Below are 72,089 nucleotides of genomic sequence, written 5' to 3'. Positions count from 1 at the left end.
AAATCCTTAGAATAAGCTCATGGTGAGTGCCAATAATGCATCCTTAAAAGACATGAACTGTCTGTAAGCAAGCAAAAAAGTTTACTTACATCTCAAATGTGTCACCGTGGATTCAGAATGAGAGATGCTAACTATCTGAATAAGTTAACGTACTTCAAAACACTTCCTGCATTTAGTGTATTTTATTCACAGACGTGTTCTTGCTTGTTCTGAATTCTGAATGCTATTCCTTATGTCACTGCCAAAGCGATAAACTGATCTAATAACAATACAATGCAAATTCTGGCAAATCGAAACTGAACTTGATCTCTTAAAGAGACATGAACACATTACTGAATACTGACAATTACTGCAGATAAATGACTTTCAATGTGTACACTCTACACAGCACTGAACTCTGTGATATGGAACGGACGTCACCGCTTGCTTCTACTATCAAAGTTGTAGAAACCAAAAATCCCTGCCACTTCCTACATTTAGTGTATTTTTTCTCAGAGGTGCCCTTGTCCGTTCTGAATTTTGGATACTATTCCTGATGCCACTGCCAAAGCTCTAGACATGCATATTTAACAAGACATACCCTTAGGTAACCTAAGCCACAGACATGACTTGTCAGGAAAGCACGCCCACAGCTAACCTAAGCAGTGAAGTGTTTGAAGTTTGTCTGTGCTATGAGCCCCTCTGAGCACTATTGTAAATTAATGGAGAATATCAAACATTTCCACACTGATGATATTTTGAAACTTAATTAACAATAGATAGATTTGACCAACCTGCCCTTTTCCTATGACCTCATTAATAAGGCATTTTTTGCCTGCAGAACAGCTGCTAACTGGATGTTTTTTGTTTAGTTTTTTGCACTGTAAACTCATCAAACCTCTAAGTGGATAGGCTACAGCAGGAGCAACATTTGGCGCTTTGTGTGTTCAGAATTGCTCTTCTGCATACCACTATTGTAATGTGTGGTTATTCGCGTTACTGTCATATTCGACCAGTCTAGCCCTTCTCTTCTGACCTCTCTCATTAACAAGGCATTTTTGCCTACAGAACTGCTGCTCACTAGATGTTTTTTGTTTGTCGCACCATTCTTTGCAAAATCTAGAGACTTTTATGCGTTAAAATCCCATGAGATGATCAGTTTCTCACACCACCCTCTCTGGCACCAACAAACATCCCACAGTCTGCCAATGAGTAGTGGGTGTGTGTGCGCACACGTGCACCCATGTGTATGTACAGTACCTGCCCCTAGAACGACACTGTGCCCAGCTCCCACATCAATCCCCATAACCTGAGGAGACAGGGAGGAACAAGAGTAAACAAGAGTCCAGGCAATGGGTCAGTACAACAGCAAAGAGATATAGTAGGGATAATCCAAGACAAAGTCGATGTCACAGGGAAAGGGTCGATAACACCTGGGCAGTCCAAACAAAAACAGAATCCAGAAACAAAACACCAATAAGCCAAACAGGGTCGAAAAACTATGGGTCGAATCAGAACAGAAGGATAAATCAAGAGGTGCAAGTCTAAGACAAAATGGGTTAATCAGAAAGAAACACTGGAGAGTTTGGTCAGGACACATAACAATCTGCCAACAAACTACACAAACAGAGGGGTTTTTATACACAGGTAATGAGAGGGAAAGGACAATCAGGTGTGGGAAACAATCAGGAAGTGGGAGAACCTAACACACCTGGGACACACACCCAACACAGAACAGCATTCACAAAAATATGCAAGTAGGCTATACACTAAGTGAGCACTTTATTAGGTATTTATTAGACTTATCTTTTAGACTTCTACTGCTGTAGGCTATCCATTTAGAGTTATGATGCATTCTGTGTTCAGATGCTCTCCTGCATACAACTGTTGTAATGTGTGGTTATTTGCATTATTGTCACCTTCCTGTCAGCTGTGACTAGTCTGGCGTTTCTGTCGGCAGAACGGTTGCTCACTGGATTTTATTTTAGTTTTTTTGCACCATTCTTTGCAAACTCTAGAAACTACTGTGTATTAAAATCCCAGGAGATCAGCAGTTTCTGAGATACTCAAACCACCCTGTCTACCACCAACAATCATTCCACAGTCAAAGTCACTTAGATCAATTTCCCCCATTCTGGTGGTTGATGTGAACATTCACTAAAGCTCCTGACCCATATCTACATGATTGTAAGCATTGGACTGCTGCCACACAATCGGCTGAGATAGATAATCGTATGAATAAGTAGGTGTAATAAAGTAAAAATGTTCCTAATAAAGTGCTTGGTGAGCGTAGGTTACAGCAAAATATTTGAGCTCAGTGACTTCAATTTCTTGAGGCAATTCTGATGTACACTCCCAGCTGACTGGAGCAGCCACCTGTTTGACTCCTGAACAGAGACAGAAACACACCAGCAGATGACTAGCATGAAAGCAGATGATGATAAAGTTCAATTCACTGGAATTTTACTGCACAGATCACAAGGTACTTGAAAATACTTCTGGACCTTATTACCTTGAGATGATGTCCTGATTTGTGTACAACTGGTCAATCTGTTTGAATCAAGTTCAGATATACAGTATTTTTCTATGAATTTCTGGAATTTAACTTAAAAATATTCGAAAACATATTGAGTATTTCTTCATATGGAATATTTAGAGGGTCAAGATGGGCTCATGCTGTTAAAGATACCGTTGCAAAAAAAGTTATTTACATTCCAATGTTGCAATTAAAAAGGAAGGCTGTATAATGATTTCTGTAAGAAACTACGTTAGCAAGAACAATTTGTCTTTTGTTATGGAGCCTGGAGGAGAATGTATTTAATTGGTCACACTTTACAATGTTATTTGAAGCATTGGCATTAACTAATGTATATTGGGCTCCAAGTATTGGCACCCCTGACTGGCAGTGCACAAAAAATAAAAAATTAAATTGAGACAAACTCAAAATGCCAACATGAAAAAGACTGTACTTTATCAATGTTTCAATGGAACCTAGCAAAATCTAATTTTCCTTTAATAAAAAATAGATCTCACCAAAATCAAGGTTTCAACATTATTGACATCCCTAGTTTAGTACTTGGTGCATCCACCTCTGGCAAAGATCATAGCATTGGGTCTTTTCCTTGACATGGTTACACTCACGCATATTTTGGCTAATTTCCCCCAAAAATACTTGATGTGCGTGAAGCCAGGAGATATAGTGGCCACCCCCAGACAGCCCTTGCCTACACCAGTAAAAAAATCCAAGAACCGATTATAGCAACCCGCTTCTTGTATGAGTGGCATGGTGATTTGAAAACTTGAAAGTTATTAACAAATCTGTGTTTTAGCACGCTTTTTTCACAAAAGTGTTTTTTCGATTAACTGATGATGACTCCACATGTACGCCATTTAAATCACTGTCTTGTGGGTTATAAGGCAGTATAGTTTTGGCACATTTCACTAGCAACCAGAGACTGTGAGCCATGCAGGAGTACAGCTACAGCACAGCCGGGGCATGCTATTATAAATGCATCAGCAACAACAGCTTTTACTATAACGTCGTATATTCCATGTACAATTACATTATCGTATTTAGCACTTGCTCTTATCCATTTCTTCCCGGGTATTCATTTACATATTAATGTTGCCATATGTGGTTAGTCTGAATCAAAATATAGACCATTACTACAGATGAAACTACTATCAGATGAAATGGTACGAATGCTGGATTCACCAACCTTTGACTTTATTAAAACAAATAATTTTCCAGTCTGTTTCCTGACAATTCGGACGCTGTTTCAACCTGCCCCATAGATTTCCAAGTTCTATTTTGCTTTTTAAAAAATGTAATATAAACTATAATTACTAAAAAGTTGAAAGTTGAGATGTTTATTTATATATATAGTATCACAGTAAGCCAATGATAAAAGCAACTGATGAGCCAGCACCGATGACTCACAGGCCTGTGCCGACCACTAATGAGCCAGCAGTGGGAATGAGAGACAGCACGAGCCAGGCTACTGACTCTCCTTGGCTGGCTTGGCTGGCAGCTCACTCACGTGGACTCGGAACTCAATCTCCCCTCCTGGCAACTCAAAAGTTTAGACTAGCGTCCTACCTGCCTAGACTAGCAACCTATCCTCCTTGGCCGGCTAATCCCTTGACTAATCCCTTGAAGGCTGGCGATTGACTTGTTGGGCTACTGATTTACCATGATGTTGATGATCAACAAGGGGTTTAACATATAGTGGGCTCCAGAACAATTGGCACATGAAGAAAAAATGGCTTGACTGCTCCGTGATTAGATCAGGGAGGAGGGCTAAACTGAAGGAAAAAGGTTAGCTGAAGTGAAAACTTCAAAAAGACAAAACATATAAATTTTGTTATGCAGCGCACCAAAGTCAAAATTTCATAAAGTCACCTGTTTGGCGAAAATTTTCTTACGGGAACACTACGAAAAGAGGTTGCGTTGAGCGCTTAACTGTATTTACATTACGCGTTTTATTCATAGACTGTGGGAAGCTTAAACAGTGTTGTGGTCTGAGGTTGTTTGTCGTAGCAATTCCTCTCTTGAATGTTTGAAGTATTTATTTGTACCTTTAAACAATAAATAGTACTGAATGTCTACTGTTGGTTTTAGCCTTGGGTTTTGCCTCAAACAGTTGATGAAAAATTGTGAGCTGTGAAGAAAACCCACAAAACATCAGGCAGTGACATCACAAACAAACAATCTCTACAGGGCAGGGGAGAAGGTATCTTAACCGCATCTTAACCGTACGAAAAAGACTTACAGAGCAGCAATATTGAAGCTATACCACAAGATGCAAACCACTCATCAGTAGTAAGAATCGGAAGACGAATTTGCAAAGAAGACAGAGATGAGCTACAAAAGTTCTGGAACAAAGTTTTATGGACTGATGAAACTAAGATTAACCTCTACAAAAGTGATGGAAAGGCCAAAGTGAAGAAAGAAGGGATCTGCTCATGATCCAAAACATAAAAGCTAATCGGTGAAGCACGGTGGAGGAAGTGCCATGGCTTGGGCTTGCATGGCTGCTTCTGGAGTGGGCTCACTAATCTTTATTGATAATGTAACTCATGATGGTAGCAGCAAGATGAATTCAGAAGTCTACAAAAACATTCTGTCTGCCAACTTATGAAGAAATGCGTTGAGTCAATCACCAGACCTTAACCCAAAGGGTTAAAGTTGTTTAAAACATCAGGTGTAAATACCAGGAAATAAAAGCTGAAATTCTGAACTCTTGTCTTGTGTTCATCTTTTTATCTCAACCCAAAATGCATTCATTGTATTGCAAAAACAAAGGAATTAGACTCAGCATTATGTCTATCTACCTGTCTTTGATCCAATCACGGAGCAGTCGAGCTCAATCACCTTTGTCTGTGCCATTTTTCCTTCATGTGCCAATAATTCCGGAGTCCACTTATTAGCAGCCTAGAAGGGTAGGTTGCTAGTCATGGCAGGCGGGTCGCTAATCTAGCTGAGTGAGTTGCTAGTCTGGGAGAGTGGTCTGCTAGTCTAGGCAGGTGGGACGCTAGTCTGAACTATTGAGTCTGGGGTGGCCTGTAGTGTAATGGTTAAGGTAAATGACTGGGAGACGCAAGGTCGGTGGTTCTAATCCCAATGTAGCCACAATAAGATCCGCACCGCCGTTGAGCCCTTGAGCAAGGCCCTTAACCCTGCATTGCTCCAGGGGAGGATTGTCTCCTGCTTAGTCTAATCAACTGTACGTCACTCTGGTGACAGTGTACCACACGAAGTGTGCGTCTGCCAAATGCCAATAATATAATGTAATGTAATGTAATGTAATGTAATGAGTTGCTTGTCTAGGAGATTGGGTTACTAGTCCACGTGAGTGAGCTGCCAGCCTAGGAGAGTCAGTAGTCAGGCTCATATGCTGTCTCTCATTTGCCACTGCTCACTGCTGGCCCATCAGTCATCGGCACAGGCCTGTTAGTTGCCAGTGCTGGCTCATCAGTTGCAGTATCATTGGCTTACCGCGATAGGTAAATGGCCAGCCTCTGCCTCTCATGTGGGTGGATGGAGGTATCGGCTGGGGGATGGTTGGGTGGGGGTATAGGCTGGGGAGTGGTTGGGTAGGGGTAGGCTGGGAGGTGGGTTTAGGTGGGGGAGGAGCAGGGTGGGTGGTGTTTCACTCTGTCTCCTCCACAGAGCAGCAGCACAGCGAGCTCTTGAGGGCTTTCCACACCCTGCTGAAGAAGCTCCGGAAAGCTTTCTTCTTTCCCACCTCTGAGAAAAACAGAGTGTCCCCTTATTGTTAATATCACTGTAAAACCTGAGAGTTCAGTGTAATCAAATGGGGGAAACAAATCTGAATCGTTTTAGTACGTCAACTATCTATTCAAGTATTCACTGGTCTTCACATTTTAAGTTAAGTAATTAAGTTTGATCGTAAATAGTAAAATAATACCAGAGTAAAGTAATCATTCAAGGGTTGCAGAGCATTTTCTGGATTCCCTTTGATCACACAATTTCTGGATTTAACTGAGCTGAGGGGTTCCAATTGAATATGCATATATACACAGTGAATTTAAGAGCAAAATGTACATTTTGCCATTTTCCATCCAGAGCACATTATCTGTGAGACTCACTCTGTGGGAGGCTCTCTGGCTGATGGGCTGCTTCCCCACCTCCCAGCGCCCCCATCTCTTCATCTGCAGCACACTGGATGAAGGCATGGTAGAGGACATAAGACCAAATTCAGGGGCCTCTACAAAGTTCTGACCCATATGAAAATACATCATAAATACAACTATTGGCACAACAGATATACACTGAGTACCTGACCAGACATCACTCTTCAGTTCGCTGTTTTTGGGCAGGTAAATCTTTTGAATTTTTTTACCAGGAAATGTTAAGAATGTTGTCATAAAATTCATATAAACACTGCGGTCTATTACGGTATCTTGGTCTTTAGTTCATCCTTAAAAAACATAAGGAAGCACATTTAAGGTTGTAGTTTCCCAGAGTGAAAGCACTGTGTAAAATACTTACGACAACCTCTGCATCCACTGCCACACCAGTGCTGGGGACAGCCTCCTCTCCAGGGCAGAGCTCACTGGAGGCTTCTGCCTCTGCCACTGCGATGGTGGAGGTGTCATAGGTCTCCTGCAAGACAGTTACATTACTGTTTTAGTTGTTTAGCAGGTGCTCTTCTACAGAGCTAGTTTACACTTTAAAAACAAGCCATTTTTGCAGAAAATTAATCAAGCAGTTCAGATTAATGACTTTAAGGTTACACAACACTTTCATAGAGAATAAACAAATACGGTTTCCTGGGTTAAAACAGAAATACTGGATGGTAAATTCAGACACCCATTCACACACACCAACAGCGATTGGCAATCGGCTGCTTTGCAAGGTACCAATCAGCTTGTTGCGATTTGGGGGTAATTGGGGGTTAGGAGTCATGCTCAAGGACATTTCAATACACCCTGAGCGGGGATTGAACCAAAAACCTTCTGATTACCAGACGACCATATTACCTCCTCAGCTAACCCCCCCCCCCCCCCCATCACTATGGGGATCATTATGAAATGACTTTAATGAGAATAAAAGCACTGTGTAAAGTCCTTACTACATCCTCCAACTCCATCGCATCCACCGCCACACCAGTGCTGAGGACAGCCTCCTCTCCATGGCAGAGCTGGCTGGAGGCTTCTGCCTCAGCCACAGCGATGATGGTGTTGTGGGTCACCTGCAGGACAGTGACATTACAGTTCTAGTCATTCAGCAGGTGCTTTTCTACAGAGCGACTTCACACATTACAAACAAGCCATTTTTGCAGATATTTAATTAAGCAGTTGAGATTAAGGACTTTAAGGATTGCACAACACTTTCATGGAAAATAAACAAATAGGGTTTCCTGGGTTAAAGCTGAGAAATACTGGATGGTAAATTCAGACACCCACTCACACACACCAACAGCGATCGGTGACCAGCTGCTATGCTAGGTACCAATCAGCTTGTTGGGATTTGGGGATAATTGGGGGTTAGGAATCATGCTCAGGGACACTTCGACACACCCTGAGTGGGGATTGAACCAAAAACCTTCAGATTACCAGACGACTGCACTTCCTCCTCAGCTAACGCCCCCCCCCCCCCCCCCGCCCCAACATTATGGTGATCATTATGAAATGACTGAAATGAAAATGAAAGCACTGTGTTGTACTTACTACATCCTCCAACTCCACCACATCCACCATCACAACAATGCTGGGGATGGCCTCCTCTCCATGGCAGAGCTGGCTGGAGGCTTCTGCCTCAGCCACTGCGATGATGGTGTTGTGGGTCTCCTGCAGGATAATTACATTACAGTTCTAGTCATTTAGCAGGTGCTTTTCTACAGAGCGACTTCACACTGACTTTACAAACAAGCCATTTTTGCAGATATTTAATTAAGCAGTTTAGATTAAGGACCTTACTCAAGGGTGCAAAAGCAGCATTTCACCTGGGAAAGAAAGCTGAAATGTTTCTGTAACAAGCCCAGGTTCTTTATTATGCTATACTGCTGGCCTATTTCTTAAACTGTCATGTTCACCCTTAAAAAGCAATTAGATGTCATAATGTATGGTACCACAGTTGTACTGTGTCTCTCCTGGGTTAAAACTGGGTCATTACTAAATGAATGATATGAAAATGAAAGTGCTGTACGGTACTTACTCCATCCTCCATCCCCACCACGTCCACCTCCAGATGTTCTTCGACAGTCGGCATGCATTCCACGAAAACATAACCGTAACCTTTAGTCTGCAGTATGACAAAAGCCAAGAGAAAGCGAGATACATTACAGTGTGGACAAGGCTATGAACAGTTTTGTCCTTCGAGTAATATAGGCCCACTTATGGTCATTTTGGAGGGATTGCACTTCACCGTACGTTACGTTTGAATCAAAAAGCCCAAAGGTTTTTTCGTTTTTTGCCCATATAAAAACAAATTGGGACTGTCTGTTTAAATCAGTGGTTTAGAACGACAATATCTCTTTCGGAAAATTGTGCACTAAATTTTCTGGGGCTAGGCTACAGTAAACAGTTCGACAGCATCTCAGAAAACAACAAGATATTTCGGTCAGAGACAAAATAAGCTAGGTGAACAATAATTAATTTTGGAATTCATAACTTTAAAAATAAATAGCCTACCTCTTGGATTCTCGCATGAATTCAATCGAATTTGGTTTCATATCCATATTGCCTTGATGCGTAGCTATGCGTATTAAAACGTGTTTAAACTGACCAGAACTTTTTAATGAGGATAGTCCCTTCCAAATTTCGTTTTTATTTATTGAATTCTGAAATGCACTACATTTTTATTTGTTGAATTATGTGGCCCCACAACCAATCAGAATTTTGGGGTTTTCATTGTTTTTCATGGTTTTCATATTCAATTTGTTTGTTTGTTGTTTTCATTTCACCAGTGCTCCATCGTCTTTAACTGCTCGATGATTTAATCTGTATGATTTGTTTAGATACTTACGTTTAGTTTGTTTATCTGTGTACCAAGAAATTTGACTCTGATTGGAAGATTTGATAAATTATGTGTTTTTCATGTAAAGAGACCAATAAAATAAACTATTTCATATTAAATTATGAGGCTATGCATAGCGTTAATATGAATACCACCAGATTGTATAAATTTTATTTTCCAACAACAATAAATATTGAACACGCTGTGACAACCGGTAGGCCTAACCTATTTATTAAGCTGGTATTATCATTTGGTTGTGCACTCATAATGAGCAATGATGGATAAATAACTACTTATTATTTATAGTTACAAATACCAACCAGATAATAGCCGAAGCCTTCCATTCAGCAGCCTAGTCTGATGAAAAGCCACAGCAGGTAAAAGCGAAAGCTGAATAGCAATGTTGGTTACTGCAATCATCGGCCTTCTGCTGAATGTACAACATAGGCAAGTACTTTTCCGTGAATTAATTCATTTATTTGATTTCATTTCATCTATTGTCCAGACGTGGAATGCATATGCTAGCAAACTGAAAATCCGGAGGTGAAACTCGCTTTGGGGATTTTCCAAAAATCATACTTTGTAAAAAAATATATATAAACAAATAAAGAGCAACATGTGAATAGCCTGAAAATAACGTTTGTTTTCCTTTAATACTATTTTTAAAAGCCACTTATCTCTTTCCTACGATCTTCTCGTTGGACTAAAAAATAATACCATTATTGTAAAACTTGATTTTCCAACATGTGAAGTGTACTTTATTAACCAAAGTCTCAAATTTTTCAAATAAAAAATCTAATACCCCTGAAGATGAGGGCCATAAGTCTTTAAGTTCTATTATTTGTGATTAGGTTAGAGAACACATTTGGAGAGATTTTTGACCATTCCTCCATTCCTTATATATAACTTATATAATACATTGAAAAAGAAATAGCCTACCGAGAGGATTCTGCTATAAAATCCGGTTCTAATATCCATCTTCTATTACTTATGTCCTGTCCTCTAGTATACTCAGCAGAATACTCGCCAAAGCAGGATTATTTGTATTTATTTAATTCTGAACTGAAAGGCATCTACTGTGACGTCACAGCCTAAACTCGATTTGAAATGTAAATACTGGAGAAATGACGTAAAGATGACTGGTGGTGCGTCACAGAGTGTAATTTAAACCAATCATTCGGGACCCTCAAAATGTTTCAAATAAAAATGTTTCAAATAGAATGGGACCTAATAGTAATTTAGTGTGCTTGAGTAGTTTACCAGATAGAGTCTGGAGACTGAGATGGCTATTCCAGAACATGTAGGTTGTTTTCACTCAACCATTTCTGTGTAGATTTGGTGCATGTTTGGAGCCATTGCCCTGCTGGACAATCTTCCTGTCCCAGCTTCCTAGCAGAGACAACCAGATTGACTGCTGAAAATTCCTGGTACTTTGTTGAATTCAATGTATGATATTGATTAAACAGTGTCCCTGGACCACTGGCAGCAAAATATCCCCAAAACATCCCCCCACCTCCATATTTGACAGTATGTATGAGGTGCTTCTCCTTGTATGCATTCCATTTTGCCGCCAAACATTCAATGCTGGTCTCATCTCACTCTCTTCTGGGCATAATTCCAATGAGGCTTGGCAAACTCAAGATGCTTTGTTTATTGTGCTCAGTAAGAGCTGTCTTTGTGCCGCCCTTCCAAAGAGTTTGCACAAAGACAGCATGGAGGTGCCATTTTATGTTTTGCTTTAGATTTGGTGGCCCCAAGACACAAACAATGTCTGCAATTCTTACTGCGATCCTTGGGTTACTCATGGCCTCCCTCACCATCTTGCCATGTCGGTGGGGATAATATGCACTTGCATCCTCTTCCTGGCAAGTCTGCAACCATTCCATATGGTTTGTATTCCTTTGTATTATTGCCCTTTCAGTGCTAAGTGGTATGTTTAACTGTTTGTGACCAACTTGTGATGGTCAATATAGTTCTTTTTGATTGAGATTAACAAAATGAAAGTAAAATTGTATTGCCAATTTCACTTTGTTTCATTTTATCTTAAATAATTGTTAAGGGAGCGAATCATTTGGACATTATGCTTTGCTGCCTCACAGCAAGGAGGTCCTGGGTTTGAATCCCGGTCGGCCGTGGCCTCCCTGTGTGGAGTTTACATGTTTTGCATGTTCCCCTCGTGTTTGCGTGGGTTTCCTCCAGGGTACTCCAATTTCCTCCCACAGTGCAGGTTAGGCTGATTGGAGAGTCTAAATTGCCCGTGGTTATGAGTGTGTGAGTGAATGGTGTGTGTGCCCTGTGATGGACTGGCAACCTGTCCAGGGTGTATTCCTGCCCCCCTGCAACCCTGTTCAGGATAAGCGTGTTAAGATAATGGATGGAAGTAGCCTTAGAGTTATGGTGCGTTGTGTGTGCAGAGATGCTCTTCTGCATACCACTGTTGTCATGTGTGGTTGTATGTGTTACTGTGACCAGTAATTTGACCAGTCTGGTCATTCTCCTCTGACATCTCTCATTTTCAAGGCGTTTGTTTTACTGGATTTTTTTAATGCACCATTCTTTGCAAACCCCGGAGATTAGTATGTGTGAAAATCCCAGGTGATCAGCAGTTTCTGAGATACTCACACCATCCTGTCTGCCACCAACAATCATTCCAGGGTCACTTAGATTACATTTTCCCCATTCTGATGGTTGATGTGAAGATTAACTGAAGCTCCTGACCCGTATCTACAAGATTGTGTGCACTGCACTGCCGCCAGATAGATAATCACATGAATAAGTAGGTGTAATAAAGTAAAAATGTTCCTAATTAAGTGCTTGGTGAGTGTAGATGGATTGGAAATAAACCCAGAATAAAATACAACTACGAGGCCAGATGGAAAGAAATTGAGTGGACAGTAAGAGAGGAGGTACAAGTTAATGCAATAATTGGGAGATACCACATTATTGAACCAGCTATCAGACAGAGATAATCAAGGTAAAACTGTGTTAAAAAAAAATAAGAAATTAAAAGATAAATGCAATTTACATAACCAAGACTACCTTAGGTACCTACAAATAAAAGAATACATTAACAAGACAATTATAGTATAAAATCATAACAGAAAATAAAATAATCATATCTTGCATATCTCATGGCATAGAGGTGGACCATGCCTAAAAATATTTAAAAATTATATTTAGGCTTCCTGCAGTTGAAATCAGAAAACACCCTCAATATAAAAGAACAATTGGAAGTGGTGGATAATTGAAGCAATGTCAACAGAGGGGTTTATGTAGACAACTGTGGAAAACAACAACCTCTCCTACTTTTTCTTTACCCCCGCACAGAATATTTTTTTCACAAATAAACATGATTGCTGGAGACTTAAGTGAGAGAAAAAAAAGCAAATCAGTCTTGTATTTTGCAGTTGCCCCTACGTGGCTCAATTTGAATGAAGATCCATGGTGTCCTGCCTGGAAATACAAAATTGTATGTCTTTCATAGAAAAATACCTTTGGAATAATGTATTTAGGGAAGTTGGAGGAGCTTGAGTAGAGACATTCGTTATAAAATACCTTGTTTGATTAGCTGTGATTGAAAGCTTATATTTTCGTAATCTCAACAAAACAAAGTTCTGTAGAGGGCACTGTTGTGCTTAAAAATGGTATGGCAGATTACGATCGGGGAAGGAATGAAGCCCATTTGTTGTATTTTATTATGGAGCCTGGAGGAGGATTTAAAAAAATGTATCCATTCAATGACCTATACATTATTTGAGATTTAGGCTTATGGTTGGCACAAAGATTGACGCAGATCAATGAATCTATGCAGAAATGAAGCAGAATAGGACCATGCATTTATTGTAAACATACATTTATTCTGCTTCTAATTTACATATCAGATGGACAGCCAATCTATAACCCTTCCAATATTTTATGACCAAATGCTTATACTTAGTACTTCCAAAGGGTATTAGATTGTATTGACCCCAAGTTATATATTTTCACATCATTTCCATGTGAAATTCCTAGAAAATCTCTTTTCATCATTTCAAGATGCAAAGCGCTTCAGCTCCAAATGCCACAGCAGCTCACATTGTGTCTGTACTGACTGACAGCTGTACAGATTGACCTGCGGTTTGCAGGTGAGAGTGCTTTTGTGCTATTAACAGACAGTGCCTATCCACCTGGGACTCACAGTGGAACAGTACAGAGGCAGTCCCTGTTGGCTAAATCCCATTCCATATCATGCATATGAACTACACTAACAATCGTAAGCTCATCACACAGTGCCATTGTCCGGGCATGGGACATGGGTGTGACTAACAATTATTGTGGCTGTAATTATCAGGTTCTCCATCAGATGTGCGAAGCACTATAACTTCCATGAACAGTTGTTCATTGGGTGCCACCTGTTACTATGTTTAACTTAAATCCAGCAGAAAGAATTCACAGCAGCATAATCTTGAGCAATACAAATCAAGCTTTTATTTACAGTTAATTCGCATCAATACAGGATGCAGGGAAAATATATTTGTGGTGAGATATATCACAGTGCATTTCATGCAAACGTTTGAGTGAAAACCTCTTTGTCATGAGGGACAGTTTTTAACTTACCCAAATGCAGCATCAACAAATATTTATTGGCTAGAACATAAAGCTATATTGTTTTTTTCTAGAAATGAGATGGTGCTCGTTGCACCACTGCAGTGGTACAAATGGCAGTGAAGACTGGCAGTATGTAGTATCACCATATAAATTGACTCATATTGTTTGCATTGCTATGCTCAATTTTATTTGTGCTGCCAGTACATAATGCATTCAAATACAAAGCTAAGCTGCTTGGAACTTTCAAAAATCAGTCTCCAACTGCAAAGCACAAATACAGTCTAAAAATACAAGTGATAAAAACAAGCTGTTCATATCCTCAGCACCTATTTGAGCCTATTTTACCTTTTGTCAGCTTTACATTATCAAAAAGATATTTGGTCATTCATTCCCTTTTACAATATCCTTTTTTAAACAAGTGTATTTCAAGGGATCTCCTCTCTATGCACTTAGCTGCCGCATATTGTGGTTACAATAATTAAGGCTTTAAAATACAACCTCTATAAAGAGAAATATACACATAATGAAGTGTATGTGCATTAAAAAGAATTTGATGATTTGAATACATTGCAAAAGTTTAAAAAATCCAGCTGTGCCATTAAAATATATTTTTAGACACAGTGCAAATGGGCAAGCAATTCAAAAGGGCAAGCAATTCCTGAGCTGTAATTACACATGGAATGCCACAATGTCTTCGCCTAAGCCTGCAACTTTAAAAATGGGCACTGAGTGCTGCCTACTCTTCATCAGCATCGTCATCCTCGCATGTTAACAGAGCGAACCTGTTCACCACACCTTGGGCACGTGGGGCTCTGCCCCGCTTATTTGGCCTCCGTCCTCTTCTCTTCTTTGTGGAGGAGGGGGCAAAGAAGTCAGCACCCACAGAGTGCCACATTGCCCCTTGGATGGCGCTGTAGAGCTGTGCAGGAAAGGGGGCTCCCGTCAGCAGAACCTCTGGGGTACTGCCCCCCTTCATCTCCTTCACGGCACCGTGCACAAATGTCCCACCGTACAGCCTGTCCCAAGAGAGACACGAAAGTCTGCATGACCCAGGCACGAGCTAATTCACCACTTAACTAAGAGCCTTTCACTCAGAAGACCTGAACTGCTCTTGATTGGGAGTGTCAACAATAGGGGGTTAGATCATTGCAGTGATCATGTGAATAGCTAATACAAATTCATGGGACAACACCTCTGGAATTCTTGGATTTGTGATATTAATGACTCACAAACATTACTTGTCAAATTGTCAAAAACAAGTGTGCCTTGTTTGTTATTTTCTTATACCTGATACTTTCACAAATAATGATAGTGAATAGCTAATACAACTTCATTGGACAACACTCCTGGAATTCTAGGATTTGTGTAATTAATAATTCACTAACATTATTTGTGAAAGTATCAGGTAAGAAAATAACAAACAAGCCATACTTGTTTTTGACAATTTGAGCTTTCATGTTTCTCCTGACTACTTCTCCTGGAATATTGTTTTATCTGAAAGGGTAAACAGCCCTTTGTGAGAAAGGGCACAGTCAGGCATTCTGTACCAGGCACACTCTGGCTCTGGAAGTGGACTGCAGAGCAGCTGGTTCAGGTAGATGCTCATCCACAGGCAGGACTGCCACTGGCTGTAAGCATGAGCCACGTCCAAATCAGGCCCTCTCCTCTCATTCGCTCTGACCCGTAGCCTGCCCAGCCTATTACAGACTGCCCTCACGCCTGGGTACTCAGCCACTGGGCCTAGAGGGAGAGAGTTGTGTTGACCATTACCGATGATGTAACACCACCCGTCAGGGCATCAATGAATGAATTCAACATAACTGAAATCAACCAATGCAGCACTAAGGGAGACAAGGAACAAAGGCAAAGAACAAACAGCACAGGAGTCATGCTATTGCATTGGGTACGTTATTTCCATACCATTGTGGAATGTATGCAGCATTATACATATACAGTTCAATGTACACATAACAAAATGTGTAACCAACTACAGATGTGGTATTGTACTGCTCATCTTAGTTTATATGATACATTGGGTACTACAGATGATATCATTGGCACTGGTGAACATTCTAACTTAAACTGATATAGATAAAATGTATGTCCAGGCACAGTTAACAGAATGCACTGTCCCAATATACAGTGCATCTGGAAATCATGTGTCATGTATCTACTCAAAATGAAGGTAAACACAATGACGGGTTCTTTTACTTAGTTCTTTTTATTTGCTAAGCCAAAAAGCACGGTTCATGCTCAACACTTGCAAAACAGACAAGGAGCATATTTTTAGGCATTCAACTTGAGAGCGCGCCAAATGCACAGGGTGGCGCTATTTAACCTGGCACGCTCAGCCAATCCTTATCCAAGGGCAAGGTTATCCAATTATTAATTAATACATAAAATGTCTTATCCTTTCTCACTTCATTTTAATTAAACGCATCTTTTCTGTAGCCTGGAGTATATAACACTCCTCCCCTGAAATCTGAAACCAGTTTCTCAGAAAGCACTCCCATTAAATTTTCCCATTTACTGTAAGAGAAACTAGTTTCTTACAGATTTAACCTATCTGGCGGCTTAATCTGCTGCTTGGGTCTCTCCCCAGATTCCTGACATGCCATAGGAACAGGGGCATTCAACACCGGCAATTTTACATTCACAGTATGATTGAATTCATTAGAATTTTCAGATCCTGCCACACTGGCATGTGACACACTTGAGGACATTGCCAAATCAGTTGCATCAGAATGAGAACACATTGCTGGACATTGCATCCGCATGAGAAACCATGTCACCCGACACATTGGTGCACATTTCAGTACTGATTAGTTGATTTACATGCCTCTTGTAAATTTTTCCATACACTTTTACCAAGTATGCAAGAGGACCCAATACCTTCACAATGCTACCTTGTAACCACTTAACACCTTCCCCTCCCCTGTGGTTTCGAACCAACACTTGTTGTTGTTTGGGGTTTTACCTGTAGTGGAGTTTTACCTGTAGTGGATTGTGGTGTGCGTCTATAGCAAAAGAGGAAATTCTGAATACAGTGGTTGCCTCTTCCCTTTTTCCAATGCCCTTTTCAATTTTTGCACTAAGCGTTCTGCAGCTCCGTTAAAAATGTCTGAAATTCCCTTGACACAAATTGAGGTCCGTTATCGGATACTACCTCACTTGGAAGTCCCCACGTAGCAAAGTATCCCCGTAACACCTCTATGGTCTTTTCAGCTGTGGTACTGGACATAAGTGCAATCTCAGGCCAACGAGAATAGCTATCAGTGACAACTAGGAAATCGTGCTTTCCATTCTGCGCAAAATGCAAATGGTTCTCTGCCACGGAGTGTTAAGCCAATTCCAATTATGCACAGCAGCTGTGGCTGGCTGATTCCTCTCCAACTGACATGTCTGACATGTACTGATAAGTGATTCTCTGTCTGAATCAAGATTTGGCCACCAAAAATGGCTACGGCCTTCATTTTCACTATTCCCAGGTGATTGTTGCCAAATTCTTTCAACATTTGTGGTTTTAAGACCTCCAGTACAATAACCCGGAAACCCCACATTACACAATCCCTTTCAACAGTAAGCTCTGAATTTCTCACAAAGTAGGGCTTCAGCTCAGCATCAGTCACATGCTTTAGCCATCCGTTTAAAGTAAAGTGTTTCACTTTCTGTAACACTGCATCACATTTTGTTTGATTAGCTATCTCTTGAGCTCAGATTGGTACCATGTCCAAAAACGACACCCTGATAAGACAGATGGATAGAAGATCTACTCGGCATTGCCATGTTGCAATGAGGGCTTGTACTGTATTTCGTAGTGATAAGAAGCAAAAATAAGTCACCACCTTTGCAGTCTAGCTGCAGCTAGTGTAGGAACACCCGTTTTAGGTCCAAAAATCTTCACTAACGGTTTATGATCAGTGGATAAAGTGAATTTACGCCCATACAAGTACTCATTAAATTTTGTTACACCCAAAATGATTCCCAGCGCCTCCTTTTCTATTTGTGCATAGTTAACCTCGGTTTTAGTTAGCGTGTGCGACGCATAATCAATGGGTTTCTCACTGCCATCAGGTAACTGGTGCGAAATTACTGCCCCGACTCCGTAAGGAGAAGCATCGCAAGCCAAAATCACTGGAAATTTGGGGTTGTAATGAGTTAACACTGGCTTTAGTACATTCAAAAGCTGCCTGGCATTGATCAGACCATTTCCACTCTCTGTCCTTACGCAATAACTCCGTCATCGGCTTAATTTCACTAGACAGGTTTGGTCATAGCTAGGAATGACCTTAACTCTGTCACGTTTTTAGGCACAGGCGCTTTGTCAATTGCTTCAGTTTTCTCCTTCATGGGGGGCAGCCCCTCTGAATCAATAACATGCCCTAGGTATGTTACACTTTTCTCAAAGAAAACGCATTTTTCCTTGTTTACTCTAAGGCCACGTTCTTGCAGTCTTTGCAAAACCCTTTTAAAATTAAACAGGTGTTCATTTGTCTTTTCCAGTTCTCAATATGTCGTCTAAATAGCACACGACACCTTCAAGACCTTGCAATATCTGGTCCATAGTAAATTGAAATATTGCGGGCGCGCTAGCGACCCCATATGGCAATCTGTTGTAAACGTATAGGCCTCGTTGCGTGTTAATGGTAAGAAATGGTTTACTTCTCTCATTCAACTGCAACCGCGTATACGCCTGAGTCAAGTCAAGTTTCGTAAAATGCTTCCCACCTGCCAATGTGGAGAACAGGTGTTGTGTTTTCGGTAGCGGATATTGATCTATATCAAGCCACGGATTTATGGTTAATTTGTAATCTTCGCATAGGCGGACTGACCCATCACGCTTTGGAATGCAAACGAGCGGCGCAGCGCATTCGCTGTGCGGTACAGGAGAAATGACTCCCCGTTGCTCGAGTTCAATTAGTTTCTTGTCAACAGCTTCGCGCAGTGCGTACGGCACTGGTCTCGCTTTGCAAAATTTCGGTCTGGCATCTGGTGACACTCGCAGTGTGGCGGTTACACCTTTTGCACAGCCTAGCTCTGAACTGAACACTGATTTGTGAACAGCGCACAAATGTTCCACTGGGTCATCTACGCGATTTACTTTAGACCAGTCTAGATTTAGAACTCGAATCCAATCGCGACCCATAAGCGCTGGACCCTTACCACGTGAAACAAGCAATGTCAGTTGCAATTGCTGCTTTTCACATTGTACATTCACCCTGATTTTGCCCATCAAGTCTAACAGTTGATCAGTGTACGTTTTCAAAGTAAGATTGCATGGTTGAAATTGCACATTTCTAAACTTGGAGCAATACAAGCTTTCAGAGATGACAGACATTGCTGCCCCAGTATCTACCATGTACATCCTAACTCCATTACATCTCACCATAACTTTATACGGTTTCACATACTCACAGTTTGTTTTCACTACATAAAGTCCCAATTTAGTTCGTTCGTTGGTTGCATTAGTTTGCAAAGTCACAGTACCTTCAGTCGTGCTCTCCGTTTTGTCCACAAAGTTCACTTCTGGACCGCTTCGAGAATGAAAAGAACGGCTCGCCGACCCACCAGTCTGCCGCCGCTGCTGCTCCTTGGCGGTGGCGTGGAGGTCGGGGTGCTTGGTCTTGCAAGCTCGCTCCAAATGTCCCGTCTTGCCGCATCCTCGACAATGGAACTCTTTAAACCGGCGGTCGCCTGGTGCATGCCCTTTTCCCAGGCATCGATGGCACTCGCTGCCGGTGTTGCTTCTTGGCTCCGTTCTCCCCATTCTGAACTCGCGCTGCTTCGCCCCCCGTTGCTGCAGGCCTACATGGTCAGCTCGTAGGTGCGGTGATGACGGTCCCCTCTGGATGGACTGCAAGCCAATGCTGGTGCACTCGAAGTTATTTGTTATCTGGATCATTTTCGGCCACGTTAATTCGTTATCACTGGCTGCGTTCAGTAGTTTTCGGCGCAGTTCCTTGCTGGAAATGCCGAAGACGAACTGATCTCGCAGCTGGTCTTCCAGACCCGTGCCAAAATCGCATGTGCTTGCTAGCCCTTTTAAGCTAGCTATGTAGTCTGCAAAAGACTCTCCAACCTGTTGACGGCGATTTCGAAAAGTGTACCTTTCGGCTAACACGTTCTTCTTTGGCGTATAAAAGTCTCTCATTACTTTTAACAAATTGTCGAGTGGCGTTTCGCTCACTTTGCTCGGTGCTACCAAATCTTTTTACACTGAAAAAGTGTTAGGGCCTACCACCGATAAAAATACTGCGCTTTCGGTCATCTTCAATGTTGTTAGCTGACGAAAATTGCGTAAGTCTTTCCTCGTAGTTTTCGAACGTTTCTGCCGTTTCGTCAAAAATGTATCCTGCGTCACTGCTGTACAACGCCATGTTGCTGCTCTCAATTTCAGTTCTTGGCTTACTGAGTCAAGACGGAGGTTTTCCGTTTCATATAAAAAAGATACTAATCCGAATCCTCGTCGCCAACCTTGTCATGTATCTACTCAAAATGAAGGTAAACACAAAGACGGGTTCTTTTACTTAGTTCTTTTTATTTGCTAACCCAAAAATCACGGTTCATGCTCAGCACTTGCAAAACAGACAAGGAGCATATATTCAGGCATTCAACTTGAGAGCGCGCCAAATGCACAGGGTGGCGCTATTTAACCTGGCACGCTCAGCCAATCCTTATCCAAGGGCAAGGTTATCCAATCATTAATTAATACATAAAATGTCTTATCCTTTCTCACTTCATTTTAATTAAATGCATCTTTTCTGTTGCCTACAGTATATAACATTCGGAACCACCAGGACTCTTCCTAGAGCTGGCCGCCTGTCTAAACTGAGCAATCGGGGGAGAAGGGCCTTAGTCAGGGAGGTGACCAACAACCCGATGGTCACTCTGTCAGAGCTCCAGCGTTCCTCTGTGGAGAGAGGAGAAACTTCCAGAAGGACAACCATCTCTGCAGCAATCCACCAATCAGGCCTGTACGGTAGAGTGGCCAGACGGAAGCCACTCCTTAGTAAAAGGCACATGGCAGCCCGCCTGGAGTTTGCCAAAAGGCACCTGAAGGACTCTCAGACCATGAGAAACAAAATTCTCTGGTCTGATGAGACAAAGATTGAAATCTTTGGCGTGAATGCCAGGCATCAGGTTTGGAGGAAACCAGGCACCGCTCATCACCTGGCCAATACCATCCCTACAGTGAAGCATGGTGGTGGCAGCATCATGCTGTGGGGATGTTTTTCAGTAGCAGGAACTGGGAGACTAGTCAGGATTGAGGCAAAGATGAATGCAGCAATGTACAGAGACATCCTGGATGAAAACCTGCTCCAGAGCGCTCTTGACCTCAGACTGGGGTGACGATTCATCTTTCAGCAGGACAACGACCCTAAGCACACAGCCAAGATATCAAAGGAGTGGCTTCAGGACAACTCTGTGGATGTCCTTGAGTGGCCCAGCCAGAGCCCAGACTTGAATCCGATTGAACATCTCTGGAGACATCTGAAAATGGCTGTGCACCGACTCTCCCCATCCAACCTGATGGAGCTTGAGAGGTGCTGCAAAGAGGAATGGGCGAAACTGCCCAAAGATAGGTGTGCCAAGCTTGTGGCATCATATTCAAAAAGACTTGAGGCTGTAATTGCTGCTAAAGGTGCATCAACAAAGTATTGAGCAAAGGCTGTGAATACTTATGTACAGGTGATTTCTTAGTTTTTTATTTTTAATAAATTAGCAAAAATTTCAAAAAAAACTTCTTTCATGCTGTCATTATGGGGTGTTGTGTGTAGAATGTTGAGGAAAAAAATGAATTTATTCCATTTTGGAATAAGGCTGTAACATAACAAAATGTGGGAAAAGTGAAGCGCTGTGAATACTTTCCGGATGCACTATAAGTTACACAATGCATGCACTATTGGTTCTGAATCTTGCATCTGGGGTATCAATTTGTGGGCTGGTTTTCATTCCAACCATGAGTGCAATCCCAGAACTTTTTCTTAATTACACTTAAAGACAAGCTGAAATGAAAATGTACTTTTCCCTCAATTTAATCAATTCTTCATACCCATACAAACACATCTTGGTGTATAATACACGCCAAAGTGTTTTTCATCCACTTCCTGGAAAACTAGATTTTACAAGATTTGATGTGATCGTGTGCCTGTGTATGTTGATAAAATGTTGTTCCCTACAGCTTCAGGTTCCCCCTACATCTGGACAAAGGGAGACCTTCTGCTCGTGAGCCCCTCACCTCTGGAACTACCCTCCCTGATGATTTTAGAACTACCCCATCTACTGATGCTTTTAAAACCTTTTTTTTGCCAACAGGCCTTGCTTTTAAAATCTATAAAATCTGCTTAAAGATTTGCCACTGCAAATGAGAAGCGCTATATAAATTGAATTTATTATTATTATTAAATAATAATACTAAAAAGACAGTAATCCCTAGCATATATGAGGGACAGTATGCCTTACAATTTGCTGTACCTCTCTGGCTGCCTCCAAGTCTGCAGAGTTCTCCATACACAATGCCCAGCAGCAGAGCCTGGACCATCTGAAGGTTAGGTTTGGGCTTGGAGCTGCTTAGCCAGTAGCAGGTAACACACACAGGTAAATTGAGGTGGGGGCGATCGGCTATAGTAATGGACTCGTCTGCTCCCAGAGTCTCCAGGAGAACCTGGAGTCGGACAGGTAAAGGCACCTACAAAACAAGTGAGTACATGAAACATAGTCAAGCAAACAGAAGTGTTATGGATCACCCTCCCACCCTTCAAGTCGAAGATATAGAAATCACTGTCCTTGCTTAGCACTGCGCAGTTCCACTCATTGGCCAAGCAGGCAATCTCTTGGTCAGCCTCAAACATGCAGTGGATAAAGGGGACATTAAGGCTGGCCAGCTTCTGTCTGAAGACCGTTCTGGAGAGGAGTGTGAAGGGAGAAACTTGGGACTGCTTTGACTTCCCAGTTGATATCTTGCCAGCATCCTCGACCCTGCCCTGGGCTCGCTCTTTTAGTGTTGGAAATTTCTTGCCACTGTAATCAATCGCCCCATCCATCACGACAAAGGGCTTTATGTTGCAGGTGGTAAGGGTCTCAAAGAATTGTTGGATGATGTTTGCGAAGGATTCATAGTCTCCCCCGTGCCGCTGGTCCAAGCCTGATTTGATGTACAAGTTGCAGAAAAAGTTGTTTCCATCAATTACAAGTTTGGTGTTTTTTAGCTTTCGTTCCTCATAAAACTGTTTCTTATTTCCTTCAATGTAACTTGTGAGTCCTCTCACACCCATGGTTTCTGCTAGGGGCAAGGGGCAAGGTTATTATATACAGCCTCCACATACAGTCCATATGCAAAATTCTAAAAAAGTAAACTCTCAAAAAATGTGTTTGCAAAAAAACAAAAAAAAACTGAAACAAACCCACAGTATGTTGACATTTTTTTTCACAGAATTCTGATTTTGTTCAGCAAGCTCTTCGGGAAAATCAGACTTTATTAGTACAAGTGCACAAAGCCGGGTCAATTCTGCAGAACTGAACGTCAATTGTTGGTTTCACACCCATTTTATACACTTCTATAACTCCTCCTAAAAAATACCAGCTGATCTCTGACACGCCACAATGATTTCAGCACTCTTGGGTGCCAACATCATTGTGGCAATCGCCCAAATTATAATTTTGCTTTGTGAGCTATTTAAAAATAAATGTTCTCTCGTCACAATTTTGCTTGGTAAGCTATTCTCTAAAAATGAATGTTTTCTTTAAAGATGACACTTGTTTTGTAAGCTATTCTGAAATGTTCTCTTGTCCAAAATAATTGACATTTTGCATCATAAGCTCAAAAAGAAATGATATTTTGCATCATAAGCTATTCTTAAAAATAAATGTTCTTATCGCATTGTACAGGCATACAGCTGTTCTGCAAACTGTCCTCGACAAAGGTAGCCCACCCCCACAACGCAAGACATCCTGCCCTGCAAGCTGTTTTTTAACAAAAAGGAATCATAAAAGATTAATGATGCAAAACATGGTGTTATTCTGTACTTTCCAATTTTCCTTTTAAGCATACACATTATTTTATTCAATTCAGGTTACATATGGGTCACTATACTTCTAGCACAAATTAGCAGTTAATCAGTTTGAAAATATACAGACATACTCAATCATACTTTAATATTTGATTAATGGTGGTTTCTTGCGTTTCCATAAGCTCATCTGTAATTAATGATATAGGTTAATTGGCTTACATATTGATTACATGAGTAATAGGCAGCATACATGTGATATATATTGATTATAGGCCGCATACATATTGGTATACTTTTGGCATGAAGCTTTAAGAGTTTTGGAGGAACCAGCTTGCTCAACTCTGACAGTTTGACGGTTTAGTCTGATTTTGTCTTGTGATTGGAATGGTAAATGGTTGGCATTTATATAGCGCCTTTATCCAAAGCGCTGTACAATTGATGCTTCTCATTCACCCATTGATACACACACTCACACGCCGACGGTGATTGGCTGCCATGCAAGGCACCGACTAGCTCGTCGAGAGCATTTGGGGGTTAGGTGTCTTGCTCAGGGACACTTCGACACAGCCCGGGCGGGGATCGAACTGCCTAGGTAAGCAGCATTTTGAATAGTTAAGTTTGGTCACTTTTGCTTTGTTGATTGTTTACTTATTTATGAGTATTTCACAATAAATTTGTTTGAACCAATGTTGGTTCAAACCAAAGTTTGGAAGTGCAGTGTTACCCTTTTCAGTCTTGTGTCTAAGATTTTGAAAATTTAGCACAAACTTGTGAGAATAGTGCCAAAGTGATGTGTACTGTAATAAAAAATAGATTTCCCCAAAATCAAGCTTTCATCATTTTTGGCATCTCTGGTTTAGAAATTGGTGCATCCACCGCTGGCAAGGAGTCTTTTCCTGTAATGCTCTAATACCTGTGCATTATACGGTAATACCTGTACATATAAACGGTATTACCTGTGCATAGAAACATGTGCATTATACTGTAATACTTGTGCATGTACATGCAGTATTAAAAAGATAAATGATATCTGAATGAATTGCAAAAGTAAACTCTTTCCAGCTATAGTAATAAAATGTAATTCTCAGTACAGTGCAAATTGGCAAACATTTCCTAAGGTGTAATTACAAATTACAATTTGTCTTCTCCGAAACCTGCTACAGTCTCCTCCTAAAACTGCAACATTAAAAATTAGTGCTGCTACTATTCATCAACACCATCATCTTGTAGAGCATACATGTTGGAGGAGCAAAACCTCTATGTGGCTCCAACCCCCTGAACTTTCTTACTGGCATTCACCCACTTCCTGGACGGGGGTCTGAAAAAGTCAGCACCCACAGAGCGCTGCACCGCCACTTGGATGTCCCTGTAGAGCTGTGCAGGAAAGGGGGCTCCCATCAGCAGGTCCTCTGGGGTACTGCCCCACTTCATCTCCACCACAGCACCGTGCACGAATGTCCCACTGTACAGCCTGTCCCAAGAGAGACACGAAAGTCTGCATGACCTGGGCACGAGCGAATTCACGCCTTCACCAAGAGCCTTTCACTCAGAAGACCTGAACTGCTCATGATTGGGAGTGTCAACAATAGGGGGTTAGATCATTGCAGTGATCATGTGAATAGCAAATACAAATTCATGGCACAACACCTCTGGAATTCTTGGATTTGTGGAATTAATAACTCACTAACATTATTTGTAAAATTGTCAAAAACGTATTATTTGTGAAAGTATCAGGTAAGAAAATAACAAACAAGCCATACTTGTTTTTGACAATTTGAGCTTTCATGTTTCTCCTGACTACTTCTCCTGGAATATTGTTTTATCTGAAAGGGTAAACAGCCCTTTGTGAGAAAGGGCACAGTCAGGCATTCTGTACCAGGCACACTCTGGCTCTGGAAGTGGACAGCAGAGCAGCTGGTTCAGGTAGATGCTCATCCACAGGCAGGACTGCCACTGGCTGTAAGCATGGGCCACATCCAAATCAGGCCCTCTCCTCTCATTCGCTCTGACCCGTAGCCTGCCCAGCCTATTACAGACTGCCCTCACGCCTGGGTACTCAGCCGCTGGGCCTAGAGGGAGAGAGTTGTGTTGACCATTACCGATGATGTAACACCACCCGTCTGGGCATCAGTGACTGTCATTACTGTCAGTGACATCAGTTCAGATGAGCCATTGAGCTTCCTACAGAACTCTGAAATCAACATAACTGTGAAATCAACCAATGCTGCACTAAGGGAGACAAGGAACAAAGGCAAAGAACAAACAGCACGGGAGTCATGCTATTGCATTGGGTACATTATTTCCATACCATTGTGGAATGTATGCAGCATTATACATATACAGTTCAATGTACACATAAGGAAATGTGTAACCAACTACAGATGTGGTATTGTACTGCCTATCTTTTGTGTATATGATACATTGCGTTCTACAGATGATAGAATGTTCACTAGTGCCAATGATAACTTAAACTGATATAGATAAAATGTATGTCCAGGCACAGTTAACCGAATGCACTGTCCCAATATAAGTTACACAATGCATGCACTATTGGTTCTGAATCTTGCTTCTGGGGTATCAATTTGTGGGCTGGTTTTCATTCCAACCACGAGTGCAATCCCAGAACTTTTTCTTAATTACACTTAAAGGCAAGCTGAAATGAAAATGTACTTTTTCCTCAATTTAATAAATTCTTCATACCCATACAAACACATCTTAGTGTATAATACATGGCAAAGTGTTTTTCATCCACTTCCTGGAAAACTAGATTTTACAAGATTTGATGTGATCGTGTGCCTGTGTATGTCGATAAAATGTTGTTCCCTACAGCTTCAGGTTCCCCCTACATCTGGACAAAGGGAGACCTTCTGCTCGTGAGCCCCTCACCCTCCCTGATGATTTTAGAACTACCCCATCTACTGATGCTTTTAAAGCCTTTTTTTTTGCCAACAGGCCTTGCTTTTAAAATCTATAAAATCTGCTGGAAAGATTTGCCACCGCAAATGAGAAGCGCTATATAAATTGAATTTATTATTACTATTAAATAATAATACTAAAAATACAGTAATCCCTAGCATATATGAGGGACAGTATGCCTTACAATTTGCTGTACCTCTCTGGCTGCCTCCAAGTCTGCAGAGTTCTCCATACACAATGCCCAGCAGCAGAGCCTGGACCATCTGCAGGTTAGGTTTGGGCTTGGAGCTGCTTAGCCAGTAGCAGGTAACACACACAGGTAAATTGAGGTGGGGGCGATCGGCTATAGTAATGGACTCGTCTGCTCCCAGAGTCTCCAGGAGAACCTGGAGTCGGACAGGTAAAGGCACCTACAAAACAAGTGAGTACATGAAACATAGTCAAGCAATCAGAAGTGATTTGGATCTCTCCATCATTCATATGGTATGATGCAAATTAATACAATATCTTTGGGCATCAAATTTAGGTCAAGGGGTTTAATGCCTAGTTATTGAGTACTGCAAGGAGAGAGAACATTGAGAGAAATGTCCTTTGGCTCTGAGGTGAGAGCAATAAACTCAAATTCTCACATCGTAAGAATGGTACTACTTAGCTGGAATAACTGGTTAACTGTGCGGATGAGGAAGGATGTGCAATAAGGCTGAATTTGAACTAAATGCTCATTAAAGGACCCACATAGTATTTTTTGAAGAAGGTGTGAAGGGCTCAAAAAGCTTCACTGACACAATGACTAAGCGTAGCTACCTCATTCAGTTTCTCCAGAGGCAGCTGCTGGATCCCACTTGGAAGAATGGCGTCAATGGAGGCTCCCTGGAATTTGAGACCCTGCCTGTCAAACTCCTGCACATGGTAAAGCGGGCTGCCCTCGGTTGGATTTGTGGTCTCTCCCTGCTCGCTGCCTTGCCCCTGGAGAAGCTTCCTATTCCCATCCAGAAGCAGGCCATAGAAGACCTGGCGGATTGGCAGGGAGGTTGTGTGGCTGCTGGGAAGCTGGCAGTTCTCCACCTGCACTCCCAGTATGGTTTTCTGCAGCACCAGGACATCAAGAATGAAAGAGGGCAAGTGGCCCCTGGACAGTCTATCCAGGAGCCATTCGGGCAAGTGTCTCACAGGCTCCGGGAGGTTGGCTGGTGTGTAGTATTTTGCCAGGTTGTCCACTGAAGCTCCGTGCATGAAGTACTGCGCCAGGTTGCTGTGGGAGACTTTGTACTCCTGCATTCCGGAGATTATATCCTGAGTGATATCCTGGGCACTGTCTCGGACAAGAACTTCATCCATCGCTTCCTCCGGCCCAGGGAATTGGGACAGCCAATGGAGCAGGCCATCAATGCGGGCGTGCATCCACCAGTGTGCAGGCTGGGCCACTTGCGAGAAGTTAACCCGGCTGAAAAACGCATCCATGGACCTTGGGCTGGTGTAGTCATTGCCAACAATCACCGCAAAGAGAGGGAGCAGCTCTTTGTTCATGTTATTGAAGCAGGCACAGAAATTGTTGATGGAGAAATGGGAGACTGGAATGTACCTTTCCTTGGTCTCCTGGCACATGCTGATGTTGTGCCACTCGAAAAACTCGTATGGGAGGTACCCACCCTTCAAGTCGAAGATATAGAAATCACTGTCCTTGCTTAGCACTGCACAGTTCCACTTATTGGCCAAGCAGGCAACCTCTTGGTCAGCCTCAAACATGCAGTAGATAAAGGGGACATTAAGGCTGGACAGCTTCTGTCTGAAGACCGCTCTGGAGAGGAGTGTGAAGGGAGAAACTTGGGACTGCCTTGCCTTCCCACTTGACATCTTGCTAGCCAACTCGATCCTGCCCTGGACTCGCTCTTTTAGTGTTGGAAATTTCTTGCCACTGTAATCAATCGCCCCATCCATCACGACAAAGGGCTCTATGTTGCAGGTGGTAAGGGCATCAAAGAATTGTTGGATGATGTTTGCGAAGGATTCATAGTCTCCCCCGTGCCGCTGGTCCAAGCCTGATTTGACGTGAAAGTTGCAGAGCAAGCTGTTTCCATCAATTACAAGTTTGGTGTTTTTTAGCTTTCGTTCCTCATAAAACTGTTTCTTATTTCCTTCAATGTAACTTGTGAGTCCTCTCACACCCATGGTTTCTGCTAGGTGCAAGGTGCAAGGTTATTATATACAGCCTCCACCAGCAAATATAAAACATATTCCTCATAGCTACAGCCATTGTAAAATTGTTTAAAACCCTGGTGGAAATGCCAGCTTGATTCTATTCTGGTTTTTCGCTGGACCAGCTGGTTTGAAGCTAATTTGGAGATGGTCAAACTCGTAACAAGCTGGTAGATAAAACAACCATACTGGCAAGACCCTGTCCAGCTGATGGAGCAGCTTGGTACAAGTAACAGACCGTCCAGCTGGAGCAGAAGCTGGTTCCAGCTGGGATTTCAAATAGCTTCAATGCTTTTATCACAAAGTTCTATCAGGAAATTGACTACAATAGAGAAAAAATAATAATTAAAAGAATGATAGGCTTTCATATTTATTACTACAGCATAACATGGGTTGCTTTAACAGCTTACTAGCTAACACTAATTTTGAAGCATTGTGCTGATGATGCCTTGAAAGATTAAAGGAGGTGAACTAAAATTAAGATAAATAAGCATGGACTCGCCATCCATCAAATCCTTAGAATAAGTGCAAGGTGAGTGCCAATAATGCATCCTTAAAAGACATGAACTGTCTGTAAGCAAGCAAAAAAGTTAACTTACATTTCAAATGTTTCACCGTGGATTCAGAATGAGAGATGCTGACTATCTGAGTCAGGTAACATACTTCAAAACACTTCCTGCATTTAGTGTATTTTATTCGCAGAGGAGTTCTTGCTTGTTGCCAAAGTGAATAATGAATGAGTATCAAACATGGTTTCAGTTAGACTGGTTAGACTAGTGAGCCTACATTGCTGGCTGCTACAACTGTCATTTGTCATTGTTATGCATGTTCATTATGTGTCCTCAGAATTATTTGTATCATAGTCAGAATGCATCTACAGCATGGATTGAATCATGTTCTATCACTTTATTAGGTATTTACTAGACTCAGTTTATAGACTTATAGACTTGGTGTTCAGAATTGCTCTTCTGCATACCACTATTGTAATGTCTGTCATATTCGACCAGTCTGGCCTTTCTCCTCTGACCTCTCTCATTAACAAGGCATTTTTGCCTGCAGAACTGCTGCTCACTAGATGTTTTGTTTGGTTGGGGCTGGGCGGAGAGCCAGATGCGACTGAGGATAAAACCCTCTAAAACGAACACGCGAACGTGTTCCTCACTAGATCCCAGGGAACAACGGGAATGGGATATACACAACAGAAACTGAACATTAGAAGGAAAAGAGAAAAGCCAAAAAACGGCTATAAGAAAACAAATCAACCCTTTTAAAACAGGATGAACCGCACCACTGACCTAGCCGGGAAAAAAGGCTAGGCACGAAAATAAAACCTCGAGACGCAGCTCGGGACCAAAACGCAAAGCAAAATACATACCATGGGACAACGTCCCCCAACCACTGACTCACACGAGTCCAAAGAAAGAAAAAAGAAAACCAAAACCTTTGAGGAAGGCGCCAGCGAACACAACACCAGCTGAACGCCTTCCTTACCTTTTAATCTTTTTTGTTTCTTGACAGCGAAACACACACCAGCACAGTACCCGACTCTTAACTCTCACCGAGTCTACCTTGTGCATTACCGGCTTTGTGTCAGAGCGCACAGTTAACACAAAAGCATTGGTAGACTGCCCGCACTGGCCTTAAATACTCTTTAGGAGGGGGAAAAATCCTCTGCCAATAATGACAACCAGGTGAAGCCAATGAGCACCATAGGTATTACCTCACCATGACATGTTTTTTGTTTTTCGCACCATTCTTTGCGAACTCTAGAGACTTTTATGCGTTAAAATCCCATGAGATAAACAGTTTCTCACACCACCCTCTCTGGCACCAACAAACATCCCACAGTCTGCCAATGAGTAGTGGGTGTGTGTGCGCACACGCGCACCCATGTGTATGTACAGTACCTGCCCCTAGAACGACACTGTGCCCAGCTCCCTCATCGATCCCCATAACCTGAGGAGACAGGGAGGAACAAGAGTAAACAAGAGTCCAGGCAATGGGTCAGTACAACAGCAAAGAGATATAGTAGGGATAATCCAAGACAAAGTCGATGTCACAGGGAAAGGGTCGATAACACACGGGCAGTCCAAACAAAAACAGAATCCAGAAACAAAACACCAATAAGCCAAACAGGGTCGAAAAACTATGGGTCGAATCAGAACAGAAGGATAAATCAAGAGGTGCAAGTCTAAGACAAAATGGGTCTTAACAGAAATCAATCAGAAAGAAACACTGGAGAGTATGGTCATGACACATAACAATCTGCCAACAAACTACACAAACACAGGGGTTTTTATACACAGGTAATGAGAGGGAAAGGACAATCAGGCGTGGGAAACAATCAGGAAGTGGGAAACAGGTGAAACGACAGGGAATGAATGAACTGACAGACAGACTACAGTGTGCAATGAGGGAAAAAATAAAAGGAAACGCTAAAGACTTAGACAAATCAGATAACAGGAAACACAGAACCTAACACACCTGGGACACACACCCAACACAGAACAGCATTCACAAACATATGCAAGTAGGCTATACACTCAGTGAGCACTTTATTAGGTATTTATTAGACTTATCTTTCAGACTTCTACTGCTGTAGGCTATCCATTTAGAGTTATGATGCATTCTGTGTTAAGATGCTCTCCTGCATACAACTGTTGTAATGTGTGGTTATTTGCATTATTGTCACCGTCCTGTCAGCTTTGACTAGTCTGGCGTTTCTGTCAGCAGAACTGCTGCTTACTGGATTTTATTTTAGTTTTTTGCACCATTCTTTGCAAACTCTAGAAACTACTGTGAATTAAAATCCCAGGAGATCAGCAGTTTCTGAGATACTCAAACCACCCTGTCTACCACCAACAATCATTCCACGGTCAAAGAAAGCATTGGACTGCTGCCACACAATCGGCTTAGATAGATAATCGCATGAATAAGTAGGTGTAATAAAGTAAAAATGTTCCTAATAAAGAGTGTAGGTTACAGCAAAATATTTGAGCTCAGTGACTTCAATTTCTTGAGGCAAGTTGTGACGTACACTCAGGGTAAAAAATACATAGAATGGGACACTTCATAATTCACTGTAAACTGCAAATCATCAGCTACCGTCCCACACTCCTCACATTCTGTCAAGAGTCTATACACGCCCCCTGGGCCCATCTGTCTGCATGCACAAAACCCCTGTGCAGAACCCATAGCTCCTTGTTGTTGTTTTGAACCATCCTATGACTCATATTAAGGCCATGAGTCCCAGCTGACTGGAGCAGCCACCTGTTTGACTCCTGAACAGAGACAGAAACACACCAGCAGACGACTAGCATGAAAGCAGATGATGATAAAGTTCAATTCACTGGCATTCACTGGCACAGATCACAAGGTACTTGCAAATACTTCTGGACCTTATTACCTTGAGATGATGTCCTGATTTATGTACAACTGGTCAATCTGTTTTAATCAAGTTCAGATATACAGTATTTTTCGATGAAAGACTCTGGAATTTAACTTAAAAATATTCGAAAAAATATTGAGTATTTCTTCATATGGAATATTTAGAGGGTCAAGATGGGCTCATGCTGTTAAAGATACTGTTGCATGTATGCAAAAAAAGTTATTTAGATTATAATGTTGCAATTAAAAAGGAAGGCTGTATAATGATTGGGTAAGGAACGACGTTAGCAAGAACAGTCCATTTGTCTTTTGTTATGGAGCCTGGAGGAGAATGTATTTAATTGGTCACACTTTACAATGTTATTTGAAGCATTGGCATTAACTAATGTATAGTGGGCTCCAATTATTGGCACCCCTGACTGGCAGTGCACAAAAAATAAAAAATTTAATTGAGACAAACTCAAAATGCCAACATGAAAAAGACTGTACTTTATCAATGTTTCAATGGAACCTAGCAAAATCTAATTTTCCTTTAATAAAAAATAGATCTCACCAAAATCAAGGTTTCATCATTATTGACATCCCTAGTTCAGTACTTGGTGCATCCACCTCTGGCAAGGATCACAGCATTGGGTCTTTTCCTTGACATGGTTACACTCACGCATATTTTGGCTGATTTCCCCCAAAAATACTTAATGCGCGTGAAGCCAGGAGATATAGTGGCCACCCCCAGACAGCCCTTGGCCACCCCAGTAAAAAAATCCTAGAACCGATTATAGCAACCCGCTTCTTGTATGTGAGTGGCATGGTGATTTGAAAACTTGAAAGTTATTAACAAATCTGTGTTTTAGCACGCTTTTTTCACAAAAGTGTTTTTCGATTAACTGATGATGACTCCACATGTACGCCATTTAAATCACTGTCTTGTGGGTTATAAAGCAGTATAGTTTTGGCACATTTCACTAGCAACCAGAGACTGTGAGCCATGCAGGAGTACAGCTATAGCACAGCCGGGGCATGCTATTATAAATGTAAAGTTGTATATTCCACGTACAATTACATTATCGTATTTAGCACTCGCTCTTATCCATTTCTTCCCGGGTATTCATTTACATATTAATGTTGCCATATGTGGTTAGTCAAGACAAAATATAGACCATTACTACAAGACAATTATCAGATGAAACGGTACGAATGCTGGATTCACCAACCTTTGACTTTATTAAAACAAATAATTTTCCAGTCTGTTTCCTGACAATTCGGACCCTGTTTCAACCTGCCCCATAGATGTTTCAAGTTCTATTTTGCTTTTTTAAAAATGTAATATAAACTTTTATGACTAAAAAGTTGAAAGTTGAGATGTTTAATTTATATATATGGTCTATCACAGTAAGCCAATGATAAGAGCAACTGATGAGCCAGCACCGATGACTCACAGGCCTGTGCCGACCACTAATGAGCCAGCAGTGGCGAATGAGAGACAGCACGAGCCAGGCTACTGACTCTCCTTGGCTGGCAGCTCACTCACGTGGACTCGGAACTCAATCTCCCCTACTAGCAACTCACTAGTTTAGACTAGCGTCCTACCTGCCTAGACTAGCAACCTATCCTCCTTGGCCGGCTAATCCCTTGACTGGCAGCACATTCACCAAGGCTGGCGATTGACTTGTTGGGCTACTGATTTACCATGATGTTGATGATCAACAAGGGGTTTAACATATACAGTGGGCTCCAGAACAATTGGCACATGAAGAAAAAATGGTAGAGACAAAGACAATTGAGCTTGACTGCTCCGTGATTAGATCAGAGAGGAGGGCTAAACTGAAGGAAAAAGGTTAGCTGAAGTGAAAACTTCAAAAAGACAAAACATATAAATTTTGTTATGCAGCGCATCAAAGTCAAAATTTCATAAAGTCACCTGTTTGGCGAAAATTTTCTTAGGGGAACACAACGAAAAGAGGTTGCGTTTTCACTGTCAGCTTTCCAAAATGAGAGCACTTAACTGTATTTACATTACGCGTTATATTCATAGACTGTGGGAAGCTTAAACAGGGTTGTGGTCTGAGGTTGTTTGTCGTAGCAATTCCTCTCTTGAATGTTAGAAGTATTTATTTGTACCTTTAAACAATAAATAGTACTGAATGTCTACTGTTGGTCTTAGCCTTGGATTTTGCCTCAAACAGTTGATGAAAAAACAGCTGTAAAGAAAACCCACAGAACATCAGGCAGTGACATCACAAACAAACAATCTCTACAGGGCAGGGGAGAAGGTATCTTAACCGCATCTTAACCGTACGAAAAAGACTTACAGAGCAGCAATATTGAAGCTATACCACAAGATGCAAACCACTCATCAGTAGTAAAAATCGGAAGACGAATTTGCAAAGAAGACAGAGATGAGCTACAAAACTTCTGGAACAAAGTTTTATGGACTGATGAAACTAAGATTAACCTCTACAAAAGTGATGGAAAGGCCAAAGTGGAGAAAGAAGGGATCTGCTCATGATCCAAAACATAAAAGCTAATCGGTGAAGCACGGTGGAGGAAGTGCCATGGCTTGGGCTTGCATGGCTGCTTCTGGAGTGGGCTCACTAATCTTTATTGATAATGTAACTCATGATGGTAGCAGCAAGATGGATTCAGAAGTCTAAAAAACATTCTGTCTGAAGAAATGCGTTGAAACTAATTGGGAGGAACTTCGTCATGCAGCAAGACAATGACCCAAAACACACTGCTAACACAACAAAGAACTTCATTGGAGAGAAAAGGTGGAAGCTTTTAGACTGGCCAAGTCAATCACCAGACCTTAACCCAATAGAGCATGCATTTCACCTCCTAAAGAGGAGACAACTGAAAGAAGCTGCAGTAAAAGCCTTGAAAAGCATCACAAAAGAAGAATGCAATAGTTTGGCAATGTCAATGGATCACAGGCTTGATGCAGTTATTGCAAGCAAGGGATATGCTACCAAATATTAAGTATTATTTACTTTCATTTACTTAAATACTCTGTTCCAATACTTTTGCACACCTAAAAATTGGGTGATCCAAAGGCTATGTTTAAAGTAGTTTAAAACATCAGGTGTAAATACCAGGAAATAAAAGCTGAAATTCTGAACACTTGTCTTGTGTTCATCTTTTTATCTCAACCCAAAATGCATTCAGTCTATTGCAAAAACAATGGAATTAGACTCAGCATTATGTCTATCTACCTGTCTCTGATCCAATCACGGAGCAGTCAAGCTCAATCACCTTTGTCTGAGCCATTTTTCCTTCATGTGCCAATAATTCTGGAGTCCACTGTATATGTTAAACCCCTTGTTGATCATCAGCATCACGGTACATCAGTAGTCCAACAAGCCAATCGCCAGCCTAGGTGAATATGCTGCCAGTCAAGGGATTAGCAGCCTAGAAGGGTAGGTTGCTAGTCATGGCAGGCGGGTTGCTAGTCTAAACTATTGAGTCTGGGGCGGCCTGTAGCGTAATGGTTAAGGTAAATGACTGGGAGAGGCAAGGTCGGTGCTTCTAATCCCGGTGTAGCCACAATAAGATCCGCACCGCCGTTGAGCCCTTGAGCAAGGCCCTTAACCCTGCATTGCTCCAGGGGAGGATTGTCTCCTGCTTAGTCTAATCAACTGTACGTCACTCTGGTGACAGTGTACCACACGAAGTGTGCGTCTGCCAAATGCCAATAATGTAATGTAATGTAATGTAATGTAATGAGTTGCTTGTCTAGGAGATTGGGTTACTAGTCCACGTGAGTGAGCTGCCAGCCTAGGAGAGTCAGTAGTCAGGCTCATATGCTGTCTCTCATTTGCCACTGCTCACTGCTGGCCGATCAGTCATCGGCACAGGCCTGTTAGTTGCCAGTGCTGGCTCATCAGTTGCAGTATCATAGGCTTACCGTGATAGGTAAATGGCCAGCCTCTGCCTCTCATGTGGGTGGATGGAGGTATCGGCTGGGGGGTGGTTGAGTGGAGGTTTCGGCTGGGGGGTGGTTGGGTGGGGGTATAGGCTGGGGAGTGGTTGGGTAGGGGTAGGCTGGGAGGTGGGTTTAGGTGGGGGAGGAGCAGAGTGGGTGGTGTTTCACTCTGTCTCCTCCACAGAGCAGCAGCACAGCGAGCTCTTGAGGGCTTTCCACACCCTGCTGAAGAAGCTCCGGAAAGCTTTCTTCTTTCCCACCTCTGAGAAAAACAGAGTGTCCCCTTATTGTTATCACTGTAAAACCTGAGAGTTCAGTGTAATCAAATGGGGGAAACAAATCTGAATCGTTTTAGTACGTCAACTATCTATTCAAGTATTCACTGGTCTTCACATTTTAAGTTAAGTAATTAAGTTTGATCGTAAATAGTAAAATAATACCAGAGTAAAGTAATCATTCAAGGGTTGCAGAGCATTTTCTGGATTCCCTTTGATCACACAATTTCTGGATTTAACTGAGCTGAGGGGTTCCAATTGAATATGCATATATACACAGTGAATTTAAGAGCAAAATGTACATTTTGCCATTTTCCATCCAGAGCACATTATCTGTGAGACTCACTCTGTGGGAGGCTCTCTGGCTGATGGGCTGCTTCCCCATCTCCCAGCGCCCCCATCTCTTCATCTGCAGCACACTGGATGAAGGCATGGTAGAGGACATAAGACCAAATTCAGGGGCCTCTACAAAGTTCTGACCCATATGAAAATACCTCATAAATACAACTATTGGCACAACAGATATACACTGAGTACCTGACCAGACATCACTCTTCAGTTCGCTGTGTTTGGGCAGGTAAATCTTTTGAATTTCTTTACCAGGAAATGTTAAGAATGTTGTCATAAAATTCATATAAACACTGCGGTCTATTACGGTATCTTGGTCTTTAGTTCATCCTTAAAAAACATAAGGAAGCACATTTAAGGTTGTAGTTTCCCAGAGTGAAAGCACTGTGTAAAGTACTTACTACATCCACCAACTCCACCACATCCACCATCACAACAATGCTGGGGACGGCCTCCTCTCCATGGCAGAGCTGGCTGGAGGCTTCTGCCTCAGCCACAGCGATGATGGTGTTGTGGGTCACCTGCAGGACAGTGACATTACAGTTCTAGTCATTCAGCAGGTGCTTTTCTACAGAGCGACTTCACACATTACAAACAAGCCATTTTTGCAGATATTTAATTAAGCAGTTGAGATTAAGGACTTTAAGGATTGCACAACACTTTCATGGAGAATAAACAAATAGGGTTTCCTGGGTTAAAGCTGAGAAATACTGGATGGTAAATTCAGACACCCACTCACACACACCAACAGCGATCGGTGACCAGATGCTATGCTAGGTACCAATCAGCTTGTCGGGATTTGGGGGTAATTGGGGGTTAGGAATCATGCTCAGGGACACTTCAACACCCTGAGTGGGGATTGAACCAAAAACCTTCAGATTACCAGACGACTGCACTTCCTCCTCAGCTAACGCCGCCGCCCCCCCCCCCCCCGCCCCAACATTATGGCGATCATTATGAAATGACTGAAATGAAAATGAAAGCACTGTGTAGTACTTACTACATCCTCCAACTCCACCACATCCACCATCACAACAATGCTGGGGACGGCCTCCTCTCCATGGCAGAGCTGGCTGGAGGCTTCTGCCTCAGCCACTGCGATGACGGTGTTGTGGGTCTCCTGCAGGATAGTTACATTACAGTTCTAGTCATTTAGCAGGTGCTTTTCTACAGAGCGACTTCACACTGACTTTACAAACAAGCCATTTTTGCAGATATTTAATTAAGCAGTTTAGATTAAGGACCTTACTCAAGGGTGCAAAAGCAGCATTTCACCTGGGAAAGAAAGCTGAAATGTTTCTGTAACAAGCCCAGGTTCTTTATTATGCTATACTGCTGGCCTATTTCTTAAACTGTCATGTTCACCCTTAAAAAGCAATTAGATGTCATAATGTATGGTACCACAATTGTACTGTGTCTCTCCTGGGTTAAAACTGGGTCATTACTAAATGACTGATATGAAAATGAAAGTGCTGTACGGTACTTACTCCATCCTCCATCCCCACCACGTCCACCTCCAGATGTTCTTCGACAGTCGGCATGCATTCCACAAAAACATAACCGTAACCTTTAGTCTGCAGTATGACAAAAGCCAAGAGAAAGCGAGATACATTACAGTGTGGACTAGGCTATGAACAGTTTTGTCCTTCGAGTAATATAGGCCCACTTATGGTCATTTTGGAGGGATTGCACTTCACCGTACGTTACGTTTGAATCAAAAAGCCCATAGGTTTTTTCGTTTTTTGCCCATATAAAAACAAATTGGGACTGTCTGTTTAAATCAGTGGTTTAGAACGACAATATCTCTTTCGGAAAATTGTGCACTAAATTTTCTGGGGCTAGGCTACAGTAAACAGTTCGATAACATCACAGAAAACAACAAGATATTTCGGTCAGAGACAAAATAAGCTAGGTGAACAATAATACATTTTAGAATTCTTAACTTTAAAAATAAATAGCCTACCTCTTGGATTCTCGCATGAATTCAATCGAATTTGGTTTCATATCCATATTGCCTTGATGCGTAGCTATGCGTATTAAAACGTGTTTAAACTGACCAGAACTTTTTAATGAGGATAGTCCCTTCCAAATTTCGTTTTTATTCATTGAATTCTGAAATGCACTACATTTTTATTTGTTGAATTATGTGGCCCCACAACCAATCAGAATTTACCGTTACCGGAGGTTATTTCCATAGAAAGGGACATTATTACAAGATTAATATAATCGTGCATAATCAGGTTGTAAATATCTTGGGGTTTTCATTGTTTTAGCCTATTTCATATTCAATTAGTTTGTTTGTTGTTTTCATTTCACCAGTGCTCCATCGTCTTTAACTGCTCGATGATTTAATCTGTATGATTTGTTTAGATACTTACGTTTAGTTTGTTTATCTGTGTACCAAGAAATTTGACTCTGATTGGAAGATTTGATAAATTATTTGTTTTTCCTGTAAAGAGACCAATAAAATAAACTATTTCATATTAAATTAGGAGGCTATGCATAGCGTTAATATGAATACCACCAGATTGTATACATTTTATTTTCCAACAACAATAAATATTGAACACGCTGTGACAACCGGTAGGCCTAACCTATTTATTAAGCTGGTAGAATCATTTGGTTGTGCACTCATAATGAGCAATGATGGATAAATAACTACTTATTATTTATAGTTACAAATACCAACCAGATAATAGCCGAGGCCTTCCATTCAGCAGCCTAGTCTGATGAAAAGCCACAGCAGGTAAAAGCGAAAGCTGAATAGCAATGTTGGTTACTGCAATCATCGCCTTCTGCTGAATGTACAACATAGGCAAGTACTTTTCCGTGAATTAATTCATTTATTTTATTTCATTTCATCTATTGTCCAGACGTGGAATGCATATGCTAGCAAACTGAAAATCCGGAGGTGAAACTCGCTTTGAGGAAAAAATATATCTAAACAAATAAAGAGCAACATGTGAATAGCCTGAAAATAACGTTTGTTTTCCTTTAATACTATTTTTAAAAGCCACTTATCTCTTTCCTACGATCTTCTCGTTGAACTAAAAAATAATACCATTATTGTAAAACTTGATTTTCCAACATGTGAAGTGTACTTTATTAACCAAAGTCTCAAATTTTTCAAATAAAAAATCTAATACCCCTGAAGATGAGGGCCATGAGTCTTTAAGTTCTATTATTTGTGATTAGGTTAGAGAACACATTTGGAGAGATTTTTGACCATTCCTCCATTCCTTATATATAACTTATATAATACATTGAAAAAGAAATAGCCTACCGAGAGGATTCTGCTATAAAATCCGGTTCTAATATCCATCTTCTATTACTTATGTCCTGTCCTCTAGTATACTCAGCAGAATACTCGCCAAAGCAGGATTATTTGTATTTATTTAATTCTGAACTGAAAGGCATCTACTGTGACGTCACAGCCTAAACTCGATTTGAAATATAAATACTGGAGAAATGACGTAAAGATGACTGGTGGTGCGTCACTGAGTGTAATTTAAACCAATCATTCGGGACCCTCAAAATGTTTCAAATAAAAATGTTTCAAATAGAATGGGACCTAATAGTAATTTAGTGTGCTTGAGTAGTTTACCAGTGTAGAACCTGCACAGCTAGACCAATGAGGGAATAGCTGGAGGTGAAGGGACGACGTGTTCTTTCCTGGCTGTTGAATGAAAGATGTTAATTATCAAACTCCGCACACGAACAGAGCACAATTATGTTTAGGAATATACTGGTTCTGTTGCCACGGGTCGGATATGGATTGACCTGCCCCATATCCCGCTTACAACTGGCCTGAAACAGATCAGTAATATTCCTAATATTCTCCGTTCGTAAACGGGGCCGTTTTGAAAGCTTAGTGGTTACTCTCGTTCCACTCGTTGATCTGACTCCATTTAAGATATATAATTTAGAAATTTAGGTTTGGAATTTACGCGAACCTCGGGAGTGATTACACTCGACTCGTACCTGCGCCACTATTACTCAATATATGTTCTCGCGATTTAACATTATTGCTGAATATTTCAGTTCGGTGTAGAACTCAGAGGCTGAAGGTCCAGTCAACACAATAGGCAGGAACCGGCGCATTAACGCCCATGGGTTCCCTTCGCGTCCAATCACAAGAGCCATGCCTAACCGACCCTTTACGTTGGCCGAAACTTGCTGGCCTCACAGCTTAGAACTATCACAGGGGTACCAAGCTCTCAGTTCGGTGTAGAACTCAGAGGCTGAGGGTCCAGTCAACACAATACATGCAACACAGTCATGATAGTTGTGAGCCCAGGTCGGCGTAGCATTAACTGGGCTCCTTAGAGATAGTTCGACAGGAACCGGCGCATTAACGCCCATGGGTTCCCTTCACATCAAACCACAAGAGCCTTGCATAGCCGACCCTTTACGGTGGCAGAAACTTGCTGGCCTCACAGCTTAGAACTATCACCTGTACCACGGGACTGCCGATCGGTCAGTCCTTGGTCCCCATTGTCCCCCTCAATATTCAGTTGTAATTTAGGCTGAAAAGGTACAAGATGAATTAGAGTCATGGAGATCACGCAAGTTACAAACAAAATAATTTATTTCCAGACGGGTAGGCAGTTAGCGTAGAATAAAACAGTCAATTACAGTCAATAGACAAATTAAAGATAAATAGAATAGAGTGAAATCTTACCCAGCCTGCTTTCGCTACACACATATACAAAGTATGCACAGTGTGGGAAATCGAGTGCGATCTTCCACTGCTACACATACATACATACATACATACATACCCAAGACATGTTGTGTGGGAAGTCGAATACGATCTTCCCGATACTTACATACACGCATACCTACATAAGACATGTTGTGTGGGAAGTCGAATACGATCTTCCCGATACTTACATACACGCATACCTACATAAGACATGTTGTGTGGGAAGTCGAATACGATCTTCCCAGATTGGTCTGTCTCCCTTGCTTTTATGCCAAATCACACGTTTGAAACCAGGCGGCAGTGCCATAAATCAACCTGGAGGGGTGGTCAAATCTGGAATTTAGACCCCCACCGTTGGGGGTTGTTGAGTAGGGAAAGTGAGATGATTACCAGGAGAGGACGTGTAGGTTTTCCCTTGAGTTATTGAAACTATGGTTTATTAAAATCCATTTGGTATGAAATGTATCTCATCTGATTCCTTGACTTTACTGGATCACATCCATACCAAACAGATTATCCTAATGTTTTGTTATGGTGCAGTTATCATGAAACTTCCCTCCTGATTATCCATTTTACATGCAATTCCTGTTACCATTACATAAGACTTAATGCAATAATACAGGGATCACATGGGCAATGTTTTCAAGGTGTTACCGGGTCTATTTACCATCTAAACAACAGTTTTGAGGTTTTCATTCAAGAGAGTAGTCCCTGGGGTAATGACAGCAGTGCCCAAAGGAGGGCACTGTGGTACTGCCCGGAGTCTTTACCCCTGGAAGTGACCAGGTGTGGGGTCATAAGATGTTAGGCACATTCTTTTCCCGGGAGTTTTAATGGCCTACATGGCCTAATTGCCCGGGAACCGCTCATCCACCCACCATATATCTCTCCTTTATCATCTTGGCGTCACTGGTCTGGAACTCCTCAGAAGGTACTACAAACAGTATTGTCCTTTGTCCCTTTTGACACACCACCAGAACCCCCACCTCACAAATGGCAGAGTCAACCCCCAGCTTACAGGCTCTTCACAGATGGCAGCCCTTCCTGACCTTAACCACTATGCTACAGGCCGCCCCATCATATCTATGAATGCTGTAGTTGGGAGTTTTCATGATAACTGCATTATGCTGTAAATATGTCTTTGTGCCTCTCATGGTAATATACCTTTTGGATAAACCTGATTTGGGTGAATGAAAGGAAAGGAGACATCCCAGACTGTTTGGTTTCTTCTCCTTATCTCCGAAATCCAGTTCTAAAAAGTGAGTCACCCATCTATAATTTACAGCCAGGCCCACCCGGCAGGGGGCTGAAACACCTGGCTTCTACAGAGCTTTTGTCCAGTTTCCCCTCGGCTCCTGAATGGTTGTGATATCAAAGGTAGACTGTTACAAAAACTAGACCATTACACCAGTCGCACTGAACCAATCAGAATAACACCAAACATCACTATATTCTGACCTGGGATTATCATGAAACATCTTTATACCATCTCCAATATTCCTGTTCTGGAATGTGAGAAAATCCTTCTCTAGCTCTCCCCCACAGGCATGTGTGCCAATGGTGGGGGCTAACAATGTAGGAGGGGGGAAGTCAGCAAGCTGACCAGCGCATGAGACCAAATGTTCCTTATGACCGGCTTACACCAGATAGAGTCTGGAGACTGAGATGGCTATTCCAGAACATGTAGGTTGTTTTCACTCAACCATTTCTGTGTAGATTTGGTGCATGTTTGGAGCCATTGCCCGCTGGACAATCTTCCTGTCCCAGCTTCCTAGCAGAGACAACCAGATTGACTGCTGAAAATTCCTGGTACTTTGTTGAATTCAATGTATGCTATTGATTAAACAGTGTCCCTGGACCACTGGCAGCAAAATATCCCCAAAACATCCCCCCACCCCGACCTCCATATTTGACAGTATGTATGAGGTGCTTCTCCTTGTATGCATTCCATTTTGCCGCCAAACATTCAATGCTGGTCTCATCTCACTCTCTTCTGGGCATAATTCCAATGAGGCTTGGCAAACTCAAGATGCTTTGTTTATTGTGCTCAGTAAGAGCTGTCTTTGTGCCACCCTTCCAAAGAGTTTGCACAAAGACAGCATGGAGGTGCCATTTTATGTTTTGCTTTAGATTTGGTGGCCCCAAGACACAAACAATGTCTGCAATTCTTACTGCGATCCTTGGGTTACTCATGGCCTCCCTCACCATCTTCCCATGTCGGTGGGGATAATATGCACTTGCATCCTCTTCCTGGCAAGTCTGCAACCATTCCATATGGTTTGTATTCCTTTGTATTATTGCGAATAATTTGGACATTATGCTTTGCCGCCTCACAGCAAGGAGGTCCTGGGTTTGAATCCCGGTCGGCCGTGGCCTCCCTGTGTGGAGTTTACATGTTTTGCATGTTCCCCTCGTGTTTGCGTGGGTTTCCTCCGGGGTACTCCAATTTCCTCCCACAGTGCAGGTTAGGCTGATTGGAGAGTCTAAATTGCCCGTGGTTATGAGTGTGTGAGTGAATGGTGTGTGTGCCCTGTGATGGACTGGCAACCTGTCCAGGGTGTATTCCTGCCCCCCTGCAACCCTGTTCAGGATAAGCGTGTTAAGATAATGGATGGAAGTAGCCTTAGAGTTATGGTGTGTTGTGTGTGCAGAGATGCTCTTCTGCATACCACTGTTGTCATGTGTGGTTATATGTGTTACTGTGACCAGTAATTTGACCAGTCTGGTCATTCTCCTCTGACATCTCTTATTTTCAAGGCGTTTCTGTTTTACTGGATTTTTTTTATGCACCATTCTTTGCAAACCCCGGAGATTAGTATGTGTGAAAATCCCAGGTGATCAGCAGTTTCTGAGATACTCACACCATCCTGTCTGCCACCAACAATCATTCCAGGGTCACTTAGATTACATTTTCCCCATTCTGATGGTTGATGTGAAGATTAACTGAAGCTCCTGACCTGTATCTGCAAGATTGTGTGCACTGCACTGCCGCCAGATAGATAATCACATGAATAAGTAGGTGTAATAAAGTAAAAATGTTCCTAATTAAGTGCTTGGTGAGTGTAGATGGATTGGAAATAAACCCAGAATAAAATACAACTACGAGGCCAGATGGAAAGAAATTGAGTGGACAGTAAGAGAGGAGGTACAAGTTCATGCAATAATTGGGAGATACCACATTATTGAACCAGCTATCAGATAGAGATAATCAAGGTAAAACTGTGTTAAAAAAAAGAAAAGAAATTAAAAGATAAATGCAATTTACATAACCAAGACCACCTTAGGTACCTACAAATAAAAGAATACATTAACAAGACAATTATAGTATAAAATAATAACAGAAAATAAAATAATCATATCTTGCATATCTCATGGCATAGAGGTGGACCATGCCCAAAAATATAAAAAAAATTATATTTAGGCTTCCTGCAGTTGAAATCAGAAAACACGCTCAATATAAAAGAACAATTGGAAGTGGTGGATAATTGAAGCAATGTCAACAGAGGGGTTTATGTAGACAACTGTGGAAAACAACAACCTCTCCTACTTGGAGAGAATTTGCTGGAAGAATGTTGTTCACTTTTTCTTTACCCCCGCACAGAATATTTTTTTCACAAATAAACATGATTGCTGGAGACTTACGTGAGAGAAAAAAAAGCTAATCAGTCTTGTATTTTGCAGTTGCCCCTACGTGGCTCAATTTGAATGAAGATCCATGGTGTCCTGCCTGGAAATACAAAATTGTATGTCTTTCATAAAAAAATACCTTTTGAATAATGTATTTAGGGAAGTTGGAGGAGCTTGAGTAGAGACATTCGTTATAAAATACCTTGTTTGATTAGCTGTGATTGAAAGCTTATATTTTCTTAATCTCAACAAAACAGAGTTCTGTAGAGGGCACTGTTGTGCTTAAAAATGGTATGGCAGATTACGATCGGGGAAGGAATGAAGCCCATTTGTTGTATTTTATTCTGGAGCCCGGAGGAGGATTTTAAAAAAATGTATCCATTCAATGACCGATACATTATTTGAGATTTAGGCTTATGGTTGGCACAAAGATTGACGCAGATCAATGAATCTATGCAGAAATGAAGCAGAATATGACCATGCATTTATGGTGAACATACATGTATTCTGCCTCTAATTTACATATCAGATGGACAGCCAATCTATAACCCTTCCAATATTTTATGAACAAATGCTTATACTTTGCTTATACCAAAGTACTTCCAAAGGGTATTAGATTGTATTGACCCCAAGTTATATATTTTCACATCATTTCCATGTGAAATTCCTAGAAAATCTCTTTTCATCATTTCAAGATGCAAAGTGCTTCAGCTCCAAATGCCACAGCAGCTCACATTGTGTCTGGACTGACTGACAGCTGTACAGATTGACCTGAGGTTTGCAGGTGAGAGTGCTTTTGTGCTATTAACAGACACAGTGCCTATCCACCTGGGACTCACAGTGGAACAGTACAGAGGCAGTCCCTGTTGGGTAAATCCCATTCTCTAAGCACTGTATCATGCATATGAACTACACTAACAATCGTAAGCTCATCACACAGTGCCATTGTCTGGGCATGGGACATGGGTGTGACTAACAATTATTGTGGCTGTAATTATCAGGTTCTCCATCAGATGTGCGAAGCACTATAACTTCCATGAACAGTTGTTCATTGGGTGCCACCAGTTACTATGTTTAACTTAAATCCAGCAGAAAGAATTCACAGCAGCATAATCTTAAGCAATACAAATCAAGCTTTTATTTAGTTAATTCGCATCAATACAGGATGCAGGGAAAATATATTTGTGGTGAGATATATCACAGTGCATTTCATGCAAATGTTTGAGTGACAGTTTTTAACTTACCCAAATGCAGCATCAACAAATATGTGTTGGCTAGAACATAAAGCTATATTGTTTTTTTCTAGAAATTAGATGGTGCTCGTTGCACCACTGCAGTGGTACAAATGGCAGTGAAGACTGGCAGCATGTAGTATCACCATATAAATTGACTCATATTGTTTGCATTGCTATGCTAAGTGATAAAAACAAGCTGTTCATATCCTCAGCACCTATTTGAGCCTATTTTACCTTTTGTCAGCTGTACATTATCAAAAAGATATTTGGTCATTCATTCCCTTTTACAATATCCTTTTTTAAACAAGTGTATTTCAAGGGATCTCCTCTCTATGCACTTAGCTGCCGCATATTGTGGTTACAATAATTAAGGCTTTAAAATACAACCTCTATAAAGAGAAATATACACATAATGAAGTGTATGTGCATTAAAAAGAATTTGATGATTTGAATACATTGCAAAAGTTTAAAAAATCCAGCTGTGCCATTAAAATATATTTTTAGACACAGTGCAAATGGGCAAGCAATTCAAAACGGCAAGCAATTCCTGAGCTGTAATTACACATGGAATGTCACAATGTCTTCGCCTAAGCCTGCAACTTTAAAAATGGGCACTGAGTGCTGCCTACTCTTCATCAGCATCGTCATCCTCGCATGTTAACAGAGCGAACCTGTTGACCACACCTTGGGCACGTGGGGCTCTGCCCCGCTTATTTGGCCTCCGTCCTCTTCTCTTCTTTGTGGAGGAGGGGGCAAAGAAGTCAGCACCCACAGAGTGCCACATTGCCCCTTGGATGGCGCTGTAGAGCTGTGCAGGAAAGGGGGCTCCCGTCAGCAGAACCTCTGGGGTACTGCCCCCCTTCATCTCCTTCACGGCACCGTGCACAAATGTCCCACCGTACAGCCTGTCCCAAGAGAGACACGAAAGTCTGCATGACCCAGGCACGAGCTAATTCACCACTTAACTAAGAGCCTTTCACTCAGAAGACCTGAACTGCTCTTGATTGGGAGTGTCAACAATAGGGGGTTAGATCATTGCAGTGATCATGTGAATAGCTAATACAAATTCATGGGACAACACCTCTGGAATTCTTGGATTTGTGATATTAATGACTCACAAACATTACTTGTCAAATTGTCAAAAACAAGTGTGCCTTGTTTGTTATTTTCTTATACCTGATACTTTCACAAATAATGATAGTGAATAGCTAATACAACTTCATTGGACAACACTCCTGGAATTCTAGGATTTGTGTAATTAATAATTCACTAACATTATTTGTGAAAGTATCAGGTAAGAAAATAACAAACAAGCCATACTTGTTTTTGACAATTTGAGCTTTCATGTTTCTCCTGACTACCTCTCCTGGAATATTGTTTTATCTGAAAGGGTAAACAGCCCTTTGTGAGAAAGGGCACAGTCAGGCATTCTGTACCAGGCACACTCTGGCTCTGGAAGTGGACAGCAGAGCAGCTGGTTCAGGTAGATGCTCATCCACAGGCAGGACTGCCACTGGCTGTAAGCATGAGCCACGTCCAAATCAGGCCCTCTCCTCTCATTCGCTCTGACCCGTAGCCTGCCCAGCCTATTACAGACTGCCCTCACGCCTGGGTACTCAGCCACTGGGCCTAGAGGGAGAGAGTTGTGTTGACCATTACCGATGATGTAACACCACCCGTCTGGGCATCAATGAATGAATTCAACATAACTGAAATCAACCAATGCTGCACTAAGGGAGACAAGGAACAAAGGCAAAGAACAAACAGCACAGGAGTCATGCTATTGCATTAGGTACGTTATTTCCATACCATTGTGGAATGTATGCAGCATTATACATATACAGTTCAATGTACACATAACAAAATGTGTAACCAACTACAGATGTGGTATTGTACTGCTCATCTTAGTTTATATGATACATTGGGTACTACAGATGATATCATTGGCACTGGTGAACATTCTAACTTCAACTGATATAGATAAAATGTATGTCCAGGCACAGTTAACAGAATGCACTGTCCCAATATACAGTGCATCTGGAAATCATGTGTCATGTATCTACTCAAAATGAAGGTAAACACAATGACGGGTTCTTTTACTTAGTTCTTTTTATTTGCTAAGCCAAAAAGCACGGTTCATGCTCAACACTTGCAAAACAGACAAGGAGCATATTTTTAGGCATTCAACTTGAGAGCGCGCCAAATGCACAGGGTGGCGCTATTTAACCTGGCACGCTCAGCCAATCCTTATCCAAGGGCAAGGTTATCCAATTATTAATTAATACATAAAATGTCTTATCCTTTCTCACTTCATTTTAATTAAACGCATCTTTTCTGTAGCCTGGAGTATATAACACTCCTCCCCTGAAATCTGAAACCAGTTTCTCAGAAAGCACTCCCATTATATTTTCCCATTTACTGTAAGAGAAACTAGTTTCTTACAGATTTAACCTATCTGGCGGCTTAATCTGCTGCTTGGGTCTCTCCCCAGATTCCTGACATGCCATAGGAACAGGGGCATTCAACACCGGCAATTTTACATTCACAGTATGATTGAATTCATTAGAATTTTCAGATCCTGCCACACTGGCATGTGACACACTTGAGGACATTGCCAAATCAGTTGCATCAGAATGAGAACACATTGCTGGACATTGCATCCGCATGAGAAACCATGTCACCCGCCACATTGGTGCACATTTCAGTACTGATTAGTTGATTTACATGCCTCTTGTAAATACCTTCACAATGCTACCTTGTAAACACTTAACACCTTCCCCTCCCCTGTGGTTTCGAACCAACACTTGTTGTTGTTTGGGGTTTTACCTGTAGTGGAGTTTTACCTGTAGTGGATTGTGGTGTGCGTCTATAGCAAAAGAGGAAATTCTGAATACAGTGGTTGCCTCTTCCCTTTTTCCAATGCCCTTTTCAAATTTTGCACTAAGCGTTCTGCAGCTCCGTTAAAAATGTCTGAATTTCCCTTGACACAAATTGAGGTCCGTTATCGGATACTACCTCACTTGGAAGTCCCCACGTAGCAAAGTATCCCCGTAACACCTCTATGGTCTTTTCAGCTGTGGTACTGGACATAAGTGCAATCTCAGGCCAACGAGAATAGCTATCAGTGACAACTAGGAAATTGTGCTTTCCATTCTGCGCAAAATGCAAATGGTTCTCTGCCACGGAGTGTTAAGCCAATTCCAATTATGCACAGCAGCTGTGGCTGGCTGATTCCTCTCCAACTGACATGTCTGACATGTACTGATAAGTGATTCTCTGTCTGAATCAAGATTTGGCCACCAAAAATGGCTACGGCCTTCATTTTCACTATTCCCAGGTGATTGTTGTGCAATTCTTTCAACATTTGTGGTTTTAAGACCTCCAGTACAATAACCCGGAAACCCCACATTACACAATCCCTTTCAACAGTAAGCTCTGAATTTCTCACAAAGTAGGGCTTCAGCTCAGCATCAGTCACATGCTTTAGCCATCCGTTTAAAGTAAAGTGTTTCACTTTCTGTAACACTGCATCACATTTTGTTTGATTAGCTATCTCTTGAGCTCAGATTGGTACCATGTCCAAAAACGACACCCTGATAAGACAGATGGATAGAAGATCTACTCGGCATTGCCATGTTGCAATGAGGGCTTGTACTGTATTTCGTAGTGATAAGAAGCAAAAATAAGTCACCACCTTTGCAGTCTAGCTGCAGCTAGTGTAGGAACACCCGTTTTAGGTCCAAAAATCTTCACTAACGGTTTATGATCAGTGGATAAAGTGAATTTACGCCCATACAAGTACTCATTAAATTTTGTTACACCGAAAATGATTCCCAGCGCCTCCTTTTCTATTTGTGCATAGTTAACCTCGGTTTTAGTTAGCGTGTGCGACGCATAATCAATGGGTTTCTCACTGCCATCAGGTAACTGGTGCGAAATTACTGCCCCGACTCCGTAAGGAGAAGCATCGCAAGCCAAAATCACTGGAAATTTGGGGTTGTAATGAGTTAACACTGGCTTTAGTACATTCAAAAGCTGCCTGGCATTGATCAGACCATTTCCACTCTCTGTCCTCACGCAATAACTCCGTCATCGGCTTAATTTCTTAATTGCTTCAGTTTTCTCCTTCATGGGGGGCAGCCCCTCTGAATCAATAACATGCCCTAGGTATGTTACACTTTTCTCAAAGAAAACGCATTTTTCCTTGTTTACTCTAAGGCCACGTTCTTGCAGTCTTTGCAAAACCCTTTTAAAATTAAACAGGTGTTCATTTGTCTTTTCCAGTTCTCAATATGTCGTCTAAATAGCACACGACACCTTCAAGACCTTGCAATATCTGGTCCATAGTAAATTGAAATATTGCGGGCGCGCTAGCGACCCCATATGGCAATCTGTTGTAAACGTATAGGCCTCGTTGCGTGTTAATCATTCAACTGCAACCGCGTATACGCCTGAGTCAAGTCAAGTTTCGTAAAATGCTTCCCACCTGCCAATGTGGAGAACAGGTGTTGTGTTTTCGGTAGCGGATATTGATCTATATCAAGCCACGGATTTATGGTTACTTTGTAATCTCCGCATAGGCGGACTGACCCATCACGCTTTGGAATGCAAACGAGCGGCGCAGCGCATTCGCTGTGCGGTACAGGAGAAATTACTCCCCGTTGCTCGAGTTCAATTAGTTTCTTGTCAACAGCTTCGCGCAGTGCGTACGGCACTGGTCTCGCTTTGCAAAATTTCGGTCTGGCATCTGGTGACACTCGCAGTGTGGCGGTTACACCTTTTGCACAGCCTAGCTCTGAACTGAACACTGATTTGTGAACAGCGCACAAATGTTCCACTGGGTCATCTACGCGATTTACTTTAGACCAGTCTAGATTTAGAACTCGAATCCAATCGCGACCCATAAGCGCTGGACCCTTACCACGTGAAACAAGCAATGTCAGTTGCAATTGCTGCTTTTCACATTGTACATTCACCCTGATTTTGCCCATCAAGTCTAACAGTTGATCAGTGTACGTTTTCAAAGTAAGATTGCATGGTTGAAATTGCACATTTCTAAACTTGGAGCAATACAAGCTTTCAGAGATGACAGACATTGCTGCCCCAGTATCTACCATGTACATCCTAACTCCATTACATCTCACCATAACTTTATACGGTTTCACATACTCACAGTTTGTTTTCACCACATAAAGTCCCAATTTAGTTCGTTCGTTGGTTGCATTAGTTTGCAAAGTCACAGTACCTTCAGTCGTGCTCTCCGTTTTGTCCACAAAGTTCACTTCTGGACCGCTTCGAGAATGAAAAGAACGGCTCGCCGACCCACCAGTCTCTCGCCGCTGCTGCTGCTGCTCCTTGGCGGTGGCGTGGAGGTCGGGGTGCTTGGTCTTGCAAGCTCGCTCCAAATGTCCCGTCTTGCCGCATCCTCGACAATGAAACTCTTTAAACCGGCGGTCGCCTGGTGCATGCCCTTTCCCCAGGCATCGATGGCACTCGCTGCCGGTGTTGCTTCTTGGCTCCGTTCTCCCCATTCTGAACTCGCGCTGCTTCGCCCCCCGTTGCTGCAGGCCTACATGGTCAGCTCGTAGGTGCGGTGATGGCGGTCCCCTCTGGATGGACTGCAAGCCAATGCTGGTGCACTCGAAGTTATTTGTTATCTGGATCATTTTCGGCCACGTTAATTCGTTATCACTGGCTGCGTTCAGTAGTTTTCGGCGCAGTTCCTTGCTGGAAATGCCGAAGACGAACTGATCTCGCAGCTGGTCTTCCAGACCCGTGCCAAAATCGCATGTGCATGCTAGCCCTTTTAAGCTAGCTATGTAGTCTGCAAAAGACTCTCCAACCTGTTGACGGCGATTTCGAAAAGTGTACCTTTCGGCTAACACGTTCTTCTTTGGCGTATAAAAGTCTCTCATTACTTTTAACAAATTGTCGAGTGGCGTTTCGCTCACTTTGCTCCGTGCTACCAAATCTTTTTACACTGAAAAAGTGTTAGGGCCTACCACCGATAAAAATACTGCTCTTTCGATCATCTTCAATGTTGTTAGCTGACAAAAATTGCGTAAGTCTTTCCTCGTAGTTTTCGAACGTTTCTGCCGTTTCGTCAAAAATGTATCCTGCGTCTGTGCTGTACAACGCCATGTTGCTGCTCTCAATTTCAGTTCTTGGCTTACTGGGTCAAGACGGAGGTTTTCCGTTTCATATAAAAAAGATACTAATCCGAATCCTCGTCGCCAACCTTGTCATGTATCTACTCAAAATGAAGGTAAACACAAAGACGGGTTCTTTTACTTAGTTCTTTTTATTTGCTAACCCAAAAATCACGGTTCATGCTCAGCACTTGCAAAACAGACAAGGAGCATATTTTCAGGCATTCAACTTGAGAGCGCGCCAAATGCACAGGGTGGCGCTATTTAACCTGGCACGCTCAGCCAATCCTTATCCAAGGGCAAGGTTATCCAATCATTAATTAATACATAAAATGTCTTATCCTTTCTCACTTCATTTTAATTAAATACATCTTTTCTGTTGCCTACAGTATATAACATTCGGAACCACCAGGACTCTTCCTAGAGCTGGCCGCCTGTCTAAACTGAGCAATCGGGGGAGAAGGGCCTTAGTCAGGGAGGTGACCAACAACCCGATGGTCACTCTGTCAGAGCTCCAGCGTTCCTCTGTGGAGAGAGGAGAAACTTCCAGAAGGACAACCATCTCTGCAGCAATCCACCAATCAGGCCTGTACGGTAGAGTGGCCAGACGGAAGCCACTCCTTAGTAAAAGGCACATGGCAGCCCGCCTGGAGTTTGCCAAAAGGCACCTGAAGGACTCTCAGACCATGAGAAACAAAATTCTCTGGTCTGATGAGACAAAGATTGAAATCTTTGGCGTGAATGCCAGGCATCAGGTTTGGAGGAAACCAGGCACCGCTCATCACCTGGCCAATACCATCCCTACAGTGAAGCATGGTGGTGGCAGCATCATGCTGTGGGGATGTTTTTCAGTAGCAGGAACTGGGAGACTAGTCAGGATTGAGGCAAAGATGAATGCAGCAATGTACAGAGACATCCTGGATGAAAACCTGCTCCAGAGCGCTCTTGACCTCAGACTGGGGTGACGATTCATCTTTCAGCAGGACAACGACCCTAAGCACACAGCCAAGATATCAAAGGAGTGGCTTCAGGACAACTCTGTGGATGTCCTTGAGTGGCCCAGCCAGAGCCCAGACTTGAATCCGATTGAACATCTCTGGAGACATCTGAAAATGGCTGTGCACCGACTCTCCCCATCCAACCTGATGGAGCTTGAGAGGTGCTGCAAAGAGGAATGGGCGAAACTGCCCAAAGATAGGTGTGCCAAGCTTGTGGCATCATATTCAAAAAGACTTGAGGCTGTAATTGCTGCTAAAGGTGCATCAACAAAGTATTGAGCAAAGGCTGTGAATACTTATGTACAGGTGATTTCTTAGTTTTTTATTTTTAATAAATTAGCAAAAATTTCAAAAAAAACTTCTTTCATGCTGTCATTATGGGGTGTTGTGTGTAGAATGTTGAGGAAAAAAATGAATTTATTCCATTTTGGAATAAGGCTGTAACATAACAAAATGTGGGAAAAGTGAAGCGCTGTGAATACTTTCCGGATGCACTATAAGTTACACAATGCATGCACTATTGGTTCTGAATCTTGCATCTGGGGTATCAATTTGTGGGCTGGTTTTCATTCCAACCATGAGTGCAATCCCAGAACTTTTTCTTAATTACACTTACAGACAAGCTGAAATGAAAATGTACTTTTCCCTCAATTTAACAAATCCTTTATACCCATACAAACACATCTTGGTGTATAATACACGCCAAAGTGTTTTTCATCCACTTCCTGGAAAACTAGATTTTACAAGATTTGATGTGATCGTGTGCCTGTGTATGTCGATAAAATGTTGTTCCCTACAGCTTCAGGTTCCCCCTACATCTGGACAAAGGGAGACCTTCTGCTCGTGAGCCCCTCACCTCTGGAACTACCCTCCCTGATGATTTTAGAACTACCCCATCTACTGATGCTTTTAAAACCTTTTTTTTGCCAACAGGCCTTGCTTTTAAAATCTATAAAATCTGCTTAAAGATTTGCCACTGCAAATGAGAAGCGCTATATAAATTGAATTTATTATTATTATTAAATAATAATACTAAAAAGACAGTAATCCCTAGCATATATGAGGGACAGTATGCCTTACAATTTGCTGTACCTCTCTGGCTGCCTCCAAGTCTGCAGAGTTCTCCATACACAATGCCCAGCAGCAGAGCCTGGACCATCTGAAGGTTAGGTTTGGGCTTGGAGCTGCTTAGCCAGTAGCAGGTAACATACACAGGTAAATTGAGGTGGGGGCGATCGGCTATAGTAATGGACTCGTCTGCTCCCAGGGTCTCCAGGAGAACCTGGAGTCGGACAGGTAAAGGCACCTACAAAACAAGTGAGTACATGAAACATAGTCAAGCAAACAGAAGTGTTATGGATCACCCTCCCACCCTTCAAGTCGAAGATATAGAAATCACTGTCCTTGCTTAGCACTGCGCAGTTCCACTCATTGGCCAAGCAGGCAATCTCTTGGTCAGCCTCAAACATGCAGTGGATAAAGGGGACATTAAGGCTGGCCAGCTTCTGTCTGAAGACCGCTCTGGAGAGGAGTGTGAAGGGAGAAACTTGGGACTGCTTTGACTTCCCAATTGATATCTTGCCAGCCTCCTCGATCCTGCCCTGGACTCGCTCTTTTAGTGTTGGAAATTTCTTGCCACTGTAATCAATCGCCCCATCCATCACGACAAAGGGCTTTATGTTGCAGGTGGTAAGGGTCTCAAAGAATTGTTGGATGATGTTTGCGAAGGATTCATAGTCTCCCCCGTGCCGCTGGTCCAAGCCTGATTTGATGTACAAGTTGCAGAAAAAGTTGTTTCCATCAATTACAAGTTTGGTGTTTTTTAGCTTTCGTTCCTCATAAAACTGTTTCTTATTTCCTTCAATGTAACTTGTGAGTCCTCTCACACCCATGGTTTCTGCTAGGGGCAAGGGCAAGGTTATTATATACAGCCTCCACCAGCAAATATAAAACATATTTTCCTCATAGCTATAGCCATTGTAAAATTGTTTAAAACCCTGGTGGAAATGCCAGCTTGGTTCTAGCCTGGTTTTTTTCGCTGGACCAGCTGGTTTGAAGCTGATTTGGAGATGGTCAAACTCGTAACAAGCTGGTAGATAAAACAACCATACTGGCAAGACCCTGTCCAGCTGATGGAGCAGCTTGGTACAAGTAACAGACCATCCAGCTGGAGCAGAAGCTGGTCCCAGCTGGGATTTCAAATAGCTTCAATGCTTTTATCACAAAGTTCTATCAGGAAATTGACTACAATAGAGAAAAAATAATAATTAAAAGAATGATAGGCTTTCATTCATATTCATTACTACAGTAAATGGTAAATGGCTGGCATTTATATAGTGCCTTTATCCAAAGCGCTGTACAATTGATGCTTCTCATTCACCCATTCACACACACACTGACACACCAGCAGGAATTGGCTGCCATGCAAGGCAACAACCAGTTTGTCAGGAGCATTTTCAGGGGCACTTCGACACACCCCGGGTAGGGGATCGAACCGGCAACCCTCAGATTGCCAGACAACTGCTCTTACTGCCTGAGCTAATGTCGTTTAAGGGGGCCATAACTTTTTCACAGGGGTGATATGGGTGATTGATAATGTTTTTTTAATCAAATAAATCCATCCATCCATCCATTATCTTAACCCGCTTATCCTGAACAGGGTTGCAGGGGGGCTGGAGTCTATCCCAGCATACATTGGGCAAAAGGCAGGAATACACCCTGGACAGGTCGCCAATCCATCGCAGGGCACACACACCATTCACTCACACACTCATACCTATGGGCAATTTAGACTCTCCAATCAGCCTAACCTGCATGTCTTTGGACAGTGGGAGGAAACCGGAGTACCCGGAGGAAACCCACGCAGACACGGGAGAAAATGCAAACTCCGCACAGAGAGGCCCCGGCCGACTTGCTTGCTGTGAGGCGGCAGTGCTACCCTGGAATTGTATTGGCTCAGCTTGGATGTGGTAAACTAGCAAAATGGGTTGCTTTAACAGCTTACTAGCTTACACTAATTTTGAAATATTGTGCTGATGATGCCTTGAAAGATTAAAGGAGGTGAACAAAATTAAGATAAATAAGCATGGACTCGCTATCCATCAAATCCTTAGAATAAGTGCAAGGTGAGTGCAAATAATGCATCCTTAAAAGACATGAACTGTCTGTAAGCAAGCAAAAAAGTTAACTTACATTTCAAATGTGTCACCGTGGATTCAGAATGAGAGATGCTGACTATCTGAGTCAGGTAACATACTTCAAAACACTTCCTGCATTTAGTGTATTTTATTCGCAGAGGTGTTCTTGCTTGTTGTCAAAGTGAATAACGAATGAGTATCAAACTTGGTTTGAGTTAGACTGGTTAGACTAGTAAGCCTACATTGCTGGCTGCTACAACTGTCATTTGCCTGTGTGTGTGATTAAAATATCAAATTGAATTGGTTTCAGTTAGACAACATTGTTATGTTATGTATGATATATGTTCATTATGTTTCCTCAGAATTATTTGTATCATAGTCAGAATGCATCTACAGCATGGATTGAATCATTATCACTTTATTAGGTATTTACTAGACTCATTTTATGGACTTATTGGTCTTCTGCTGCTGTAGCCTATTCACTTAGACGTTTGGCTCTTTGTATGTTCAGAATTGCTCTTCTGCATACCACTATTGTAATGTGTGGTTATTTGCGTTACTGTCATATTCGACCAGTCAGGCCCTTCTCCTCTGACCTCTCTCATTAACAAGGCATTTCTGCCTGCAGAACTGCTGCTCACTAGATGTTTTTTGTTTTTCGCACCATTCTTTGCAATCTCTAGAGACTTTTGTGCGTTAAAATCCCATGAGATAATCAGTTTCTCACACCACCCTGTCTGGCACCAACAAACATTCCACGGTCTGCAAATGAGTAGTGGAATGTGCACACGTGCACCCATGTGTATGTACAGTACCTGCCCCTAGAACAACACTGTGTCCAGCTCCCTCATCGATCCCCATAACCTGAGGAGACAGGGAGGCAGTGTCTGAATGATACACCGTGTCAGGAACCAGAACAATAAACAATAGCGAGACCACAGGAGCAATTTTTAAATCTTTATTAAACTTGCAGCAGAGTACACAGGCAAGGGTCACTAACCAGCAAGCAGTAGCAGTAGAGATCAGGCAGTTTGCAAACAAGAGTCCAGGCAATGGGTCAGTACAAAAGCAAAGAGATATAGGAGTCTGTGGATTCATCTGACCAACCACTGCCAAGTGGGCCTTCTCCTGCGGTCAGTCCTGCCCTCAGGGACAATCCACCAGACCAGACATCACCAGACCGAGCCGTGAGGCCGTGAGGTCAGACTTCCTTACAGGTATAGAGACACTTAACTCTCTAGCTTTAATACGTTTTCGGTTTGAAAACGGTTTGATTACATATTGATGGTATTGATATTGTCATTGATGATTTTGACTGTTTTTCATACTGACATACAGTTGTTATAAATTATGCACTCTTGAGTTATGACATGGAGATATGGAAATGGACTGTATGGCTGTTGCCGAAGTCGAACACCCATGGACTGTTTGAACTGTTCCAGAGTAATAGGGACAGCAACTATCGAGGGCAGAATAATCCCTACGTTGCTGTGGATGGCGGGCAGTCTACCCCAAAATCCTAGTTTCTATGTGACCCATTGTTATGAAATTATACCTGTTCTGTCTTGGGTAATTCATGTGATTTCTCAACTACTTAAAGGGGGAGATGTAGTGATAAGTGAATGTATGGGCCACCGTAGTGCCCTTCCTGTGATGTCATATTTACGTGCTTGAGAAATAAACCATATTTACGTGCTTGAGAAATACACGGTTGTCACGGTTAACACTTATGACACTTGGCATATCAGAAAATAACACCACCACCAAATGAATTAGCCTGCCACAAGTTTAATGAATAGTTTATACTTAAAGCCTTATTTGTATGCATACAGAATATATATACATATAAAATATTTTCAGTGATTTTCAAATTGGAATGTAGAAATGCATAGTTTTTGATGGCTGTATGATTTTTTATAAAAGCAATGAAAAAAAGAATTCAGTTTAGTCCACATACAGTCCATATGCAAAGTTCTAAAAAAGTTAACTCTCAAAAAATGTGTTTGCAATTGTAAAAAAAAAACAAAAAAAAACTGAAACAAACCCACAGTATGTTGACATTTTTTTTCACAGAATTCTGATTTTGTTCAGCAAGCTCTTCGGGAAAATCAGACTTTATTAGTACAAGTGCACAAAGCCGGATCAATTCTGCAGAACTGAACGTCAATTGTTGGTTTCACACCCATTTTATACACTTCTATAACTCCTCCTAAAAAATACCAGCTGATCTCTGACACGCCACAATGATTTCAGCACTCTTGGGTGCCAACATCATTGTGGCAATCGCCCAAATTATAATTTTGCTTTGTGAGCTATTTAAAAATAAATGTTCTCTCGTCACAATTTTGCTTGGTAAGCTATTCTCTAAAAATGAATGTTTTCTTTAAAGATGACACTTGTTTTGTAAGCTATTCTGAAATGTTTTCTTGTCCAAAATAATTGACATTTTGCATCATAAGCTCAAAAAGAAATGATATTTTGCATCATAAGCTATTCTTAAAAATAAATGTTCTTATCGCATTGTACAGGCATACAGCTGCTCTGCAAACTGTCCTTGACAAAGGTAGCCCACCCCCACAACGCAAGACATCCTGCCCTGCAAGCTGTTTTTTAACAAAAAGGAATCATAAAAGATTAATGATGCAAAACATGCAAGACATGCAAGACATACTCAATCATACTTTAATATTTGAATAATGGTGGTTTCTTGCGTTTCCATAAGCTCATCTGTAATTAATGATATAGGTTAATTGGCTTACATATTGATTACATGAGTAATAGGCAGCATACATGTGATATATATTGATTATAGGCCGCATACATATTGGTATACTTTTGGCATGAAGCTTTAAGAGTTTTGGAGGAACCAGCTTGCTCAACTCTGACAGTTTGACGGTTTAGTCTGATTTTGTCTTGTGATTGGAATGGTAAATGGTTGGCATTTATATAGCGCCTTTATCCAAAGCGCTGTACAATTGATGCTTCTCATTCACCCATTGATACACACACTCACACACCGACGGTGATTGGCTGCCATGCAAGGCACCGACTAGCTCGTCGAGAGCATTTGGGGGTTAGGTGTCTTGCTCAGGGACACTTCGACACAGCCCGGGCGGGGATCGAACTGCCTAGGTAAGCAGCATTTTGAATAGTTAAGTTTGGTCACTTTTGCTTTGTTGATTGTTTACTTATTTATGAGTATTTCACAATAAATTTGTTTGAACCAATGTTGGTTCAAACCAAAGTTTGGAAGTGCAGTGTTACCCTTTTCAGTCTTGTGTCTAAGATTTTGAAAATTTAGCACAAACTTGTGAGAATAGTGCCAAAGTGATGTGTACTGTAATAAAAAATAGATTTCCCCAAAATCAAGCTTTCATCATTTTTGGCATCTCTGGTTTAGAAATTGGTGCATCCACCGCTGGCAAGGAGTCTTTTCCTGTAAGGCTCTAATACCTGTGCATTATACGGTAATACCTGTACATATAAACGGTATTACCTGTGCATAGAAACATGTGCATTATACTGTAATACTTGTGCATGTACATGCAGTATTAAAAAGATAAATGATATCTGAATGAATTGCAAAAGTAAACTCTTTCCAGCTATACTAATAAAATGTAATTCTCAGTACAGTGCAAATTGGCAAACATTTCCTAAGGTGTAATTACAAATTACAATTTGTCTTCTCTGAAACCTGCTACAGTCTCCTCCTAAAACTGCAACATTAAAAATTAGTGCTGCTACTATTCATCAACACCATCATCTTGTAGAGCATACATGTTGGAGGAGCAAAACCTCTATGTGGCTCCAACCCCCTGAACTTTCTTACGGGCATTCACCCACTTCCTGGACGGGGGCTTGAAAAAGTCAGCACCCACAGAGCGCTGCACCACCACTTGGATGTCGCTGTAGAGCTGTGCAGGAAAGGGGGCTCCCATCAGCAGGTCCTCTGGGGTACTGCCCCACTTCATCTCCACCACAGCACCGTGCACGAATGTCCCACTGTACAGCCTGTCCCAAGAGAGACATGAAAGTCTGCATGACCTGGGCAAGAGCCAATTCACCACTTCGCCAAGAGCCTTTCACTCAGAAGACCTGAACTGCTCATGATTGGGAGTGTCAACAATAGGGGGTTAGATCATTGCAGTGATCATGTGAATAGCAAATACAAATTCATGGCACAACACCTCTTGGAATTCTTGGATTTGTGGAATTAATGACTCACTAACATTATTTGTAAAATTGTCAAAAACGTATTATTTGTGAAAGTATCAGGTAAGAAAATAACAAACAAGCCATACTTGTTTTTGACAATTTGAGCTTCCATGTTTCTCCTGACTACTTCTCCTGGAATATTGTTTTATCTGAAAGGGTAAACAGCCCTTTGTGAGAAAGGGCACAGTCAGGCATTCTGTACCAGGCACACTCTGGCTCTGGAAGTGGACAGCAGAGCAGCTGGTTCAGGTAGATGCTCATCCACAGGCAGGACTGCCACTGGCTGTAAGCATGGGCCACGTCCAAATCAAGCCCTCTCCTCTCATTCGCTCTGACCTGTAGCCTGGCCAGCCTATTACAGACTGCCCTCACGCCTGGGAACTCAGCCGCTGGCCCTAGAGGGAGAGAGTTGTGTTGACCATTACCGATGATGTAACACCACCCGTCTGGGCATCAGTGACTGTCATTACTGTCAGTGACATCAGTTCAGATGAGCCATTGAGCTTCCTACAGAACTCTGAAATCAACATAACTGTGAAATCAACCAATGCTGCACTAAGGGAGACAAGGAACAAACGCAAAGAACAAACAGCACGGGAGTCATGCTATTGCATTGGGTACATTATTTCCATACCATTGTGGAATGTATGCAGCATTATACATATACAGTTCAATGTACACATAAGGAAATGTGTAACCAACTACAGATGTGGTATTGTACTGCCTATCTTTTGTGTATATGATACATTGCGTTCTACAGATGATAGAATGTTCACTAGTGCCAATGATAACTTAAACTGATATAGATAAAATGTATGTCCAGGCACAGTTAACCGAATGCACTGTCCCAATATAAGTTACACAATGCATGCACTATTGGTTCTGAATCTTGCTTCTAGGGCATCAATTTGTGGGCTGGTTTTCATTCCAACCACGAGTACAATCCCAGAACTTTTTCTTAATTACAATTAAAGACAAGCTGAAATGAAAATGTACTTTTTCCGCAATTTAATAAATTCTTCATACCCATACAAACACATCTTAGTGTATAATACACGCCAAAGTGTTTTTCATCCACTTCCTGGAAAACTAGATTTTACAAGATTTGATGTGATCGTGTGCCTGTGTATGTTGATAAAATGTTGTTCCCTACAGCTTCAGGTTCCCCCTACATCTGGACAAAGGGAGACCTTCTGCTCGTGAGCCCCTCGCCTCTGGAACTACCCTCCCTGATGATTTTAGAACTACCCCATCTACTGATGCTTTTAAAACCTTTTTTTGCCAACAGGCCTTGCTTTTAAAATCTATAAAATCTGCTTAAAGATTTGCCACCGCAAATGAGAAGCGCTATATAAATTGAATTTATTATTATTAATAAATAATAATAATACTAAAAAGACAGTAATCCTTAGCATATATGAGGGACAGTATGCCTTACAATTTGCTGTACCTCTCTGGTTGCCTCCAAGTCTGCTAAGTTCTCCATACACAATGCCCAGCAGCAGAGCCTGGACCATCTGCAGGTTAGGTTTGGGCTTGGAGCAGCATAGCCAGTAGCAGGTAACACACACAGGTAAATTGAGGTGGGGGCAATCTGCTATAGTAATGGACTCATCTGCTCCCAGAGTCTCCAGGAGAACCTGGAGTCGGACAGGTAAAGGCACCTACAAAACAAGTGAGTACATGAACATAGTCAAGCAAACAGAAGTGATATGGATCTCTCCATCATTCATATGGTATGATGCAAATGAATACAATATCTTTGGGCATCAAATTTAGGTCAAGGGGTTTAATGCCTAGTTATTGAGTACTGCAAGGAGAGAGAACATTGAGAGAAATTCTCACATCGTAAGAATGGTACTACTTAGCTGGAATAACTGGTTAACTGTGCGGATGAGGAAGGATGTGCAATAAAGCTGAATTTGAACTAAATGCTCATTAAAGGACCCACATAGCATTTTTTGAAGAAGGTGTGAAGGGCTCAAAAAGCTTCACTGACACAATGACTAAGCGTAGCTACCTCATTCAATTTCTCCAGAGGCAACTGCTGGAACCCACTTGGAAGAATGGCGTCAATGGAGGCTCCCCTGAATTTGAGACCCTGCCTGTCAAACTCCTGCACATGGTAAAGCGGGCTGCCCTCGGTTGGATTTGTGGTCTCTCCCTGCTCGCTGTCCTGCCCCTGGAGAAGCTTCCTATTCCCATCCAGAAGCAGGCCATAGAGGACCTGGCGGATTGGCAGGGAGGTTGTGTGGCTGCTGGGAAGCTGGCAGTTCTCCACCTGCACTCCCAGTATGGTTTTCTGCAACACTAGGACATCAAGAATGAAGGAGGGCAAGTGGCCACTCGACAGTCTATCCAGGAGCCATTCAGGCAAGTGTCTCACAGGCTCCGGGAGGTTGGCTGGTGTGTAGTATTTTGCCAGGTTGTCCACTGCAGCTCCATGCATGAAGTACTGCGCCAGGTTACTGTGGGAGACTTTGTACTCCTGCATTCCGGAGATTATATCCTGAGTGATATCCTGGGCACTGTCTCGGACAAGAACTTCATCCATCGCTTCCTCCGGCCCAGGAAATTTGGAAAGCCAATGGAGCAGGCCATCAATGTGGGCATGCATCCAGCTGTGTGCAGGCTGGGCCACTTGCGAGAAGTTAACCCGGCTAAAAAACGTATTCCTGGACCTTGGGCTGGTGTAGTCATTGCCAACAATCACCGCAAAGAGAGGGAGCAGCTCTTTGTTCATGTGATTGAAGCAGGCACAGAAGTAGTTGATGGAGAAATGGGAGACTGGAATGTACCTTTCCGTGGTCTCCTGGCACATGCTGATGTTGTGCCACTCGAAAAACTCGTATGGGAGGTACCCACCCTTCAAGTCGAAGATATAGAAATCACTGTCCTTGCTTAGCACTGCGCAGTTCCACTCATTGGCCAAGCAGGCAATCTCTTGGTCAGCCTCGAACATGCAGTAGATAAAGGGGACATTAAGGCTGGACAGCTTCTGTCTGAAGACCATTCTGGAGAGGAGTGAGAAGGGAGAAAATTGGGACTGCTTTGACTTCCCACTTGATATCTTGCCAGCATCCTCGACCCTGCCCTGGGCTCGCTCTATTAGTGTTGGAAATTTCTTGCCACTGTAATCAATCGCCCCATCCATCACGACAAAGGGCTTTATGTTGCAGGTGGTAAGGGTCTCAAAGAATTGTTGGATGATGTTTGCGAAGGATTCATAGTCTCCTCCGTGCCGCTGGTCCAAGCCTGATTTGATGTACAAGTTGCAGAACAAGCTGTTTCCATCAATTACAAGTTTTGTGTTTTTTAGCTTTCGTTCCTCATAAAACTGTTTCTTATTTCCTTCAATGTAACTTGTGAGTCCTCTCACACCCATGGTTTCTGCTGGGGGCAAGGGGCAAGGTTATTATATACAGCCTCCACCAGCAAATATAAAACATATTCCTCATAGTTACAGCCATTGTAAAATTGTTTAAAACCCTGGTGGAAATGCCAGCTTGGTTCTAGCCTGGTTTTTCGCTGGACCAGCTGGTTTGAAGCGGATTTGGAAATGGTCAAACTCGTAACAAGCTGGTAGATAAAACAACCATACTGGCAAGACCCTGTCCAGCTGATGGTACAAGTAACAGACCATCCAGCTGGAGCAGAAGCTGGTTCCAGCTGGGATTTCAAATAGCCTCAATGCTTTTATCACAAAGTTCTATCAGGAAATTGACTACAATAGAGAAAAAATAATAATTAAAAGAATGATAGGCTTTCATTCATATTTATTACTACAGTATAGTCACCTGGAATTGTATTGGCTCAGCTTGGATATAGTAAACTAGCAACATGGGTTGCCTTAAGAGCTTACTAGTGTAGGAACCACAACTCCCACAATCCCACAGGACAATTCCGCGACGTCCACCCCGCATGACGTCTAGCTTGGTTTAGCCAATCCCGCAATGGCGGGAGCAATAAACTTTCCCCTATAAGAGCAAGACATGTTCTCGGGATCCCTCTCTTCTCTTCCCTTTCTTCCTTCCCTTCCTCGACGCACCCTTTTTGGCCATTCGCTTCGGCTCATCTGCTCCGAGCCTCTGACAGAGGCTGAATGCTGCACAGCGCACTACCAGGCCTACGGACACACCTAGTTACCTTGCGGTAACTTCGTGGCCTATAGCGAGTGGAAACTGGTGTACACGGAATGCTACATCAGTTTACCCCTGCAAAGCTCACCAAGGAACAACATCAACAAACTTTTCCACCCGGAAAAAGGACCAGCGAACATCCTTCCAGCAACCGAGCGGACCAGACAGCAACGCGCGGCTAAGACGGGAACGCCCCAGCTTTGCGCACCTCTCCAGGACACGCATTCACAGCACCATTGCGGCTCCTAAAAGGACAGCACGTCTTTTGAATCCAATGCGTATGGACTCAGTAAGAGAACAAACATTCAGGCATAGCCAGTGTTTAGTTTAGTCTTGACTGATATTGTGAATCTGGGTTCTATATTTGCCGTCTTACTGTTTGAATGTATTTTTGTTAGCCATATATGTACCTGAATTGATTTGCCGTCTTCCGCGTATGTAATTAGAATAAAACTACGCAAGTAGTCTGTTCTCACAGCTAACTCTATCACTGACACGCCCAATTTACCTTTCCTTTGTCCAAGGGACACACGCGCGCACACACACACACACACACACACACACACACACACACACACACCTACTAACTTCCCGTTAGTTTATCTGTTCTGTGTTTGTACGTTTGCTAAATAAATATATTTTATTCAACCCGGTGTCTGTTTTGGCGTCACATAGATATGAGAGCCGAGTTAAAGCAGTCTTTCGAAGAACTTCTAACATTCAGGTTATCGGTATGTTTAATCATTAATATTAGTTGTTTTAATTATTAATTTAAATACTAAATTTGTGGTTAGATATTTCCGATAACAGTAATTTTATGAGACTGATTACTTTTTGCAGTTATACTGCTACATGACATTAACTGGTGCTCCTGTTTCGTAGAGAGTGAAATCCTTAATTTTGTGCCCCGTGTGAGGCAGACTAGCTTTGGCTCAAATTTCATGTCTTGTGACTTCATAACGAATTCCCCTTCATTATTTGGAGCTCTGCGTGAGAAAGACGAGCTTTGGCTCATATTTCATGTCATGTGACTCCAGAACGAATTCTCGGCATTCTTTGGCTCTCTCAGCTAAATAGCCACAAGTGCAAGTTTCCGAAAAGACCACTAGATGTCACCATTGTACCATTTTTGAAAGCCTGCATGAGCCGCTTTCTCAATACACTGCCCCCTTGTGTAACATTGTGGCATTACATTCGTAATCTTACACGGTAGTTTGTTGATTGGCATTTACCTTCCGGTGTAATACGTATTATCAATAATAGTATTATTAGCCGTACTGTATTATTAATTTTAATTACCTCATCAAAGTAATTTTAGTAATTAATTGAATTTTACCTTTAAATCCAAATTTAATTGTAATTTCAACCTGTCACATTCTGGTATTTAGGATTAATGTGATCAGCATCACAGTTCCTATTTTACGGTCTGAATATCCGCCATATGTTTGGTCATTTTTCTGTTGTTGCATTGCAGTACCGCTTGTGCTACCCAAGTCCCTATGTGATGCTATAGCTACCTTGTACTATAGCTAGAGAATATTCAAAGAGCTTTTTAAATTCTTTATCCTTCATCACAACTTATATGTTGGATTGTGATTTTGGGTGAACAATTCATTGCCAAGTTTTAGGAGCTCAAGGCCCTTGTGAAATAGTTAACTTCAAGAGTACCGTCTTAAGTTACTGATTCAGCTTTTAGCTTTATTTGGCTTGAGATATGGAACCTATATCTATTGATGAGTACCTTTCCTTTTTAGCCCACGGTTTAGCACCTGGCTACATAGCTTTCCTGAATCAGATGAACCTCACTGATTGTAGGAAAGAAATGTTCTCCTTAATCAACGGGAAACGTCACCCAACCATTCAAAAGACCCAATTCTAAGTTGTCTGGTCTTGAATTTTGCCAGACAGATTAGTCTTGCTCTTCAAAGCAACAAAAACCTAGAATCAGAGATGGCATACCTCAAAGGACAACACACTAGTGTTTTACTTGAGCTTCAAACTGTTGGCAAGAGAGCAGTTAAATACTTGCGTGATCTGCATTCAGCCGAATCAGATCTTTGTTCCTACAGAGAGGAATTATTTCAGTTGAAGAGTGGATGCCACAAGCTACCACATCCACTCTCTTCTCTGAACCTGCTTTCTCAGGCTTGCCCAACTCCAGCTTCTCCTGCTTCCTCCTTCCACCACAAGGCGGGGGAAGGGGGGTCACAAATTGATTCAGGTTTGTCAGATCCCGGTTCCACAGCTTGCTCTGATGGAGACTCCTCAGTCTCCTCAGATTGCAGTGCTGTTGACCACCCTTGCAATGGTTTGTCCACCTCTTCCCTAGAGAGGGAAAGGGGGGACTCCATCCCAATGGTGGTCCATCTCCACAAAGGAGGAACAGTCAGGCAAGTACAGGACTGCACCTTCCATGCTTACCCCTCTAGCAAGGAGGTCAGAGAACCCTCCCGTGGACACGGTAGAAGTGATTCTGTATTATTAATTGGGCACACAGAAAGCAACGCTAATGCTGCTAGCTTTCCCTTTATAACTAAGAGGATAGGTGACCGCTCTGTACAGTACACTGACAGTGACAATTCATCTTCTGCCAACGATTGTGAGAATAATGACTGTTTTGCAGCTCCACCCCCTAAACCAAACCGAGGACGTTGAGCTCCGCATGAAACGCATTGACATTCAAATGTGATTTCTGTCTCTCCTTCCCCAAACAGGCAGACTAGTGCAACTTCACATGGTCTTCGCTTTGAGGAGCTAGAGGCCATGGCAAAGTATGTCCATGTATTTGACCCCAAGGACTCTGAATTTAACATTCAGACTTACTTGAGAGAAGTTGACTACTGTCTCTCGGATCTGCCCAGGGCAACCGATCGAGAAAAGGTAAGACTTGTATGGAAAACCTCTACCAGAGAGATCCATACATTTATGGAACAACTTCCACCAAAGGTTCGTTCTTGCTATGCTACGGTTTGTGAAGCGTTGGTAGCTGAGTACCTGCCACAGTTTGATCAGGCAACAGCCATGATCAAATCTGTGTAGGCTAAACATAGCCGCACAGGCTTAGATGAAGATCAAGCTTTCAAATCCCTGTTTGTGCACAACCTGCACCCCTGCATCCAAACTCATGTTTCACTGTTTTCAAGGGGCCAACACTCAGCCCTTGAATTAAGGAATGAAGCCCAAATGGTCTGGGACACTTTAAGGATTGTGCCCAGGAACGAGGGATTGGAAACAGCTAAGCACGTTGTGCCAACCAAGCTCGCTGGCACTTTCCAGGTTGCCCCTTTAAAGTCTAATAGCTTAAAACAATGGCATATGAGTAAGTTCCCGGTTAAGAGCCACCGTGGCCACTTCTCACACTCTGATTCCAGCCGGAGAGAAGACCGACCCGATAGGCCCAAGCCTGAGAGTCACCAGCGTGACTATGATAGGGAAGATACCTTGTCTGAAGAGAGCTTCTTCAGTTTTTCTGAGGACAACTAAAGCCTCTAACCTTTGTTCAGTGGTGTGTATGCCTTGAGTAACCACTCCAAAGAGCTGTTTGGTCTTGTTCAACATCAAAAGATGTTGAGTAAGACCGGTTGATAGCCATGGTCTCCTCACAGGCAGACTCTCTGCTGAAGCTTTGACCGCTTTCTTTTGCACACCTTTCCTACCAAAGGGGGGTGGCAAAATAAACTGGTAGTTTACAGCAGTCACTTAGATTTGCATGTAGCAGCAGCAAACGCAGATCGTAAGTAGCTACTGTAAAGTTCAATAATTGCTTCTTTCTAGAGCTACTGAACCATGGTAAAGTATTGCATGTAGGAACTACAGTGTAATCTTTACAAGTACAATGGGCTCAATAATTATTGGCACCCCTCACCAGCAATGCACAAACAAGGCTTAAAAAAAAAAGAATAATATAATTATAGAGAAAGGTAATACACCAACATGTGCCAAATACTGTACTTTATTAATGTTTCAATGGAAACAACCAAAATCATAACAATCATTTAATAAAAAATAAATTTCAACAAAATCAAGGTTTCAGAATTATTGGCACCCTTCACCTAGTACTTAGTGCAACCACCTCTGGCAAGGATAACAGCATGGAGTCTCTTCCTGTAATTTTTTGACAAGATTAAGGAACACATTTGGAGGGATTTTGGACCATTCCTCTTTGCATATCCTTTCAACATCCTTCACGTTCTTGGGTTTGTGCTGACCTCTTCAACTGACCTCTTCAACTCAGCCCACAGGTTTTCGATTGGACTGAGGTCTGGTGACTGAGATGGCCATTGCAGAACGTTGATTTTGTTGTCACGGAACCATTTCTGTGTGGATCTTGAGGTGTGTTTTGGGTCATTGTCTTGTTGGAAAGTCCACCTACGACCAAGTCCCAGACTTCTGGCAGAGGGAACCCGATTTTTAGCCAAAATTGCCTGATACTTGCTGGAATTCATTATGCCATCAATCCTAACCAGTGCCCCTGGACCTCTGGAATTAAAACAGCCCCAAAACATATTTCACTGTGCGTATGAGGTGCTTCTCCTTGTATGCATCTCTGTTCCAACGCCAAACATACCGATGCTGTATCTGACCAAAACGTTCAATTTTGGGCTCATTTGACCAGAGAACCTTGTTCCAGTCATAATGTAAATGACATTTGGCAAACTCCAAGCGCTTTCTTCGGTTATGGAGGTGGCGTCTGATGGTGCTTTTTGAAACCTGGTGACCCCAAGATGCCACCAAGACCTGCAATTCTTTCACTGTGATCCTTGGGGATTTTGTTGCTTCTCTCACCATTCTCCTCAGTATCCTGGGGGGCAAGATGCAGTTGCATCCTCTACCCATGAGATTTTCAACAGTTCCATATCTATAATTGCTCTGACAGTGCTCAGTGGTATATTCAATCGTTTGTGAATTTTCTTGTAGCCATCACCACGTTTATGAAGGTCTACGACAATCTGCCTCTTTTGAACTGCCAATTCTTTTGTTTTCTTCATGGTGTTGGATGACAAAGGGATATTGCATGTGTGTTACCTCATTTTTAAACCCTGGTGAAACAGGAAGTGATGTAATCACTCAATACAGTTCTTTAACACATAGATAAACTTAAATAAGTGGAATTTAATACGTGGTTTAATTTTGGTAGGTGTTATTTACAATAATCTTTAAGGGTGCCAATAATTGTGAAACATTGATTTGGAGGAAATTAGATTTTTAATTAAATCAGTAAATGATTTTTGTTGGTTCCATTAAAACATTAATATAGCACAGATAGTATTTATCACATGCTGGTATTTCGCGTTTGTCTAAATATATTGTTTAGAATTTTTTTGAGTATTGTTTGTTCATTTTCTGTCAGGGGTGCCAATAATTTTTAAGCCCACTGTATATTGCCACACCCTGAATTGATTCGCCGTCTTTCGCGTATGTAATTAGAAAACTACGCAAGTAGTCTCTTCTCACAGCTAACTATCACTGACACGCCCAATTTACCTTTCCTTTGTCCAAGGGACACGCGCGCGCGGGCGCGCGCGCACACACACACACACACTACAAACTTCCCCTACTAACTTCCCGTTAGTTTATCTGTTCTGTGTTTGTACGTTTGTTTAATAAATATATTTTATTAAACCCGGTGTCTGTTTTGGCGTCACATAGACATGTGAGCCGAGTTAAAGCAGTCTTTCGAAGAACTTCCAACCTTCAGGTTATCGGTATGTTTAATCATTAATATTAGTTGTTTTAATTATTAATTAAAATACTAAATTTGTGGTTAGATATTTCGGATAACAGTAATTTTATGAGACTGATTACTTTTTGCATTTATACTGCTACATGACATTAACTGGCGCCCCGGTTTCGTAGAGAGTAAAATCCCTACACTAGCTAACACTAATTTTGAAGTATTGTGCTGATGATGCCTTGAAAGATTGGATAAATTAGGATAAATAAGCATGGACTCGCTATCCATCAAATCCTTAGAATAAGCGCAAGGTGAATGCCAGTAATGCATCCTTAAAAGACATGAACTGTCTGTAAGCAAGCAAAAAAGTTAACTTACATTTCAAATGTGTCACCGTGGATTCAGAATGAGAGATGCTGACTATCTGAATAAATTAACATACACTTAATGCAGGAAGTGTTTTGAAGTATTTTATTCGCAGACGTGTTCTTGCTTGTTCTGAATTCTGAATGCTATCCCTTATGTCTCTGCCAAAGCAATAAACTGGACTACCGTAAATCCTCAAATTGTGTCCGGGATTCTCTCTGAAGCCGGGCCTCGGATAATAGCCGGGGGCGTGGTCGATTCGGACAAATAAAGGCCGACCCCCAAATACAAACCGGGGTAATATTGCCTACCAGTAGGGCTATCAGTCCATGAGCACTAGAAGACATTGTTTCGATTTAACTCAATTAAATAAAAGAGCTCTTCTTAATATTTTATATTGTTGGTTGGTTTAATACTGTTGCCAATGAAAAGTCGTTGTCGTACACCATGGGTCTCCAACACGTTGCTCTCAAGCTAGAGAACCAGTCGCTTGCCGTCCCCTGCTGAGTAGCTTGCCAAAGGCTGAAGCAGTATACATTTAAACACAATTGTTGCCGCGAGGCATTCCAGCCTACGAATTTAATAAAAAGTAAATCAGGTAAAATTTAAAATGAACTCAATTTAGGCTACTTGGCTACGCAATAAGGTTTCCATGTATTTACAGCACAGCGCACGTTCAGTGAATGAATGAAAGCGGCTGCCTTGGCTCGCAATAAACAGACGGGTGGAAATCCCGACACTCT

General features: G+C 42.0%; 2 protein-coding genes across 2 annotated transcripts; both read right to left on the bottom strand.

Annotated features, from left to right (window-relative positions):
* Positions 1 to 14,786: 14,786 nt before the first annotated feature.
* On the bottom strand, positions 14,787 to 29,822 carry LOC133137579 (protein asteroid homolog 1-like). The gene is made up of 10 exons (XM_061255910.1): positions 29,772 to 29,822; positions 27,781 to 29,150; positions 27,173 to 27,362; positions 25,937 to 26,129; positions 25,350 to 25,531; positions 22,798 to 23,195; positions 22,526 to 22,715; positions 19,538 to 20,050; positions 15,598 to 15,790; positions 14,787 to 15,066 (listed from the first exon to the last, which is right to left on the bottom strand). Exons 2-10 carry the CDS (start codon positions 29,143 to 29,145, stop codon positions 14,787 to 14,789), a joined length of 3,504 nt encoding a protein of 1,167 aa, XP_061111894.1. The 5' UTR covers positions 29,146 to 29,150; positions 29,772 to 29,822.
* A 17,426-nt stretch (positions 29,823 to 47,248) lies between these two features.
* Positions 47,249 to 71,528, bottom strand: LOC133137577 (protein asteroid homolog 1-like). The gene is made up of 12 exons (XM_061255909.1): positions 71,359 to 71,528; positions 63,188 to 64,557; positions 62,606 to 62,831; positions 61,370 to 61,562; positions 60,765 to 60,963; positions 57,768 to 57,816; positions 55,180 to 55,577; positions 54,908 to 55,097; positions 51,914 to 52,432; positions 51,155 to 51,253; positions 48,105 to 48,297; positions 47,249 to 47,573 (listed from the first exon to the last, which is right to left on the bottom strand). The coding sequence occupies exons 2-12, from the start codon at positions 64,550 to 64,552 to the stop codon at positions 47,294 to 47,296; spliced, it is 3,711 nt and encodes a 1,236-aa protein (XP_061111893.1). The 5' UTR covers positions 64,553 to 64,557; positions 71,359 to 71,528; the 3' UTR covers positions 47,249 to 47,293.
* Positions 71,529 to 72,089: the final 561 nt, after the last annotated feature.

This window comes from Conger conger, chromosome 9, assembly GCF_963514075.1.
Source record: "Conger conger chromosome 9, fConCon1.1, whole genome shotgun sequence".
Taxonomy (NCBI): domain Eukaryota; kingdom Metazoa; phylum Chordata; class Actinopteri; order Anguilliformes; family Congridae; genus Conger; species Conger conger.
This window is presented reverse-complemented; position numbering and strand designations above follow the sequence as displayed.

Excerpts from the sequence above, each read along its gene's own strand:
- LOC133137579 (XM_061255910.1), bottom strand. The coding sequence starts at position 29,145 with ATGGGTGTGAGAGGACTCACAAGTTACATTGAAGGAAATAAGAAACAG. Across the intron at positions 26,130-27,172 it reads ACTTGGAGGCAGCCAGAGAG|GCCCAGCGGCTGAGTACCCA; the intron begins GTACAGCAAATT and ends CTCTCCCTCTAG. Across the intron at positions 20,051-22,525 it reads ACTTGGAGGCAGCCAGAGAG|ACCAGCTGCGAGATCAGTTC; the intron begins GTACAGCAAATT and ends CGGGTCTGGAAG.
- LOC133137577 (XM_061255909.1), bottom strand. The coding sequence starts at position 64,552 with ATGGGTGTGAGAGGACTCACAAGTTACATTGAAGGAAATAAGAAACAG. Across the intron at positions 52,433-54,907 it reads ACTTGGAGGCAGCCAGAGAG|ACCAGCTGCGAGATCAGTTC; the intron begins GTACAGCAAATT and ends CGGGTCTGGAAG. Across the intron at positions 48,298-51,154 it reads CCTGTTCTCCACATTGGCAG|GCCCAGTGGCTGAGTACCCA; the intron begins GTGGGAAGCATT and ends CTCTCCCTCTAG.